Below are 72,089 nucleotides of genomic sequence, written 5' to 3' on the forward strand. Positions count from 1 at the left end.
TAATATCTTACTGTACAACCACAGCTGTACGGAGGTGTTGATGTCGTGAGAAGGATCTTCAAACAATTATGAAAATTATCACTGTTTTTGAAGGATACAACTTGAATAATATGGTAAGATTTGCACATTTCCTTTTTAAAAAACACTTTGTGACACACCGAGTCAGATAATTGTATTTACACTGCAATAAATACATAAGTCCTGTTTGCACTAAAAATAGCCCATAAACATCCTAAATGATATGTTCACATTATCAGCAAAACTGCATGAATTTGATTAGTTTGATTGTTTGGGGTCTAAAAAGGGAAGTGTTTGATTGTTTGGGAAGCATCAGAGGAAGGCAGCACAGCAGGTGAAAGACCAAGAGTCTTGTTTGCTGATTGAGATTTTGTATTAATTAAGGGTATATTCTTAATTGTAATTTGTTTGAAGTGTGTAAATCTCAAATACTATCAATTAATATTTGTAGTCAACCCTCTTTTTGACATTTTTAGGTACTTGGACTGAACTGCCCAAACAGTTCAACTCAGTTTGGAATCAATTTTCATATACTTTGTACAAAACTTCAACAGTCTCAGTGAGTTTGTAACCCAACAAAATTGAATAAAAAAGTAAAGAATATTCTCAAAACAAAATATTACACACTCAATAACTCAGAAGTTATTCCAACAGTCAATTTGAATCAATGTACAGAATGTAGTTCTGAATTTTCACTTTTTCAATTCGATAAATCACTCTTTCCCCTCAAAACCAAGCAGCAACCTCCCCCAGTCTCTCGTGAAGCCAATACGGAAGTGACTTAAACTGCAATTCATTGACTGGCCGCTAGGGACAGGCTGCAAAAGAGAGCAGAATCTCATTGAGTCCCATGTTAAATTGGCCAAGTTTACAGCAGAAAAAAACATGTTTACAAGTTGGTTCAAATTGTGTTTTGGTCTATACTGCTAATTTTGCCCTTCATGACAACTCTGAGGGGGGTGAATTTTTTTTCTAACTCATTCTTTTAAATTATATTAAGCCTTAAAGTTCTGCATAATTAAGGGCGTGGTCACTTGAGTGACAGGTAGATTCCGCTGCTGTCTGTGAGCCGTCACTTTACCTCAGCTAATTCCAGCCGCTGAATTTGGCATCTCAGCCGTATTTGTGCTCGATTATTTTATACAATTATAAAATATGGCTTGCTGCATAATATTCGAGACTGATGTGTGTCTGTGTAGATGTGCATGCATGCGGAAGAAACAGAACACACGTTGTTGGATCGTGGTGTAACCCACTCGAGTGAAAACACCAAATCCCGAGCGTGTTGGAATAAAGGTTCTTTACTGTGCTTAACACTGAAATTACAAAACATGAACAGCACATGAGATTCCGATGCTCACGCACGCACATGGCAACATATTACAACAAATGCGCATGCGCCTATCACCCATTAGATAAACTTTAACATTTCCTACGCTGCATTCATGTCTAAATGACACCACAAACTTAACAATATAGACATTATCCTGATTATCCTGGGGGGGGGTCTCATATTATGCACTATATTCTTTACCATCTTACACTCTCCCCTACAAATCTGAATGTCGACCCGACATTTTGCACCACCTGACGAGTCCCAATGTCCTTAACGGATACATTATTAGAGTTCTAGATTGGAGTCAGTCATTTATCTGGACACATTCACTGTCTTAATCCAGGGTAACAAATGGCTTATATATCCATTTGACGGCATCAGTCGGCAGCAGGTTCCACGCACATATCTGCTACCTTTTCTCCGCACCTATGCGGGAACTGTGTCTGGACTGAAAAGGTTGGAAACCCTTTATCTCTAACTCTAACTTTATTCAGACCCACTCTTTGTACTATCACCCTCTGAATACTACATTTAAACAACTACTGTAACCATTCATTACCCACACCCATTTCTAACAGGATCTATTCTAACTATACATACCTATTCTTTAACTGTAAATACCATACCCACATTTAACTGAGCTGACTTCTGTACATAATTGTAGGCTGACATAACCCATTATAAGTCAGTGCTTTGGCAGGCTTTCTTTCTCGCAAAGGATACTTTCTTGGAGCAGCAGGCCAGGTGACGAAGCCTTCCTCCTCTCCCTCTGGCAATCTTTCATCATCCTCACAGTGGCATTGGCTGAAAGTTTTGTTTGTGAGATTTACTACAATGACAATACCAGGAGGATATACAACTCTGACAGCACTGCTCGGATATTATAACTAAAACTGCTGCACTATTTTGAAAAAATATACTTTGGACACGGGCTCATTTGTTTGTTAGATACGATCGTATACAGTTTTACAACATAAATGATGCTCAGATTGCATCCTTTCTTGAAGAACGATGACAGAGAGCAGATCATTCAGAAGAAATGTGATGCAAACAATGGATAATATATCAATATTTCATTTCATTTAAAAAAAAAGTATTGTTTAAAAAGTACTGCAATGGACATTCGTATTTTACCCAAGTGCCACTGATTGGATTCATCTTGCGATCTCTATTTCATTATAAAGGTATGAAGTCCCATTTGATTTCCCATGTTGTTATTTGCACACCCAACACGTGTTGGAGCATCTATATCTTTAAAAAAAAAAACACCGTAGATTGACAGTAAACCTTTAGAACTTTCTGATGATGAAACTCATCTTCATTAATATTTTAGATCGTATCTAAGATAGATAGATAGCTCCTTTGCCTGCTAACATGGTCACGTCAAGCTAGGCGGGCGTAGTTTCAGCAACCAGTCACATCAGCTCAAACCACCTCCCCGCCTCTTTGCCCATTTTCAGTTATCCGGGAGTGACGTGCGGTGACGCGCAGCTAAGATGGCAGCGGCCTCATTTACGCTTCAAAAATGCTGTTCAGAACTCTATGGGTGACGTCACGGACACTACGTCCATATTTTTTTACAGTCTATGCTCAAAACTCAATAGTCCTTTCAGTTAAATGAATCAAATACTCAAAATTCACTTAATTGATTCTGATAATCTCAGTCCATGAATCAACTGATTCGGTTCAAAAGTTGATTCTTTAGAATCGTTCAGTTCAAAGTTAATCTTTATTAACTTTATTCTCAGCGTTGCGGCTGACTGACGCCTAAACTACAGATGTTTACTTCTAGGTAACAGTTCATAATGTTTTCATAGTAGCCTATGCACGATTTGTGCAGTCGTCTGTAACTGAATGACAGCTACTTCGTGTAACAGCAGAACTCCTTCAGCTATCGTCTACAATGAGTTCAGCTTCTCGTGCTCTTCCTTTGCGATGTTTTAAAACTCGGTATTTCATTAGTTGTTATCATTAAGTACATCACAACTGAAATAAACCTGTATAAATGTTTTTGAGGACCTATATCTATTCTGGTATTGTTTTCTTGTTCATTTTGATATGATGTAGGCCTATTGCTCTTCAAAAGGATTAATAAAATTATTTTTGTTTAGGCTCACCAAGGTTGCATTTATTTGATCAAATTTTAAATGGCTGTTTATTCCTGTTACTCCAGTCTTCAGTGTCACATGATCCTTCAGAAATCATTCTAATATGACGATTTGCTGCTCAAGAAACATTCTGAGCTGCTATTAAAGTAAATAAAAAAGTCATTTAAATTCAAAGAGTGGTAAAAATGTCAAAATCTTTAAGGCTACATATTTTTTTTTTTTTTAATCTGAGAATAGCTTTCTTATGTGTCATATTTCCATATATTAAGGGACTGCTACAGTAGCTAAAGTTTGTTGTTGGCAAGTCTATGCCCATCTTTTTGTACAAAAAAAAAATGTCATTAAATGTCTCGCATAATATCATATGTTCACTCCATCACACATTATACAAAGCATCAAAAGCAAATCAAGACCATATTCCCATCTTTATTTATTTTAAATTTCATGAGGCCAAATGTGCCCCTAATTATAACCCCATGAAGAACATGCATGTTTATGAACATTAATGATCAGTGAATTCAGGTTGACTGGGACACTTTTTGCCATTGAGATGACTGGGAAAAAGTTTCCTGATCAACCTGAATATATGCCAAATAATGAATGTTTGTGTATCAAAATAAATTGTCCAATTATATCAGTGATCATAACTGTATATCCAGGTAGACAAGTGACACATGGTCAAAAGAACAGGTGGCAGAGAATAACAAAAGGTTGTAAAAATCTTTATTAGGCCACTGATTTTGGACATTATTTCTTTCATTTCCAGAGGGATGACCCAGTTTTAAATCTTCATACGGTGAGGTAACAAAAGAACATAGCAACATCGTTGAAATGGCAGCTGCATATTTTTAAACAATGTTATTTATTTATTTTCCCATTTATTTGTTATATGAAATCAGTATAATCTACTTCAACTCATTCAGGTGTTCTGGGATGCTTTGTTTTATTGTGCAATTGAAAAATTAAACCTTGTGGTGTCAGTGTATCTTAAATGGAAACCATGAAAAGACAATATAGTTTCAGAAATATTTTCAGAATTCGTCATCAACCGGAAACCAGAGAATGTTAGTCTGAACAGGTAAGCTAACACATGTATAATCACACCAGTAGTCAGTAGGTTATGTCTACAGACACATTTATATAGGCCTATCAGCTGTTACATCGCAGGGTACAAAGGAAGAGCATGAGGAGCTGAACTTATTGTAAAGTAATCAGAAGTAAACAACTGTAGTTTAGGCGTAAGTCAGCCGCGACGCTGAGAATATAAGGTGCGTCCCAATTTGCGTACTTATGCACTGTTCTATGACGTTTAAGTATAAATAGTGTGAGTAGTGCGTTCACACAGAAAATTCAAAAAAGAAAAATGTATGCTCCGCCTTCGGAAACCGAAAATCTCAGAAACTGAAAATCTCGTAACACCGGCGCAGCCTGTGGGCGGGACTTCTGAAAGTGCTGCTTTCATTGGCTCTTTGGAGTGTCTGTCACTGCAGCACGATCAATGATTGGACAAAACACTTTTCCTTCTAAAACACTCATTTTTCTTAGGGGTGTTTGATTCCAGGTTTTTTGGAGTCGACTCCAACTCCCACTCTAGTACTGTAGTATCAAAATATGTACTTCATTTACTGTACATCAAAACAGGGTCATAAATAAGCCAAGATGGCAGTCCTTACACACTTAATTTATTTTTCACCGAAGCAAAGCCTTAAAATCCCCTCATTAAAACAATACGTGTTTAGCGAGACTGTCTAAATGAGTCCAATTTAGAGATGACTTGAATAGCCTATCAATGTTGCTAATTGCCGATACCTAATTTTACAGAGAGGAAAGTCACGAAAAACATCTGTGGTCGAATATTATGTCAGAATTAAATAAACGAGAAAGCAGGGATTCTTTAATGAATTCATCTCATTATAATTGTCCGGGGATGGCGCTAAACAAACATGATCATTTGTCTTAAAAGTGCTTGGACACAAGAGTTAAGATACTAAAATTAATACAATACATAAAAATGCATACAATAATGTACACTTATTAATGTGTTTATTGTTGATGTGAGTGTTTTATTATTTTTATGTATGGTTAGTTTAATGAACACGGTTAACTATGGAAAATCAAATCTATATTTATTGCAATAATATACCATGATACTAAAGCTGACTTACAAACTAAAGTCTCTATGACTGTTATCGATTTCTAAAGTAAGCTACTTAAAGGCATAAATGTATAAGTTTCTGCGACAGCTCTCTGACGCAATTCGTCAGTGTCCGAATTCCTTGCTTCATTTCGTTCACTCCTTGCTTAGTGCACTTAACCATAGACATTATGCACTTCACTGCCATGCATTATGTAGGCTATGGATTTAAGAACCAGTAAACAAGTGAGCGATTCCAGACACAGCAACAGAGTCGACGCCGAGAGTCGATTCCTGTGCTGGAGTCGACCCCGACTCTGGGGCTATTCAGAGTCGAGGAATCGACTCTTTTAGAGTCGACTCCCCATCACTAGTTTTTCTCTCTTCTTTGCTTTTCTTAATTTTTTCATCTTCTAACATATTTTTAACTCCTTTACTAGTAGACTGGATTACACGGGTTACACTTAACACATGTTAAACTGGGCCCAATAAACACAATCAAGCCTAGAAAAAAGCCAGTGAATCACCCCTTTAAGCCACTATATCATTCACCGACAGGCCCAGGTTGAAATAAATGGTAATGTTTCTAGTTCAATTACATTTGGCCAGGGATGCCCCTTAAGTCACACATTTTTTCCACTATTCATAGAGCCACTTGCCCAAGCAATTAGAGAATATGTAGAAATACCAGGTATCCAATTTAGAGAAAATGAACTCAAAATATGTATATTTGCGGATGATATTCTTATGACAATCTCCGACCCAGACTCCAGACTTATTTCATGGCTTGAACATTTTAGGTGGTACTCAGGATACAGATAAAATTTAGGCAAAACTCAGACCCTCTTTTTTAATTATTCACCCCACTGGAACATACGTAATAAATATAACTGTGGAAATATAAATTGGAAAATTAATAATATTAAATATTTAGGAGTTCTGTCATGATAACTCTTGGAATATTGGTATGATAACTGAGATTGGCATAGTAATGGATCTGAGGATGTTAATATATTTGGTATTGGTGGAATAGATCTGCTATGCTGCTGCTGCAGAGCAAGTACCGTGACTTGCTAATGCCAGTACATTCACAGACACTGCTGTGAGTGAAGTGAAGTGAAGTGAAGTGACATGTGGCCAAGTATGGTGACCCATACTCGGAATTTGTGCTCTGCATTTAACCCATCCAAGTGCACACAAACAGCAGTGAACACACACCCGGAGCAGTGGGCAGCCATTGCTGCGGTGCCTGGGGAGCAGTTGGGGGTACGGTGCCTTGCTCAAGGGTCTCACCTCAGTCGTGGTATTGAGGATGGGGAGAGCGCTGGACATTCACTCCCCTCACCGACAATCTCTGCCGGACCTGAGACTCGAACCCATGACCTTTGGGTTACAAGTCCGACTCTCTATCCATTAGGCCACGACTGCCCTACGTGCAGCATGTGAGACATGCTGATGCTGCTGCACATGTAACATACATGAATTAAACCCTGTGGCAGATCTACACAGGTGGAGCTGGGGAGGAGGAGGGTTCACGCGCTGCAGACTGCTAACAGCAAACAATGCCAAATATTTGAATGTTTGAGCCGCAAGCTCATTGGCAGCTAATGCAACAGCAACCAGTCAGCTGTGTTGTGTAGATAATGATGAGATCACTACCAAATGAGTTAAAGACCCATCAGCCTGCATCGTCAGAGTTTCAAGACAGAATTTGGTCATTCCCTGAGAAGGGAACGAGACGCTGTGTCACCTTGCCATACTTCCTTCATCGCTGTGATCGACTTGCTTTGGCTAATTGAAGCTAACGGCTATCACTCTGGATGTGTTTTTAAGCTTTCTTGGTCATGATGTTACTGGCCCGTGACGTTCCGTCTCGTCATTGGATTAGTTGACACACGTGCTTCAGACGCAGTCATGCAGAGGCGTTCCCAAAGTGTCATTGATGCAGTGTCTCCTTTTTCTTCTCAGGGAACTATGGTTACAGTCATAACCAGAGATGTTTTATACAGTTGTTAAGTCTGACGTCACAAGGCAGCGCTTCCGGGTCCAAACGATTTATGTCATACCACAAGAAAACAACAAATGGTTCTAATATACACACACGATGTGGTGTAATACTACAAAAAATTATAATAGTAACCTTTATCTCCATACCAAAATTCCAGATGGCCAGACAGTGATTTATCTTTTATAAATCGTTAAAATATTAAAGTCTGTGATGCTGTGAGCACGGAGACTGTTGTGTAGACTGTAAGTATTTAAAATGTTTAACTTTAAAATGGTTGATGTTTAATATGAATAAATGGCGCTCATAAACGACCGTCGATGGCATTCTCAGTGAGACGAGTCGAGGAACGGCGTTCCTTACGTCACGACTTAACAAGCGGATAGTAAACTGTCAAAATGGTTACTGACTCAGTTACTCCACTCTGTGGCTCTTCTGAGTCTTTGAATCCCAAGAAATAATATTAGAGAAACACTTTAGTCCTCTCAGTCGAAGCACAAATGATGATCAGAGCAGAATTAACCCTTTTTATTTTTTTAACACATGGAAAATCTTCCTGTTCAGTTTAAGTTTTCAATTTGTGAATATGTGTGCATTCACACACACAAAAAAAGTTTTTCTTAGTATTTTTGTCTTGATTTCAGTATAGATAAATGAACTAAATTAATGAATTAACAATGAACTTAATGCTGGACAGTGACATTATTTTCTTCTAGAGCTGCTGTACAACTGAAAATAACCTTGTTGCATAATCTGTCATTTAAGGCTGTTTTGAAACATATATATATATATATATATATATATATATATATATATATATATATATATATATATATATATATACACACACACACACACGGTGTCTTGACTTGATTTGCCTAAATTAAAACTTTCATGGAGAATGAAGGAACTGTAAATCTGGATACAGTTTTCAGTCCTGCAGTACCAGTGCTGCCATTAGGATGCAGTATTGCTGTGTTTTTTAACTGTGTTTTCTTCTTCTGTTTGAGGCTGACATCTAGTGGAGGTTTTATTATCTGTGACCTTTAGACGTGCAGAGAAACCTGTTTTGCACACGTCACTAAAAAAGAAGCAGGAAACTGGAATCACATGAGTTCAGGGAAAGAGAAACTGAAGTGTATTTGAGCTGGTGTGTGTTTGTGTCTCTCTCTTCATGCTGTAAAATGGCAGAAGCCAGAATTTCAGTGGATCAGAATGAGTTCATGTGTTCAGTGTGTCTGGATCTCCTGAAGGATCCAGTGGCCATTCCCTGTGGACACAGTTACTGTAAGATCTGTATTACAGGCTGCTGGGATCAGGAGGATCAGAAGAGAGTCTACAGCTGTCCTCAGTGCAGACAGACCTTCAGTCCAAGACCTGCTTTAGCTAAAAACACCATTCTGGCTGAAATGGTGGAGAAACTGAAGAAGATTAAACTTCCTGCTGACTGTTACGCTGGAGCTGGAGATGTGCAGTGTGACGTCTGTACTGGAAGAAAACACAAAGCTGTCAAGTCCTGTCTGGTGTGTCTGAACTCTTACTGTCAGAATCATATGTACACTTCAGGCAGCTCCATATACCACAATGCAACACGATTGTGACGTCACTGCATATCACATTTAAGTTACCCCACCACAAACAACTCTATATTATTATTATTATTTAAATATTTAAAACGCTCAAACACACCTATATAAATATAGAATGCTGCATTAAACAATTTCCTGTGGGAAAAATAAATAAATCAACTGCATAGCGGATTCCAAGAGATCAAGGACGTTCCAATTCAGCCCATTGCAAAGGTCCTGCCAGTAGTGGCCATTTGTACATTGTAAGCAATGACGTACATCTGGGTCAAGGAGACTGAGGGAAGTTAGCGAGGGAAGGGCATAAAAAAATGAACTGGAATGCTGCAGAAGCCATAAATAATATGGTGGCATGTTTAGTCACGTGACATGCATGAGTCAGTGAAGTATGATGTTATTTATGTGTCCATATTTGATTTCAAAACAGGTCTAGAAACAGGAGAATATCTTTGAAAAATGAATATCTTCATTTGTGTTCTGCAATAGAAAATCATGCAAGTTTGTAAAGACATGAGGATGAGTAAACAATGAAAGAATTTCTGGATGAACTATCCCTATAAAACTAGACATTGATGAAATAATGCTGACACTCATGACTGAACCTATAACCTTATCATGAAAGATCTTTAACCCTCAATCTCAGCACTTCACTGATACTGGATTCATATCTGTTTACTTGATGATTTATTAATCAATCAATCAACATTTATTTATACAGCCCTTTACAACACTCGAGGTGAACCAAAGTGCTTTCCAATAAAAACAATACAATGTAAACAAAAATTAAAAACCAACAAGAAAATACATAAAATACACAAAAATGCCACAAAAACTGCTAGATATTAAAAGCTAGTCTAAATAAATAAGTTTTGAGCTTAGCTTTAAAAAGGCCCAGGTCAGTGATAGCGCTCATATCTGCGGGAAGCTTATTCCAGAGTCTGGGCCCAGCAACAGAAAAAGGGCGGTCACCCCAGTGTTTGTATCGTAACCTTGGGACTTCCAGCAAAAGCTGATTTGTTGACCTAAGAGCCCTGGTTGGCTGATGCAGAGCCAGATTTATGTGATGTTTCTCCTGTCATTGGTTTGTCCTTTAGCACCAGCTGAAGGAGACGCAGAGGTTGTTCCAGCAGAGGATCCAGCAGAGAGAGAAAGATCTTCAGCAGCTGAGAGAGGCTGTGGAGTCTCATAAGGTGAGTCTGGAGAAGAAGAGAAGTTTGAGAAGTCTCAGTCAGACTCACTGAAGCCACTGTGTGATTGTGATGTGTGTCCTAACAGCGCTCTGCACAGACAGCAGTGGAGGACAGTGAGAGGATCTTCACTGAGCTCATCCGCTCCATTGAGAGAAGCCGCTCTGAGGTCACACAGCGGATCAGAGATCAGGAAAAGACTGCAGTGAGTCGAGCTGAAGGACGACTGGAGCGACTGGAGCAGGAGATCAATGATCTGAGGAGGAGAGACGCTGAGCTGGAGCAGCTTTCACACACACAGGATCACATCCATTTCCTGCAGGTAACAGAGATCTAGAAGAACAGGATCATAGTGGACTTGAGCAAGAGACTCACAGAGAAACATTTCATGAGAGCAGAATGAGCCGCTGACTGAAGTGTTGATCTGTGTGTTCGGTTATTATATAATCATCAGTCAGACTCTCATCTGATCTTCTTCTTTTGAGAGAGACACACTTACAAATGCATTACAGAAAACAAAAAACATTTACAAAAAAATTTTTCCTGAAAGATATATTGAGATTACAGACATCAACAGATGAAAACTTTACTAATATTTAAACAATTTTACAACAATGTGAAATCCATTAACTTGATGGTATCCTACCTTTTATAATAATTTTCAGTAACACATTAATGAATTTGACAGTGAAGTCCTCAAACAGGAAGTGAGGCTGTATATTAGCAATGCTTCAGTGTATTTAAACCACAAAACCTGACCTTGGGATCGTGTCCTAAGAGTCCTTGTGAATTTCAGAGCCGCTCAAAAGTTATAAATAATGATCAATCTACTCATTGATTTTGAGCTGCTTTTCCTGATCAAATCTACTCAACCCTGTCATGTGACTCCATTGATGCTCTTGATCTGTTACATTTATGTTATTGTCAGATGTTTGATCATCAAGTGTTTTCCTAGAAAGTTCACATATAGTGTAAGTGTCAAACGTTTGATCTTACAGCTCTAACATGATATAATGAACATGAGAAGAATGAAGCTGATGCTGTGAAAGTGCTGGATTGAGGAGAGTTACTAAAGATCGACAAGAGCTGCTCAAATCTGACAGTAGTGCAGGTTATTGGCTGAAGTGTGGAGGTGATGAGCTTTGATTTCTGTTTTCTGTAGAGTTTCCAGTCTCTCTCAGCTCCTCCTGAATCTACAGACGTAAATGACGATCCCTTCAGTTCTCTCTCCTCTTTTGATGTTGTGAGAGAATCTGTCCGTCAGCTGAGAGACAAACTGGAGGATTTCTGCAAAGAGGAGCTGAAGAAGATCTCTGACAGAGGTAAAGTCCTGGAGATTCATCTGCTCTCAGAAATGATCCTCCATCATCTCATATCATGTAGAAGATCATATTAGAAATGTCTTAGGAACGGATGCAGGGATAATTTTCTCTTGACATGATAATCACACTCTTCATGTCTGTTGATTTCCACAGTCACTTTCACCAACATTGTTCCCAGAACCAGGAACGACTTCCTACAATGTAAGTCACTAAGAAAACAAGCAGAGAAACTCACTGAGTGTGTTCATGTTCTTCCTGTAGAAGGAGAAAGAAAACATGACAGAAATTGATCATGTAAATGATGATTTTCACAGGATATCTGGTAAACTGCTGATATATTGAACATTAACTGCATTTATTTGATTAAAAAAAAAACTGTAATATTGTGAAATATCCCCATGATTTTAAATAACTATTTTCTATTTCAATATATTTTAAAATGTAAAATAAAAATGAGGAATGTCTGGAGGTGTTTTTATCCAGAATTTTCAAAGAACGGAAAGATTGAAATAGAAATATAAAACGAAAAATAGAAATGCAAGTTATTTTGAACTGGGGATATTGGGACATATTCTTCAAAAACAGGATATCTTATAATACTAAAGGATATATATGATTATTTTTTACTGAAAGCCAATTAAAAACATTCATCCAAGATTTAGAGGTAAAAATCACAGTAGTAAAAAAGTTTCAAGAAAAACAACAAACTGAAAACTCTTCTGTATAAATCCAAATGCAAATGAGCTCATGCTCTCTATTTTGTGGATGTTTGCTAACATTAGATTCTGAATGAGTTTGATAGCGTGCTGCACGGCTAACGTGGCTAAAGCTACACACTGTTTGAGAGACTCAACATGAATGAAGATGCGTTTATTAATTAAACAGACTGCAATTGTTTTCGGGTTAAAAATAAAAATAACGACATGGCTCTGGTTTCCGTGAATACAGTAAGAAACACTCCAGGACCAGTTACTGGTACACCAACATGCAGATTAAGGGGCGGTAATATTATAAGATCCTCTTCCTACATTACAAGGGGAGTGAAATCTAAGGGCTAATTTTTTCATATACTTGCAGAGTGTAACTTTTCAGAAGAGTATTGATCCATTTGCAGTTTATACAACAACAAGGGCAGTACAGCAATCATAAACCAGTGAAACAGGCAGAGGGTCATGGCAGGCAGCAGACAGGGATAAACAGTAACAGGCAGGTTAGTAGGCAGGTAGCAAGAATCACAGTCCAGAATAACAGTCCAATCAACAACAGGCAAACAATCAGGAATAAATGCTCAGAAATGATAACCATGGCTGATCAAGACTTCGCAAGGAACTGTGTGTGTGTGCGTGTTATATAGTGTGCGATAATGAGGAGATTGGCGGCAGGTGCAGGCATGATCAGTCCCAGGTATGTGGGTGGATGGGAAATGTAGTCCGAATGAAACTAGTACTCGGGTGAGGGCTCCCTCTGGCGGCCCAAGAGATCTGGTGCAGGGAATCCAATCGTAACAAATATTAGCGTAGACGCCATTCTTCTTATGATGTAGCGAGTACATCAGGTGTTACCTATTACATCAAACCAATTTACATGGTTTAAATTATATAAGATTATGTGTTATGTGTAAGCCAAGTTAAAGAGATGTGTTTTTAGTCTAGATTTAGATTTAAACTGACACAGTGTGTCTGTTTCCCGAACAATGCTAGGAAGACTGTTCCAAAGTTTAGGTGCTAAAAAGGAAAAGGATCTACTGTCTGTGGTTGATTTTGATTTTCTAGGCATTATCAACTGGCCAGAGTTTTGAGATGGCAATAGATGTGAAGGACTATAATGTGTTAAGAGCTCGCTCAAGTAACGGTTACTGAGTTATCCATTTTCACTTTTTCTAGTTTGGTAGATGCACCGGGATCTGATTATAGCAATTAAACATAGGAAGATTGATATTCATGATATGACCCCTTTAAAACATGCTAGCACTGTGATGGTATGTACTAGCAAACACACACCAACACCCTAGCAACCGCATAGCAACCACAAAGCAACAGCTTAGCAACCACCCAGAATGCCCTAGCAACTGCATATTAACACCTTAGGAACCACTCGGAGTATCCTAGCAATTGCATAACAACAAACTAGCAGTCTCCTGAGTACCCTACCAACCATCCAGAAAATTCTAGCATCTACGTATCTATCTATCTATCTATCTATCTATCTATCTGTCTATCTATTTAAAACAAACTATTTCAAACTGAAAACTTTCAAAATTCAAGCTTTTAAAACTGTTTCAAACGTTCTGGCTAGGTGTTTTTAAGCCAACTTAAAGTTTGTCTACAAACAATTTTCTAGTTTTTTCATCTAGTTACACTCATTGAAGAATCAACTTAATACATAGATGCTTGCTGAATTAAAGTATCAGATTCTTTTAACTGACCTCAAACATTTGAATGGTGTAAATATAATAACAACAACAACAACAGACTTTTAAATTATAATAAACACAGAATAATAACCAACATTAATACTTAGGGAATGCATTTAGAAAATGTTGGATGATGATAATGATGATTTGCACAGGATATCAGAAAGATTGATAATTCCTGATTCTGATGTGTTTTATCTTCATCAGATTCCCATCAGTTCACTCTGGATTCGAACACAGTGAATAAATACCTGCTTCTGTCTGAGAGGAACAGAGTGATTACTGACACTTTTCCAGAGTTTCAGCTGTATCCTGATCATCCAGACAGATTTGAAGGATATCTTCAGGTGTTGTGTAGAGAGAGTGTGTGTGGACGCTGTTACTGGGAGATTGAGTGGAGTGGTGAACATGTGCGTATATCAGTGTCATATAAGAGCATCAGCAGGAAGGGATCGGGTTATGAGTGTGGGTTTGGATATAATAATCAGTCCTGGAGTTTGCTCTGCTCTTCCTCAAGTTACTCAATCAGACGCAATAACATAGAGTCTAAACTCCCAGTAAAGCCCACCAGCAGGAGAATAGGAGTGTATGTGGATCACAGTGCAGGAACTCTGTCCTTCTACAGCGTCTCTGGAGACACAATGAGCCTCATCCACACAGTCCAGACCACATTCACTCAACCGCTCTATCCTGGGTTTGCTGTTGGTTCTGGATCAGTGAAACTGTGTTGATGAATCAGAACAGACTGTAGAGAGATTCTACCCATAATGCTTTGAGCTCATGATGAATCAGTAACAGTGAGATGTTATAGAGTCTCTTATTTTCTCTTCATTAATTTTCTCTTCATTAATTTTCTCTTCATTATAATACTACAGCTGAACTTCTGTCAGTGAAATAACATGTCAGAATAAATGTAACACTTTAGATTACAGCCTGTAAAGTACTGCGTGAGTAAAATGAATTTACAGCCTAATTTCAGTAATTATAGTGGATCTATAGAGTATGTGTGTGTAGGTATAAGGGAACAATATGTAAAGTTTGGGGAATAAAGGGGTAACGACCGGGAACATTAACAAATTATTTATACTGTATATATATATATATATTATACTGAGTATTTTAAGGGGTACATATTCATTATATGCTAGGCAACAATCTTACGTTTGGGAGCAGTTTAGCTAGAACATACACTGTGTAGCTTTTTGTAATAATAGTGTATTAATACATAAAGGCTTCCTTGTATAGCAAATGTGCAGCTGTTTCCATTTGGGCTACTTTTCAAGGCAAGCAAAACTAAAACCATTGCAAGTTTTAAATACTGGGAAATATACTCTTGTTTCATGTAGTTTCAGGGTAAGAACAATAAAAATATTCTGATAACAATCTGATATCACTGACTGAAACCTTTATTTGAAAATCAACTTCAAAACAGATTTACGAAACTAATTAATTTTTTTTTTTTTATTATTGGTTTATTTGATAGGGACCATGCATATTCATGACCATTGTTGTATAAAATTGTAACGCCAGGCCAGCAGAGGGAGCCGTCACCAGAATACTGACTGTTACGTCCCATGTCTGTTTTTGGGAATGGTATTTTGTGTGGCTGCGTCCGAAATCGCATACTTCCCTACTATATAGTATGCGAAAAACAGTATGCAAGGCGAGTAGTATGTCCGAATTCATACCGTGCATCCCAATGTGCATACTATCCACCCTATCCGCCCTATATAGTATTGAATATTACTAATGTCACATACTATTTAGGATGGATAGTATGCACATTGAGACGCAGGCATAGTATTCGAAAAACAGTAGGCGAGAAGTACCCGGATGACCTACTGCTTCCGCCCGAATTCTGTAGTAGGCATTCGATGGACGCTGCGCTATCCCGTGATGCCACAGGAGAGGATTCTTCATATTCAAAAATGGCGGAAAGCGGCGATATGCAGCTCATTCAAGTCTTTAAGTACCTCAGGGAAAAACGGTGTTTACTGTGATTAAATTGCACTTGTTTAACATAATGTAAGTAAACGGCTGACTTATTGAAAGTTTAAACAATGTAATGAGAAGATTAAGAGTTGGCTGTAAAAAGATGTTTACTCATCATTACTGACAGCACATCAAGCTAACGAACAGGTCGAGATAACAATTGAATTACATTCAATGTATTAATACATTCACTTGTTATGAGATTAGAAAACTTAACGGACAGCAACATTCAGGCGGCAGTAGTTTATAGGGCTCACAGTTTGTAGTTTTTTTTTAGAATATGTATATTCATCAGAGGTGGGTATAACGAAGTACATTTACTTCGTTACATGTACTTGAGTAGTTTTTTGGAAAATTTGTACTTTTTAGAGTAGATTAAAATGTGGGTACTTTTACTTTAACTTGAGTACATTTGTAATGAAAAATCTGTACTTTTACTTCGCTACAATGGGCAACGTTCCTCTCGTTACTTTATTTTAATTCAATACTGTAAATGTTAAGAAATGCGTATTTATTCCATGCGCACTGTCTCTTTTTTCATGAACGATGCCCCATTCACAAATGAATCACTCTTTTGAGTCGATTCTGTTCAAAGACTTGATCAAACAAGTTAGTAAAGCTGTCTAAATTGATTCGCGAATCAGTTTGAATGATTTGTTCAGTTCCTGCACGCGCTGAATCGTTTGAAGCGGTTTCTCACTCGGAGCGTTGGATGAAGTGGCAGTGGACCTACAGTCAATTAAAAGCAAATCTGCAAATGCATCCAATTGTTTGCCAGCGATGAAGACCTTTATTAGTTGAGCTGCGTATGCTGTCTGTGAACAATTCCACAGGTAGGCCTATCGATTTCATTTGATTTTACTTCATGATACAGCCAATAGCCGACATTTTACAACCAAACAGATTATTACGTCACTATAACAAAAGTATGTAGTATTTCTTTACCGTTTTTATGGGCATATATCTTAATTTATACATATACTATTGCGCAATGGTGGCGCCAGCGACCTGTTCGTCTTGAAAATGAACGCTTTGCGTTGACACAGTTAAGCAGTTTACACGCGCCTGCTGAAATATACTTGATTACATTTTGGAGAACAGACCGAAGAAGATCCTTCAATGTGTATTTGATCATTGTTTGTGTCAAGTTCAGATATGAGCGCGAGCACATGTAAAGAGCTCTCTTCTTTAAAATGTAACGTTAGCTGTATACGTTATTAATATAGTAACGATACATTCGGGTTACAGATGTTAGAAATAATGCTTGTCTCTTCTATGTTTGTTTGTTGCAAAGATATCTAATTATGATAATAAATTAAATATTTAAATAATAAACATTAAATAATAACATGCTATTGTGTGTGTGTATGTATATATATATATATATATATATATATATATATATATATATATATATATATATATATATATATATATATATATATATATATATATATAGCCTATATAATAAAAGTAACTAGTAACGAGCTACTTGAGTAAGATTTTTATTGGATACTTTTTTACTCTTACTCAAGTAACTATTAGGATTATTACTTTCACTTTTACTTTGAGTAAATATTTCTATAAGTACTTGTACTTGTACTTGAGTACAGTTTTTGGATACTCTACCCACCTCTGATTATCATTGTATTTATTTGTATATAATATGTGTTGTGTATTTCTCTCGCCCTCTCTGTCTACACATTATTTATTTATATATAATGTATTCAAGTTTGTTTATTGATTCATGTCTTTTATTTCTCGTGTATTTTTATATGCATTCATTTTTAACAATAAATTATTTAATTTCGTTGCTTCAAATCAGCCTCTGTCGTGATATTAACAGATGTATTTGTATTCTGAGGTAAAATTTCATAGCTAAATACGTTAAAAAACACTGATGGAAGCGGCAAGCATTAATAAAAAACATTGCTGATGAAAGCGGAGTAGAGCAGGCCCTTTAAATGTTCGCGCTGTTGTGACGACGCATGACACGTGACAACATTAACATGGCGGATGTAGTACGTCCGAATTCCATTCATACTACCTATATTCATACTATATAGAACGTACTGTTTTAACGGTCGGGAAGTACGTTCAAATTCAAATGTAGTACCTACTCATGTAGTATGCGATTTCGGACGCAGCCTGAGTGTTTTGTTTTCTTTTTCTCTTTGTTTTTACTTTCGTTTCAGCAGGGTGATGCAGGTACCTGAATGGAAAAATATTTTGTCAATCATCGTGACGTGTGACGACAACGCGCGGCTTCACCAATGAGGGCGTCCTAGTGGATGATTAAAGAGCGCACCTGTGCAAGAAGCGGGAGCTCTCTGGCACGCGGCATTGCTTTGTTGTTTGGCCTCTGACTTGCGTGTTTGTTGCCCTGTACCATCTTTCGTTTAAGTTTGTTGGTAAAGTCTGTGTTCTTTGATAAACAGTGTTAACCGCAACTCGGTCTTTTTCTCTCTGGTGTTTTCTCGCCGTTCTCTGTTATCTGATTGATAAAAATATTACTAAACGGGGGAAGAGATAAAGAACAGGTAAGATATCACGTGATATACATGTGCAGCACTGAGTTATCAATTTTTGTTTAGAACACTAGTTTAGCGACACGTGCCACTTTGTGTATTTTTGTTTTTAGTAAGTGTAGAGTATTTAGGGCGTCTTTGACGCTGAAGATTTTTCTTTCTGTTTAATGTAGGGTTTTTTTTGTGAATATTGATGGTTGAGTTAGGTTAGAAGTTTTGTTTTCTGCTTAGTAAGATTGGTTATATTTTGTTTCTTTCCTTGATTTGGCACGGTCTTGTTCTTTCATCTTTTCCCCATTTTTTTTTTTTTTTTTTTTTTTTGTGAATTATTTTTGGATGTATATAATTTGTAAATTTATGTAAATATATTTTGGATCAATTGGTATTGGTTTCACGATAATAAACAAACACGTTGCTGATTTAATGCTGTGTAATTGTTTTCCAGTGCACGTTCAGTGTTTTAATGTTGCACCCTTGTTTAACCTAGATAATTTAAAAAAGAGTTTGTAACACTGACCATGTTCCACTCCCTCTGCTTCCTCTTCAGTCACTTCCTGTTTGTTGGCCTTTTAACCAGAGACCATGCTATACCTCATTGCGAAGTATTGCCAGTTTACCTGCCTTACCAAGCATTATTTTTCCTGTTTATTCTGTCTGATTACCTGTGTATGATTCTACCTGCCTCTCTGTTTGCCGATTACCTGGATTATCCCTTTCACTTTGGTTGCCCTATCAGACTGATGTTTTGGTTTAGACCCATTGCCTGCCTTCTCACTATTGCTTCTTGGACTACCCCTTTGTACGTCGACAGATTGGACTGCTCTTTTACCCTCTGCCTGTTCTTCTGAATCTGTTTATTGCTATTGTCTACAATAAACAACCACACATCGATTCTAACTCAGCCTCAGCGTTTCCGTTACAAAAATACACCACGTAAATATGCCAGAATTAGTAAAAACAACTACTTTTCATCTGCAGTCCCTAGGCAGGTAACACAAAACTAACATAAAACCGCCAACAATCATACAACATTCATTCACTATAAATGTAAAGATACACATAATAGTGACATATACATTGACAAAACAAAAAACAAAATGAAAAATACATAATGGAAAAAACATTGTTCATCCACCTCTATACTGCATTCAATTTAACAATGAATGTGTATGGGTAATAAATGTGTGACAGTTAAAAATGAATACATGTCTGGTTTTCTAAAAGCCACTGTTTTAAGTGAGTTTTAACACAGCACTAAAGGGGGGGCACACTAAAATGTCAAGAGTGCAAAATAGACACACCCATCCCCCCACACACACATACAGTGGGTACAGAAAGTATTCAGACCCCCTTAAATTTTTCACTCTTTGTTATATTGCAGCCATTTGCTAAAATCATTTAAGTTCATTTTTTTCCTCATTAATGTACACACAGCACCCCATATTGACAGAAAAACACAGAATTGTTGACATTTTTGCAGATTTATTAAAAAAGAAAAACTGAAATATCACATGGTCCTAAGTATTCAGACCCTTTGCTGTGACACTCATATATTTAACTCAGGTGCTGTCCATTTCTTCTGATCATCCTTGAGATGGTTCTACACCTTCATTTGAGTCCAGCTGTGTTTGATTATACTGATTGGACTTGATTAGGAAAGCCACACACCTGTCTATATAAGACCTTACAGCTCACAGTGCATGTCAGAGCAAATGAGAATCATGAAGTCAAAGGAACTGCCTGAAGAGCTCAGAGACAGAATTGTGGCAAGGCACAGATCTGGCCAAGGTTACAAAAAAATTCTGCTGCACTTAAGGTTCCTAAGAGCACAGTGGCCTCCATAATCCTTAAATGGAAGACGTTTGGGATGACCAGAACCCTTCCTAGAGCTGCCCGTCCAGCCAAACTGAGCTATCGGGGGAGAAGAGCCTTGGTGAGAGAGATAAAGAAGAACCCAAAGATCACTGTGGCTGAACTCCAGAGATGCAGTCGGGAGATGGGAGAAAGTTGTAGAAAGTCAACCATCACTGCAGCCCTCCACCAGTCGGGGCTTTATGGCAGAGTGGCCCGACGGAAGCCTCTCCTCAGTGCAAGACACATGAAAGCCCGCATGGAGTTTGCCAAGATGGTGAGAAATAAGATTCTCTGGTCTGATGAGACCAAGATAGAACTTTTTGGCATTAATTCTAAGCGGTATGTGTGGAGAACACCAGGCACTGCTCATCACCTGTCCAATACAGTCCCAACAGTGAAGCATGGTGGTGGCAGCATCATGCTGTGGGGGTGTTTTTCAGCTGCAGGGACAGGACGACTGGTTGCAATCAAGGGAAAGATGAATGCGGCCAAGTACAGGGATATCCTGGATGAAGACCTTCTCCAGAGTGCTCAGGACCTCAGAAGGGCCGAAGGTTTACCTTCCAACAAGACAATGACCCTAAGCACACAGCTAAAATAACAGAGGAGTGGCTTCACAACAACTCCGTGACTGTTCATGAATGGCCCAGCCAGAGCCCTGACTTAAACCCAATTGAGCATCTCTGGAGAGACCTAAAAATGGCTGTCCACCAACGTTTACCATCCAACCTGACAGAACTGGAGAGGATCTGCAACGAGGAATGACAGAGGATCCCCAAATCCAGGTGTGAAAAACTTGTTGCATCTTTCCCAAAAAGACTCATGGCTGTATTAGATCAAAAGGGTGCTTCTACTAAATACTGAGCAAAGGGTCTGAATACTTAGGACCATGTGATATTTCAGTTTTTCTTTTTTAAACACATGGAAAATATTCGTTAAATTTAAGTTTTCTCGTGAATCTGTGTGCATTCACACTGCAAAAAAAAAAAAAAAGGAAAAAGAAAAAGTTTTCTTAGTATTTCTGTGTTGTTTCCAGTATAGATAAATTAACTAAATTAATAACTAATGCATTTTACAATGTAAATGAATTAGCAATTAACTTACTAACACTGGACAGTGACATTATTTTCTTCTAGAGCTGCTGTACAGCTAAAAATAACCTTGTTGCATAATTTTTCTGTTATCCATCTAAGACTGCTTTGAAGCAATCTGTATTGTAAAAAGGTGACGTGACTTGATTTGTCTAAATTAAAAATTTCATGGAGAAAGAAGGAACTGTAAATCTGGACAGTTTTCAGTCCTGCAGTACCAGTGCTGCCATTAGGGTGCAGTATTGCTGTGTTTTTTAATTGTGTTGTCTGCTTCTGTTTGAGGCTGTTCTGAGTGTCTGTTTGAGGCTGACATCTAGTGGATGTTTTATTATCTGTGACCTTTAGACTTGCAGAGAAACCTGTTTTGCACACGTCACTAAAAAAGAAGCAGGAAACTGGAATCACATGAGTTCAGGGAGAGAGAAACTGAAGTGTAGTTGAGCTGTTGTGTGTTTGTGTCTCCGTGTTCATGCAGTAAAATGGCAGAAGCCAGAATTTCAGTGGATCAGAATGAGTTCATGTGTTCAGTGTGTCTGGATCTCCTGAAGGATCCAGTGGCCATTCCCTGTGGACACAGTTACTGTAAGATCTGTATTACAGGCTGCTGGGATCAGGAGGATCAGAAGAGAGTCTACAGCTGTCCTCAGTGCAGACAGACCTTCAGTCCAAGACCTGCTTTAGCTAAAAACACCATTCTGGCTGAAATGGTGGAGAAGCTGAAGAAGATTAAACTTCCTGCTGACTGTTACGCTGGAGCTGGAGATGTGCAGTGTGACGTCTGTACTGGAGGAAAACACAAAGCCGTGAAGTCCTGTCTGGTGTGTCTGAACTCTTACTGTCAGAATCACCTTGAACAACATGAGACTTTGTTTAAAGGAAAGAGACACAATCTGACTGAAGCCACTGGACGACTGCAGGAGATCATCTGCCAGAAACACGACAAGATCCTTGAGGTTTTCTGCCGCACTGATCAGAAGTGTATATGTGTGCTGTGTACGATGGATGAACATAAAAACCACGACACTGTATCAGCTGCAGCACAGAGGACAGAGAAACAGGTATGAACTTAAAGAGGTCCTGTTATGATCATTTACAAGCATAACAGGACCCCTTTAAACCAGTAAACCAAAAAAATGAACATTCATCATTTACTCATGTTATTCCAAACTGCTAGTACTTTCTTTTTTTCTGAGGAACACAAAAGAAAGTATTTTAAGGAATGTCTCTGTCCGTATATACATCTGTCAGTGTATTGAAAGTCAATAGGGTCCAAAGTTTCAATCTTTAAAAAGGACATTAAGGTAGCATAAGAGAAATCCAAGGGGGATAATCGAAGGCTGTGTTCCACTCTAGTTTTAGACGCACTTGCAAACTTCCCTAAGCACTTCCACCAGGGGGAATCCCTGCCACCATTTTGAAATGCGTTCCACTTTCGTGAAGTGAACGAGGGAAGTTTATATGGACAGACCCTCGCTCCCTCAATTTTGACAGAGTTTGCGAGTCTACTTCATATGTACACTTCAGGCAGCTCCATATACCACAATGCAACACAATTGTGACGTCACTGCATATCACATTTAAGTTACCCCACCACAAACAACTCTAAATTATTATTATTATTATTTAAATATTTAAAACACTCAAACAAACCTATATAAATATAGAATGCTGCATTAAACAATTTGTTAGGAAAAAATAAATAAATAAATCAACTCCATAGCGAATTCCAAGAGATCAAGGGCTTAGGACGTTCCAATTCAGCCCATTGCAAAGGTTCTTCTGCCAGTGCAATGTAAGCAATGACGTACATCCCAGTCAACGAGACTGAGGGAAGTTAGCGAGGGAAGGAAATAAAAAAATGTCTTCAGAAGCCATATGGTGGCATGTTTAGTCACATAACATGCATGAGTCAGTGAGGTTTGATGTTATTGATGTGTCACCATATTTGATTTCGAAACAGTGTGACACTGTCACATAAAATACATGTTTTACCGCTCTATTTATTACAATGATTTTATGTATGATAGAGTTTTAATTGGTTTACATGTTTTTATAGTCCATTTTATTCCTCTTAACTATTTAATGTGTGTATGTCTTTAAATTAGTCTGGGTCTGCCTGTCATGTGACTGATCACATGACAGGAATAAGGAAGTAAGCCAGCATAACGGAGGCAACATGACAAACAATCACCCCCTCATTACGAACGTGATCAAATACTAGCTGGACTGTGGAGTTACTTTTCCAGCAAATCACTCTTCATTGGATTATCACTTCCGTGGATTTTGTATATACACTGGTGGACACTTTCACATTGGGACTTATATCATGCTAGGATTCTTATGGACTGTTTTATGGTATGGTGCAAATGGACTCCCTGCTTTTAAACAGCCTAAGTTGTTCTAGTTTTATTGTGTTGTTTTAAGTTCCTTGTGATTATTGTAAATACACCTTATTTATTCATTTCTGGTGTCAGTCTCATCTTTTTAAACACTCATAACCTCTCACACAGTATAATCTGACCCCATTTTTATTCATGTAAAATCGACCTATTGGGCCGATCGTTACAACAGAGTATCTTTGATAAACGAATATTTCATTTGTGTTCTGCTAGAGAAAATCATGAGGATGTGAATCAATGAAAGAATTTACATTTCTGGGTGAACTATCCCTATAAAACTAGACTTGATGCTGACACTCATGATTGACCTTTAACCCTCAATCTCAGCACTTCACTGATACTGGATTCATATCTGTTTACTTGATGATTTATCAATCAATCAATCAACATTTATTTATACAGCCCTTTACAACACTCAAGGTGAACCAAAGTGCTTTCCAATAAAAACAAAATAATGTAAACAAAAATGAAAGGTAACACTTTATAATACTGATCCTTCATTAATGAATAACTACACAGGAACAAATGAATAATGCATTATTAACACTCTAGTAACTACTATTAACTAACAATAAACTCTGATGAATGAATTAGTAAGTAACAGTGCTCAGTTGAAGGTGGTAGTTCACTATTAACTAATCATTAACTACTGTTTTTTTCATTCCTCCCAGAGAACTACTAAGAACTACTATATACAGGTTCATAATTAACATGAATGATGCATAATGTATAATTAATTCTAAAGTAAAGGCCTTGGTAAACCACTAGTAATGACTGAAGTATTACTAAATACTTAAGAAGGAATTACTAATTATTTGGATCAGTATTCTAAAGTGAGAAACATGATAACTCTCCAGTAACTACTGAAGTCTTTGTAAACTTTTGAGGTTTTTGTATGTTTTTGTACAGTAATTCCTTCTTATGTATTTGGTAACACTTAAGTAATTACTAGTGGGTTACCATGATCTTCACTTAAGAATACTGATCCAAATAAGAAGTAGTTACTTTAGAGTTATATAGTAACTCTTGAATTATTACTATAAAATACTTTACAAAAACCTCAAAAGTTTACAATGACTTCAGTAGTTACTAGAGAGTTATCATGCTTTTCACTTTAGAATACTGATCCAAATAATTAGTAATTCCTTCTTAAGTATTTGGTAATACTTCAGTCATTACTAGTGGGTTACCATGACATTCACATTAGAAATAATTATACATTATGCATCATTCACATTAATTACAAACATGTATATAGTAGTTCTCTGGGAGGAATGAAAAACAGTAGTTACTGATTAGTGAACTACCTTCAACTGAGCATTATTACTATAGATAAACACTATAGAGTTTCTTGTTAGTTAATAGTAGTTACTAGTGTTAATAATGCATTATTCATTTGTTCCTGTGTAGTTATTGATTAATGATGGATCAGTATTATAAAGTCAAGTCAAGTCAAGTCAAATTTATTTATATAGCGCTTTTTACAATTGGTAATTGTTTCAAAGCAGCTTTACATATTAGAAGCACAGAAAAAAGAGAAGTGGTTAAAAATAAGCTGTACAAGCAAGCGTGGTAATATGTAACATATACAAGATGGTGCTACATTAAGCCAATGTCGGCTGACTCCCAGGGGTGGAAAAAACCCCCTAGGAGAAAAACCCAGCGTGCTAACACTGGGAAAAAAGTCCTAGGAGGGAAAAAACCCCTACATATATATAATATATGTAAATGGATATGGAGATCAAAATCTGAATTATACATTTTTATTATAGAGATTAAAAATAGATTATATATAAATATATGTAAGCGGATACGGAGATTTAAAAATCTGAATTATAGATGCAGCCAGAACTGGATCTGTAGGCCCATTGTCTCCTGGGCTACATTGTAGTCAGGTCCAGACACAGGTTCTCCATCTGATCTGGATACGGCCTGGATCCAGCACCCGGAAAACCTCAGGATAAGCAGAGAGACTGATGTTAGCGTAGATGCCATTCTTATTCTGATGTACAGGTATATCTAGTGTTATAGGAAATGTTCTCGGTTCCGGCCGACCTAATTATTGCAGCGTAACAATCCTTTAACGGATTTGAAAAAAATGTTAATGTATTGATAATGTGTTATGTGTATGCAAGAGCAAAGAGATGTGTTTTTAGTCTAGATTTAAACTGACAGAGTGTGTCTGCTTCCCGAACAATGCTAGGAAGATTGTTCCAGAGTTTAGGTGCTAAATAGGAAAAGGATCTGCCGCCTTCAGTTGATTTTGATATTCTGGGTATTATCAACTGGCCTGAATTTTGAGATCGCAATAGACGTGAAGGACTATAATGTACCAAGAGCTCGCTTAGATATTGGGGAGCTAAACCATTTAGAGCTTTATAAGTAAGTAGCAAGATTTTAAAATTTATACGATGTTTAATAGGGAGCCAATGTAATGTTGACAGAACTGGGCTAATACGGTCATACTTTCTGGTTCTAGTAAGAACTCTAGCTGCCGCATTTTGGACCAACTGTAGTCTGTTTAAAAGCCAAGCAGAACAACCACCCAGTAGAGCGTTACAGTAATCTAGTCTTGAGGTCATGAATGCATGAACCAACTGTTCCACATTTGTCATTGAGAGCATATGTCGTAATTTAGATATATTTTTTAGATGGAAGGCGGCGGTTTTACAGATACTAGAAACATGACTTTCAAATGAAAGATTGGTATCAAAGAGCACACCCAGGTTCCTAACTGAGGACGAAGGTTTAATGGAGCACCCGTCAAGTGTTAGAGAGTATTCAAGGTTTTTTCGTGAGGAAGTTTTTGGTCCAAAGATTAGGATATCGTTTTTTTCTGAATTTAATAATAAGAAATTTCTTGTCATCCAGTTTTTAATGTCAGCTATGCATTCTGTTAGTTTTGTGAATTTGTAGGTTTCGTCAGGGCGCGAGGAAATATAGAGCTGAGTATCGTCAGCGTAGCAGTGAAAACTAACACCATGCTTCCTAATTATCTCTCCTAAGGGCAGCATGTACAGAGTGAAAAGCAACGGTCCTAGTACTGAGCCTTGTGGTACTCCATATTGAACTTGTGATCGATACGACATCTCTTCATTAACTACTACAGACTGATAACGGTCAGATAAGTAAGATTTGAACCATGCCAAAGCAATTCCACTAATGCCAATATGGTTTTCAAGTCTTTTTAAAAGAATGTTGTGATCGATAGTGTCAAAAGCAGCACTGAGATCTAATAACACTAATAGAGAAATACAGCCACGATCGGATGATAAGAGTAGATCGTTAGTAACTCTAACGAGAGCAGTCTCAGTACTATGGTATGGTCTAAATCCTGACTGGAAATCCTCACAGATTCCATTTCTTTCTAAAAAGGAGCACAGTTGTGTTGAAACTGCCTTTTCTAGTATCTTTGACAGAAAAGGTAGATTCGAGATTGGCCTGTAATTTACTAAATCTCTCGGATCTAGTTGAGGTTTTTTAATAAGAGGTTTAATAATAGCCTGCTTAAAAGTTTTTGGCACGTACCCTAGTGTTAAAGATGAATTAATTATATCAAGAAGTGGACCTACGACCTCTGGAAGCATTTCTTTCAGTAGTTTAGTCGGCATTGGGTCTAACATACATGTTGTTGATTTTGATGATTTGATAAGTTTAGATAATTCTTCCTCTCCTATAGCGGCGAATGATTCTAGTTTTGCCTCAGGGACACTACAGTGCACTGTCTGAAGCGAAACTGTAGACGGTTGCATGTTTATAATTTTCTCTCTAATATTGTCAATCTTGCAAGTAAAGAAGTTCATAAAGTCATTACTGTTGTGCTCTTTGGAAACGTCAGCAGTTGAATCTCTGTTTCTAGTTAATTTAGCCACTGTGTCAAATAAATACCTAGGATTATGTTTGTTTTCTATTAAGAGATTTGTAAAATAAGTAGATCTAGCATTTCTTATAGCCGTTCTGTACTCAATCATTTTTTCTTTCCACGAAAGGCGAAAAACTTCTAGTTTTGTTTTCTTCCAACTACGTTCAGCTTTTCTCACAGCTCGTTTTAGAGCCCGAGTGTGCTCATCATACCACGGCGTTGGATTAGTTTCCTTAATCTTCTTTAGACGTAAAGGAGCGACTGCATCTAATGTGCTGGAAAAGAGAGAGCCAATAGTTTCTGTTGCAGCATCGAGTTCTTCTAAGTTGTCAGGTATACTAAGGCGATGAAACTGCTCGGGGAGATTATTTATAAAGCAATCTTTAGTGGTAGAAGTGATGGTTCTACCATATTTATGGCTGGGTGGTGGTTTTGTAGCCTTGGCTAACTGTATTATACACGAGACTAAATAATGATCTGATATATCATCGCTCTGCTGTAGAATTTCAACAGCATCAATATCAATTCCATGCGACAGTATTAGATCTAAGGTATGATTACGACAATGAGTGGGTCCTGACACGTGTTGTCTAACACCAATAGAGTTTAAAATGTCTGCAAATGCCAATCCAAATGCGTCTTTATTATTATCTACATGGATATTAAAATCACCAACAACAAGGACTTTTTCCACAGCCAGTACTAACTCTGATAGAAAATCAGCAAATTCTTTGATAAAGTCAGTATGGTGCCCTGGTGGCCTGTATACAGTAGCCAGCACAAATGTCAACTTACATAAAGTTACATAAAGCACCATCACTTCAAAGGAATTATATTTGAAATTCTTTTGAATGATACTGAATATATTACTATAAATTACAGCAACACCTCCCCCTTTGCCTTTCTGTCGAGGATTGTGTCGATAGTCATAACCTTGAGGACTAGACTCATTTAAAATAATGTAATCGTCTGGTTTTAGCCAGGTTTCTGTCAAACACAGCAAGTCTAGTTTATTGTCTGTGATAATTTCATTTACAATAAGTGCTTTTGAAGAAATAGATCTAATATTCAGTAACCCAAGCTTTATCATTTGTTTATCTGATTTCTAAAGTGTTACCAAATTAAAAACCAACAACAAAAAAATACATAAAATACACAAAAATGCCACAACAACTTCTAGATATTAAAAGCCAGTCTAAATAAATAAGTTTTGAGGTTAGCTTTAAAAAGGCCCAGGTCAGTGGGAAGCTTATTCCAGAGTCTGGGCCCAGCAAACATTTTCCTGAAAGATATATTGAGCTTACAGACATCAACAGATCAAAACTTTACTAATATTTAAACAATTTTACAACAATGTGAAATCCATTAACTTGATAGTATCCTACCTTTTATAATAATTTTTCATAACACATTAATGAATTTGACAGTCAAATTCAGGAAGCGAGGCTGTATATTAGTGATGCTTCAGTGTATTTAAACCACAAATTCAGTTTCTGTTTTCTGTAGAGTTTCCAGTCTCTCTCAGCTCCTCCTGAATCTACAGACGTAAATGACGATCCCTTCAGTTCTCTCTCCTCTTTTGATGGAGTGAGAGAATCTGTCCATCAGCTGAGAGACAAACTGGAGGATTTCTGCAAAGAGGAGCTGAAGAAGATCTCTGACAGAGGTAAAGTCCTGGAGATTCATCTGCTCTCAGAAATGATCCTCCATCATCTCATATCATGTAGAAGATCATATTAGAAATGTCTTAGGAACGGATGCAGGGATCATTTTCTCTTGACATGATAATCACACTCTTCATGTCTGTTGATTTCCACAGTCACTTTCACCAACATTGTTCCCAGAACCAGGAACGACTTCCTACAATGTAAGTCACTGAGAAAACAAGCAGAAAAACTCACTGAGTGTGTTCATGTTCTTCTGTAGAAGGAGAAAGAAAACATGACAGAAATTGATCATGTAAATGATGATTTGCACAGGATATCTGGTAAACTGCTGATATATCGAACATTAACTGCATTTATTTGATTAAAAATACAGTAATATTGTAAAATATCTCTATGATTTTAAAGAACGTTTTTCTATTTGAATATATTTTAAAATGTAAAATAAAAATGACGAATGTGTGGAGGTGTTTTTTACCTGGGATTTTTGATGAACGGAAAGATTAAAATATAAATATAACATGAAAAATATAAATATAAAATAAAAATAGAAATGCGAGTTATTTTGAACTAGGGATTCCACGTATTCATCAAAAACAGGATATCTCCTAATACTAAGGGATAAATATAATTATTTTTCACTGAAAGCCAATTAAAAACGTCCAAGATTTAGAGGTAAAATCACAGTAGTAAAAAAGCTTTTTAAGTTTCAGGAAAAAACAAACTGAAAACTCTTCTGTAAAAATTCCACTGTGTATTTATTCTAAACATGAATTTGTATCAAGTCTCTTTAATCTTTGGGGAAACAGATATAAATGTAAAGAAAGCTCAAGATCGCCAAAGTCTACAGCACTGAAAATCACCAACAATAGATGCTTAAAAACTTTGTAAATCAAATTATTAAGTTGGCTTGTAAAAGTTAAACTCACTGATCTACTACTTAAGCTTTTTATTCTTCTTCTTTTGAGACAAAAATTTCTTAATGCTACTCCTCCTGGAGCTTTCAAGCTACATCCACCAAACTAAGTCTAGACATTCAGACTGTTCTGACTCCAGTTGCTATATCTTTTCAAACTGATCCGACTTGATAGATAGATAGATAGATAGATAGATAGATAGATAGATAGATAGATAGATAGATAGATAGATAGATAGATAGATAGATAGATAGATAGAACTAGGAAAGCCTAGTAACTAGCCTTGGATATGCTAGCAATCTGCTAATTTACATAGCTATGCTAGCAGTGTGTGTACCTTTAAATGCAAATGAGCTCATGCTGCCCACCCCCAAGTTCACGATTCCAATACACTGAGGCATAAACAATACAGAAGAAGCTCACACAGCAAATATAACTCTAAAAAAGAATCATTACAAACTGTTTGTGATGCAGCATATCAGATCATGTATTTGTGGATGTTTGATAGCATGCTGCACGGCTAACGTGGCTAAAGCTATACACTGTAGGAGAGACTCAATAAGAATGAAGATGCGTTTATGAATTACACAGACTGCAAGCATTTTAGGTTTAAAAGTGAAAATGATGACATGGCTCTGATCTCTGTGAATACAGTAAGAAACACTCCAGGACCAGTGTTAGTGGGACACCGTTGTCGCTCGCGAAAACAAAATGGCGGCGCCGTGTGTGTGTAAACATGCAGATTAAGGGGTGGTAATATTATAAAATCCTCTTCCCAGATAGCACACGTACGTCTGCAAGATGTCTGTTAAAGATCACTTCATCTGGAAAGCATCTGCTGTTTAAACATCTGATAGACGTCTTTAAGATGTAAGTTTTACATACATTCTAAATCATAAACATCTTAAAGACATCTTCTAAACGTCTATTTGACATCTGATAGGAAACGTCCTATAGACGTATTGCAGATGAGCAAACACTCTAAAAAATACATCTTCCAGACATAAAAACACACATCAAATAGACGACTCAGAGATGTACGTGTGCTATCAGGGAAGGGGAGTGAAATACTTGCAGAGAAAGGCTTCTTCATCCTTTTCATCTTCATTTATATAGCGCTTTTCACATTACAGATTGTTTCAAAGCAGCTTCACTGTGATAATAGGAAAATGAATGGACAGAGATTGTTTTGGCTTCACAGAAGCTCTAGGAAAAAGTTATCGAGCTAAAATAAGTTTTTGATTGAATCACTTCCGTTGTAAAATCTTTAATTGTTAACTTTAGGAGCTGCTTAAATGACACCTCTTTAACTAAAAACAGAAGACTTTTAATGTGTTCTTGCCGTTCATTTACACGTTTAGTCTATAGGTATGAGCGTTTGAATATGAATGTGTGCAGACGATTAGTGTTTTTTTACAATGTGACATTGCCTAATCACTTGTCTGGCCCACATACTGTAATACAGAATTATCAGTCTCTTCCATGGGGAAAGGGACGGAGGCCTCCACAGGGTATAGTTTAGTTGACACTTCAGGGCTATAAAAACTACGATGCTTAAAAACTTTTACTGATTTACAACTTAAGCTTTTTATTCTTCTTCTTCTGAGACTAAAATTTCTAAATGCTACTCCTCCTAGAGCGCAGGTGTCTAAGCGCAGGTCCTTCATCTTCATCTGGATAGGACCTGGATCTGGTAGACTATGGCAAACCTCGGGATAAACAGAGCGAGACTAATATTAGCGTAAACACCATTCTTATGATGTAGCGAGTACATCAGGTGTTATGGGAAGTGTTCCCGGTTCCGGCTGACCTAATTTATGCAGCCTAATAATTTACATGATTTGAATTATAGAAGTACATAATGTGTTATGTGTTTGCCAGGTTAAAGAGATGCGTTTTTAGATTAGATTTAAACTGACAAGAGTGTGTCTGCTTCACATTTTCTGGTTTGGAAGATTCGCCAGGACACGATTATAGCACTTAAACATAGGAAGTCTGATTTTCATGATATGACTCCTTTAAAACATGCTAGCACTGTGATAGCAAACACACCAACACCCTAGCAACCACCCTGAGAACCTTAGCAACCGCATAGCAACCACATAGCAACACTTAGCATCCACCCAGAATGCCCTAGCAACCACATAGCAACACCTTAAGAACCACTCGGAGTATCCTAGCAACCACATAACAACCTAGCATTCACCCGAGTACCCTAGCAACCACACAGCAGCACCTTAGCAACCATCCAGAATATCTATCTGGCTTTTAAAACTACAAATCTTAAAGGGTTAGTTCAACCCAAAAATGAAAATTATGTCATTTATTACTCACCTTCATTTCGTTCCACACCCGTAAGACCTTCATTAATCTTCAGAACACAAATTAAGATATTTAGTTGAAATCCGATAGCTCAGTGAGGCCTCCACAGGGAGCAATGACATTTCCTCTCTCAAGATCCATTAATGTACTAAAACATATTTAAATCAGTTCATGTGAGTACAGTGGTTCAATATTAATATTATAAAGTGACAAGAATATTTTTTGTGCACCAAAAAACAAAATAATGACTTATTTAGTGATGGCCGATTTCAAAACACTGCTTCAGGAAGCATCGGAGCACAATAAATCAGTGTGTTTTTAAGCCAACTTAAAGTTTGTCTACTAACTTTTTTTTATCTAGTTACACTCATTGTAGAATCAACATAATATGTAGATACTTGCTGAATTAAAGTATCAGTTTCTTTTAAAAAACAATCATGCTGACCCCAGACTTTTGTTTTATCTCCATCAGATTCCCATCAGCTCACTCTGGATCTGAACACAGTGAATAAACACCTCCGTCTGTCTGAGAGGAACAGAGTGATTACTGGCACTTTCCCAGAGATTCAGTCGTATCCTGATCATCCAGACAGATTTGATGTGTTTTATCAGGTGTTGTGTAGAGAGAGTGTGTGTGGACGCTGTTACTGGGAGATTGAGTGGAGTGAACGTGTGTCTATATCAGTGTCATATAAGAGCATCAGCAGGAAGGGATCGGGTGATGAGTGTTGGTTTGGATTTAATGATCAGTCCTGGAGTTTGATCTGCACTTCCTCCAGATACTCATTCAAACACAATAAGATACGGACTGATCTCCCTGTAGAGTCCATCATCAGGAGAATAGGAGTGTATGTGGATCACAGTGCAGGAACTCTGTCCTTCTACAGCGTCTCTGGAGACACAATGATCCTCATCCACACAGTCCAGACCACATTCACTCAACCGCTCTATCCTGGGTTTAGGGTTTATATTGAATCATCACTGAAACTGTGTTGATGAATCAGAACAGACTGTAGAGAGATTCTACCCATAATGCTTTGAGCTCATGATGAATCAGTAACAGTGAGATGTTATAGAGTCTCTTATTTTCTCTTCATTACATTAATACTACAGCTGAACTTCTGTCAGTGAAATAACATGAAGAATAAATGTAACACTTTAGATTACAGCCTGTAAAGTACTGCATAAGTAAAATGAATTTACAGCCTAATTTCAGTAATTATAGTGGATCTATAGAGTATGTGTGTGTAGGTATAAGGGAACAATATGTAAAGTTTGGGGAATAAAATTAACATTATTTATACTGTATTTTAGAATAAGTATTTTAAGGGGTACATATTCATTACAACAATCTTGCGTTTTGAGCAGTTTAGCAAGAACATACACTGTGTAGGTTTATGTAATAGTGTACAAATACATAAAGGCTTTTTTAAAATTATGGGGTACATATCAGTGCATAATTCTTTTTTTATAGCAAAAGTGCAGCTGTTTTAGTTTGGGCTTCTGTTCAGGGCAAGTAAAACTAAAACCATTGCAAGTTTTAAATACTGGGGAAATATACTCTTGTTCCGTGTAGTTTTAGGGTAAGAACAATAAAAAATACACACAATCTGATATCACCGACTCTGAAACCTTTGAAAAACAACTTGATTCAAAACACTTTTTCACAACAACACATTCATTTAAAACATTTTTTTGAAAATAAACTTTTCATTTAAAATACTATTTAAAAAAAATAATACATTGATAAATAAAAAGTGAAAATAAATAAACCCAGATCATCTGATCATACTGTAAACTCTTGATCAGTGAAATATATTATGAAAGAAAGCAAACTGTAAGCTGAACTCTGAAATCAGTCCAGATTAAAGGGATAGTTCACCCGAAAATAAAAATTCTGTCATTTACTCCCCCTCAAACTGTTCCAACGCTGTATAAATGTCTTTGTTCTGCTGAACACAAAGGAAGATATTTGGAAGTATGTTGACTACCATAGTAGGAAGAAAAATACTGTCAATACATGTCAGTGGGTCAGTGGGTGGCGAGATCTGCTAACAGTGTCTTTGTTCAATGGTTCATAAAGGCCTGTTATGTTATTTTCTTTTTGTCATACAACTTAAAACAGAAATATGAATTATAGTCTACACAAAAAAATTTTTTTGTGATAGCGTAGTTTTCCCTAGGCTGCATAAATGAGTAGGCTTTGCATATGTGATTTAACAGCAGTGAAAATAGGCCAGTGGATTATTCTATGACACATGGAGCAAGAGATCCAAGTTCGAGACGCTCCTCGGAGTAGCCTTTTCAAGCCAACATATTTTGTTTTAAATATACAATTATTGATCCGAAAACAATCTTTATTATTAATTTTGTCATTTTTATTGTTTATTTTTTAATTGATAATGATAACAACATTGTAAATATACCGATGTTGGGTGACAGTCTTTGTTTTACTGTTCTTGATGCTTAAGAAACAGCAGATTGGTCAAGCGGTTCTGCGAATCACTCATGAAAATGACAACGATGACCAACAGATAAATGATAAAACAACGAAAGAACAAATTTCAAAACTTTTTATTTATTTAAACAAATCAGTGTTGGGTGAATATTATTATTGTAGCTTTAAAGGTGCCATCGAATGTTTTTTTTACAAGATGTAATATAAGTCTAAGGTGTCCCCTGAATGTGTCTGTGAAGTTTCAGCTCAAAATACCCCATAGATTTTTTTTAATTCATTTTTTTAACTGCCTATTTTGGGGCATCATTAATATGAGCCGATTTATGCTGTGCGGCCCCTTTAAATGCTGACGATCTCCGCCCACCTTAAACAGTGTCTAAACACAGTTCACACAACTAATAAAACCCTCAAAATGGATCTTTACAAAGTGTTCGTCATGCATGCGTCGGATTATGTGAGTATTGTATACTGTTATATTGTTTACATTTGATTCTGAGTGAGTTTGAGGCTATGCTCCGTGGCTAAAGCTAACATTACACACTGTTGGAGAGATTTATAAAGAATGAAGTTGTGTTTATGAATTATACAGACTGCAAGTGTTTAAAAATGAAAATAGCGACGGCTCTTGTCTCCGTGAATACAGTAAGAAACGATGGTAACTTTAACCACATTTAACAGTACATTAGCAACATGCTAACAAAACATTTAGAAAGACAATTTACAAATATCACTAAAAATCATGTTATCTTGGATCATGTCAGTTATTATTGCTCCATCTGCCATTTTTCGCTATTGTCCTTTATTTATGGATAACAGGGCATATACACATGACATGACTAGTATGGGGACACATTATTAACAATACAATAGACAGCATATTATGAGCAATATTTGTGTCATTTCCCAATATTTGTGAGTGTTTTGCCTCAGCACTCTGTCCCTGACCTGCATGACAGCGGCCTTTCCTTCAAGTTTCCTCTTTTATTTTTTTTTGCACCTGCGACATATTGTCTTGAACAATTTGGTACAACCTGTCCTGCCGTTTAATGCAGTCAGAAATGCACTCCTCTGCAACCGTGTCCTCGTTAACTGAAATTGTGCTAACCTCATATTTGTCTGGTACCTCACATTGCAGATAAGGTGGAATTTTTGTTGCAATCTGCTTTCTGGTACGTAGACCAAACATTGTGGCCTCCAAACAATCAGCCCATGTGCTTGCCTGTTTTCCACCAACTTGCTTGAAGATCTGTAATAGAAGGGAACAAAACGAATAAGGCTCTATTGGTATTTATATATAAAATGTACTCAGTTTCAACATATGGACTGTATATTCTCCACCAGTCGTCAGACCTCAAGCACACATTTAATCTTGGCTAATTATTTATCATATAATGCTTAATGTTCCAGATGTTTGACTTCTGTTTACAATGAAATATTACAGTGACAGCAGTGTAAATGCTTACAGTTTACTCTACAGTACTAACCAGTATTATCTGTATTTAGTATTACCAGTATAATTGGTAACACTTTAGAATACTGATCCTTCATTAATGAATAACTACACAGGAACAAATGAATAATGCATTATTAACACTCTAGTAACTACTATTAACTAACAAGTAACTCTGATGAATGAATTAGTAAGTAATAGTGCTCAGTTGTAGGTGGTAGTTCACTATTAACTAATCAGTAACTACTGTTTTTTCATACCTCTAAGAGAACTACTAAGAACTACTATATACAGGTTCATAATTAACATGAATGATGCATAATGTATAATTAATTCTAGAGTAAAGGCCTTGGTAAACCACTAGTAATGACTGAAGTATTACTAAATACTTAATAAAGAATTACTAATTATTTGGATCAGTATTCTAAAGTGAAAAACATGATAACTCTCTAGTAACTACTGTAGTCATTGTAAACTTTTGATGTTTTTGTACAGTAATTCCTTATGATATATTTGGTAACACTTAAGTAATTACTAGTGGGTTACCATGATCTTCACTTTAGAATACTGACCCAAATAATTAGTAGTTCCTTTAGAAGGATGTAGTAACACTTAAGTAATTACTAGTGGGTTACTATGATCTTCACTTTAGAATACTGATCCAAAAAAGAAGTAGTTACTTTAGAGTTATATAGTAACTCTTGAGTTATTACTATCCAATACTTTACAAAAACATCAAAAGTTTACAATGACTTCAGTAGTTACTAGAGAGTTATCATGTTTTTCACTTTAGAATACTGATCCAAATAATTAGTAATTCCTTCTTAAGTATTTGGTAATACTTCACTCATTACTAGTGTGTTACCAAGGCCTTTACTCTAGAATTAATTATACATTATTCATTATTCACATTAATTACGAACCTGTATACAGTAGTTCTTAGTAGTTCTCTGGGAGGTATGAAAAAACAGTAGTTACTGATTAGTTAATAGTGAACTACCACCTTTAACTGAGCACTATTACTTACTAATTCATTCATCAGAGTTACTTGTTAGTTAATAGTAGTTATTAGAGTGTTAATAATGCATTACTCATTTGTTCCTGTGTAGTTATTCATTAATGAAGGATCAGTATTCTAAAGTGTTACCGTATAATTTTATTACACGAGGTGTGCATTATGCCATAAAATAACAGAAAAAGTGCATTTCCAGGTGGAACAGTGATGGCCATGTGGATTTATTTACTTTGCCAATACTGTGACCAAATTACTTCAAAATAAAATGTTTGAAATGGCATTTAATGTTGCTGTCATTCAAATGTTTTGTTTTTATAATATCTGGAACTAGGTACTACTCCTGTTCAGTGGCCGTTTCGGAAGTTCCAAAACCATTAAAAACAGGTGACTGATTTCATTTTTTAAACCTATAAATTAAAATGTATTAAAATAAATCAAACGGAAATGTAAGCACTACTGTTCCTTTACCTTGTTCATTACAATCCATTTATACAGGAATATACAACATAACAGCCTAAAATGTAGCCTGGATGCCAGTCGAACTTAGCCCCGCCCACAACATTTTTAGGTCGGGAAGTTCGGTCTGGACTCGATCCGTAGAGGAGTAATTATGCCCGAACAGAAACTGTTCAGACCAATCACATTTGTCAGGGCGATGATTGACAGGTAATCAGCCACGTCATCAAAGTGCGCTTGGGTTGAATTAGTTTACAACAATGATGGCTGTTGTTGAAGAACTGAGATGTGTAGATTCCGCCATCGCGTCCGTTATAGAAGATATCGACAGCGCATTAATTTTAAAAGAGGAACAGAGGACAACATCAACAATGCGTCGCTCAACATACGTCACTTACTCTGTAGCTCTGATTGGTTGTAGGTCTATCCAATTGAGGTCTTTCCTGGATCGGTTGAAATACGCCCCCATAATCAATGCCCAATGGAGCAGTATCAGACTCATATTCTGACTAGAATTGAGTATGACCACGTCAGGCTACCTAAAATGTATTCTCCTTTGATTTATGTTACTTCTAAAAATGTTGCCAATCAATTATATATGTATATATACACATACATAATTTTATATATTATATATATATATATATATATATATATATATATATATATATGTGTGTGTGTATGATCATTCTGCATTTGTTGCTGCCTTTCTTCCTCCAATATTTGTTGATAACTCTTTTTGAGATCAACATTAACATCCACTCACATTTATTAAGAACAAAACTAACTGCATAGTATGCATAAAATATTAAGTATAAGAACATACTATAACATCTAAACACTGAATGCTATGTAGTCTATGTATGTGGCTAGTATGTCCCACACTCACTCTCAGTGGCAGACTGCTGAAGAAATCTTCACCAATGGCTGTGGCCACAGCAGCAGGGACGACATATTCCTCAAAGGTCTCTGATAACAGCACCATTCCATCGCCATTTTCATCATTAGAAATTCCTTCAGTGATGATCTCCTCAATGGTTGATGGCTGTTCAACAACCTTAGTTTTTTAAAGAAGGAAAATTGAGTAAAAATTGAATAAGAAATTACATTTAATAAAAAAATATATATTTTTCATATCAAAAATGTATCCTAGGAATGATTAAAATTCAAAACAGCTTGCCTATGCAATGATATTTTTTTTAATGATATTACATTGCTTTTTTTAAAGATATAATCTGGGCTTGACATTTACTTTTCTGCCCACCAGCCACTGTGGCTAGTGGTTTTCTGAAGTTACTAGGCACTCAACATTTTCACTGGCCACAATTTAAACTTTGATACCATGGGTAAAAACTGCCATAAAGATATTTGTAATATTTTCTCATATTTCCAGTATCTCCATAATTTGGCAGCCGGTAGGCTATTTTAGGGCTGCTCTAACTTTAAGACCTGACGCATGGCCCATTATACTGTGCGGGCACTTTTGGGTGCGAGTAAAAATCTGTAGGAATAAGTAAAATTAAGCACAGTACGCACAATCGCACACCGAAATTGAAGCCCTGTAGCACCAACAGTGTTCATCCGGAGAAAATGGAACGGTGGGTAAACTGTCGGAAAAATTAGAGTGCAAGAAAGCGCAGCTGGTATTGTGTATCTGTTCTGCGGAAAATGAGTTTTAGAAGCATTTCAGATATTGATAAATTTATATTTTTGACAAAACTATTGTACTTAGTTCATTATTTCAGATGCCTTTTTAAAAGACTACAAATTAAAAATATATATAATTCAACCTTTTGAAGGCTTTGTAGTGTGGTCTTCTTGAATGTTTACTTGAAGACTTCTCTATGCATTTGCTGGGATCAAATCTCTCCAGAGAAGGTCTCTCAGTGCTGATTCTGATAAGATCCTCTGTGGTGGATATGTGCAGACTGCTTCTGGTGGAGTTTTTGATGCAGATCAGTCCAGAATCCTCTCTCGCACTGTGCAGTGGATAAGTAGAATCAGCATCATCTCGACAAGGTGCAGTATGTTCTGGAAATGAAACAAACAACTGATCGGATTAAATATATACCCGAGTTGGCAAAATATTATTACATAAAGAACTGCAGAAATGGGCAAATTATAAATTGCCTTCTAACTCAACAATGTATGGCTTTTGGTGGACAAAGTTTGCCACAAGCTGCTGTAAGACTCGTCTTGAAATGTTTGCCTTACAAGTGTCTTCAGACTTTTTCCACTCCCCTTGAACTTTGTCTGTCTGGCATCCCCCTCTAACCCAAAGCACACAGTTATAAATAATGATATCCATAAACATCTAAACAATCTACAGTGTAATGGGGTAACATCTTACCTTTACAGCACTTCTTGAAAATGTTGTAGAAGAACATGCACTTGCTCACTGCCATAACCTAGTTGAATGTCTTCATCTTTTGGCCATGTGTCACGGTTAAAAATTTTGAAACTGTCAATTGCAGTATATGCCGGACACTGGCTATCTTTGTTTATTAGACTGCCAAAGGGAACATGTACGCAGCCTTTGTACCATCTAAGATGCCTTCAAAAAAAACTATTGTTCCTTTGTGTTATAGTTTCTTAACAAATCACAGTTAACAGTACAAAAAGTTATGTAATTTACTTTAAGCCACTTTAACTGAATAATAGATTATAATAGTCTAGTATAAGCTTAGCTACCTGTAAAATGCATGTTTTTAGCGTTATCTACACCTTCCATGACTTAATGAAGCCCAGCTAAGGCTTCGCCCTGCCATAGAGAGACGTCAGTTATCCTCTGTCCACATTTAAAGACATATCAAGAATCGGGACATTTCCATCTTTAACAGTAGTCTTTCGGACCATCTGAAACTAGAAAAGTACAGTCAAATAAAACATTGTTGCGAATGCAATACATGTGAAAACCATTACATACAACTGCAAAGGCTAGATTAAGACTTCCCTGCCAGTTTCAAACATCAAGCTTACTTTAATCAGGCTTTTATAACAAAAGTACTGCAATATATTGTATGTTCTAACAACTGTAAATATTTTCCACCTCTTAACTAACCATTAACTACGACTTTTGTGCAAAAAGTGCAAGTGGAGCACCAACATACTTTTTTAGGTAGCGATACAAGACATGTTAAATTTTATTCTGCATATGATATGACACGGTCTCTTTATCTCTTACAGTGAGAAGGACTGCTTTATCTCTCACAGTTGATTCTGGAGAGATAGAGAATTTCTTCATGGGAGGAGAACCTTTTGTCAGCTGCTTAAAATAGAAGCTATGTTGGATCATGATAACTGTTTAATATCAGCCGATATCGATAATTAGCATGGTAAATTTCGCATCTTTTTTTCTTTGAAGTTTAAGGCAGATTTTTGCCCCTAAGTGAAAGTTGTAGAAACCAGGGGCCTCATTTATAAAGCGTGCGTACGCACAAAACGGGGCTGAAAACGTGCGTACGCCAGTTCCTGCGCAAAAGGTAGGATTTATAAAGAAAAACTTGACGGGAAAATGTGCGCACCTACACGCAAAGTTTGACCCATGCGTACGAACATTTTGGAGACGAAGGGAATTGGCGACACCGATGGTGAGCTGAGGGACTGACGGCAGATGAAGGAAAACCACTTTAAATCCTAATTATGAGTCATAATCATAAATACAGTGCATGTTCACAATAACAGTTTAAATAAATAAAAGAATGATTTAAACTTGCATGGAAACTCACGTTTTCATTTTGATTTACATTAATATTAGGCTACACTTTCACTAATGGCGATAAGCACTGAAATTACATTATGCAATCATTACGGAGAAGTTAAACAAAAATAATATGAATTTAGATAGCAGATGTGCTACTTTCGATCAGTTTTCCTGTGACACGCTGTTTTAATGACAGCGAGGAGTGATGGGTGCACAATAATTCCTCTTTAAACTAAACTGCAGATGTTATGACAAAATATTCTAGTGAGAACGATGATCAGTGATGCACACTTAACTTGGATATTATGGAAGACACTGCTGGATTCGGTGGTTCGGTCCGTTGTCCATTTGAATAGGTCAATAATATCTTACTGTACAACCACAGCTGCAGGAGGTGTTGATGGTGTGAGGATCTTCAAACAGTTACTGTATTTGAAGGATATAATTTGGGAAAACGGTAAGATTTGCCTTTCCTTTTTTAAAATACTTTGCTCGATCACTGCCGGCATGGGCCTTTGAACTGTTATAAATCAACTCTATATTAAAACCTTTATCTGGCCACCAAGCCCCGAAGGGGCTAATGGACTCTGACCCGCTGGAAAATGGTCATTGTAGAGATGCTATGGACTTTGGAGTCTGTTCCGCAGTGGCCGTCCAAACCACCTGACCTGCAGTATTTGTTTTTTTCGTGGCCGCCCAAGCTACCTGACCTGCCGTGGCCGCCCAAGCTACCTGACCTGCTGAGGGTCGTGGGAACAGCGCCACCTACAGCATGAGATATGAAAAATGGCTATTTTGGCCAATAACTTTTGAACCACCTGACCTGCCGTGGCTGCCCAAGCCACCTGACCTGCCGTGGCTGCCCAAGCCACCTGACTTGCCGTGGCTCTCCGTGGCACCTGACCCACCATGGCTGCCCGTGGCACCTGACCCGCCATGGTGGCTGAGTTCCTGGAACCTGCATTGGGGACCCTGTTCATGTCTGCATACCAGTCCCCAATGCACCCACCCCCCTCCTAGCTGTTCCGTTTACGTCGCGAGGACGCGCCTTCCGGTAGGGGGACATTATGTCATGATCACAGTCTGCTCCTGTCAGTTCCCGGACTACACTTCCCACAATCCTCCCTGCCAGTCACATGTTCACTCCACACCAATCACCTGTCGCCACATACAGCCATGCACACACTCCTCACTAATCACCACACCCAGCTGCAGCTTGTTACCTGGACTATAAAAGGACTCTCACTCACACCATCCAATCGCGAAGTCTTGATTACCATTGTGTCATTTCTGAGCGTTTCTATCCTGTCTGCCTGCTTGTTATCGTTCCTGTGTGTTTCTTGTTTTTGACCCGTTGCTGCCTGTCCTGATCTTTGCCTGTCCCTTGACTACGACTCTGCCTGTTCCTCACTGTTCCTGTTTGTTCCTGTTTTGACCCTGCCTGTACGACCACTCTCACTTGTAAATAAATGCTGCACTTGGATCTCCCGCCTGAGTCTCCATTTGTTACAGATATGTTCTAAAACATAAAGAGGATATTGGATGATTTTTATCACTGTAGTGTATTGCACAAATGGCATTTATAGTCCGTATCTAATATTTTCCAATGTCTTGTACCTTTGACGGTGTTAACCATAGTGTCACGTGGATGGGAACGTGCATGGAAATGATATGCAGATGAGGTTATGCATAGTAAAACTAGTAATTCCGCCATACATTATAGTTATCCTTTTTAACCCGCTTAAAATAGCGGCACGTTTAATTTTGTGCTTTAATTTACTCTTTGGAAAATTAATCTGATGTATTTCAAAAAATATAATGTTGAAATCGTGGGAATTTCAGTAGTAAAAACAAGTAATGGACAACGGCCTTTTAAGTTGCCTTTTACAAGTATAACAAAAAAACAACATTAATTATAAGTATGCTTATTGCAATGCTAAATAATAGTTGACAAATGTTTATAATACATACGTTGATACATTCATTAAAAAAATCTAAAATATTAAAATGATAAATACATAAATATTAAAAATATATTGCAGTAAACGCACTAAAAGCTTAAAGTGTAATTAAGCATATGTTTATTATCAATGTACTTCTAGTATACTTTTTAGAAATATATTAAAATGCTATTCAAAATATTTTTAATGCACTTCAAATAAGAATGTTGGTAATACAATTGTATTATAAATATACTATTTGTATTTCAAGTATATATTTTAATACATTTAATACTACGCCTTTTTCACCCGGGGAGCTTGCGCTGCCATTTGGACATTGATCGAGGGGATAAGTGGTCTGTGTCGCGTGCGGTTCAAATGAGTTTTCTGCTCTTGGCACGTAAACATTATCGAGCATTTATCGTGAAATTATATAACGATAATTATCGTTATCGTTTAATTGCCCAGCCCTACTTTAATTATAATAGAAAATGTTCATGGATTAATCCATAGAAATAAATTGGTAGTGAAGAAGCCGTTCCACCACTTAATTGACTTTTTTTTTTAAATAACCACAAAAAACATCAAATTAAATTTATTAACTTTTTTTGATCAGTTAATTATTTCAATTTCTACTACTATTTGACAGCTCTGCATTGTTTAAAGTTTATTACTCTCATTTGGTTATCATGTGTGTCTTTAGGTCGGGGTGTGTTCAGCTGCCGGCCCTTTGAAAAAGGAGATTTCCTCTTTGAGTACAGAGGGGAAGTCATTACTAAAAAGGAACAAGAAAACCGAGAGAGAATTTACCATAACGCACTCAAAGTTTTTATGTTTGATTTTCAGTTCAATGGACAACAGTTATGGTATGTAACCGAAATGTGTATTTAAACAGAGATGCAAACTCTGCTACCTCATTATCAGTTGAAGTAGTTAAAAAAAAAGTATTAATTTTTATTGTTTGATGAATATTTTGAATTGTTGGAGGGATGTACTTCCGACATGCTAACATTCAATATGCTCAATCCGTTCCCTTACAGTACAATGTGTCATTGTTATTGTATACTTGATATTTTAGTGTGGATGCTGCCAGAGAGGACGGATCACTAGGGAGACTGGTAAATGACGACGAAGTGAACCCAAACAGCAAAATTAAAGTTACAAGAGTGGATGGAAGACCCCATCTGTGTTTATTCGCACTCAAAGATATTGGTTCAGGGGAAGAAATCACTTATAACTATGGTAATTCGGATTGGCCATGGAGAAGCAAGGTAGTTATATAAAGTTTATATAAAGTTATCTTAAGTAGAAATAGTAGTATAGAGTGGTTAAAGGGGTCATATAATGTTATGTTTTTTCCAGTCAGATTTGAGCCAGTCGACCTAGTGACATCACTTTATCGGACGCCACTCTCACGATTGATAATTGACAAGATGAGACTTATTTAGACTTGACTATTTCAACTTGTTCAGTCCTATTCAAAATGTTAGAAACTGACAAGTAAACAGATTTCTGTTGACCTTATTTATCAATATAAGCTAATATGAGGTATATCTTGAAGTGTCTAAACTCACAGGTCCTGTGTAATCCTCACCATGTAAGGTTCAGACATTAGCAGGTCTGTTAGTTTTGTGCATTAGATATGAACTCATGAGAATGATATTAAGTAGTAGTATTGAGACGCACGGTCCTGTGTAATCCTCACCATGTAAGGTTCAGACATTAGCAGGTCCGTTTGTTTTGTGCATTAGATACAAACTCTCGATGACTGTTCGTCTCTTGATTTTAGACTTCCAAAGAGATGCCGTGTCAGGCTGCTGATGTGGACAAATGCAGTTCCTTTGCAGTCATTGCAAAGGTAATTTTGAACTTCAGTGACTTTACTGTAGATGTATGAACTCATGAGAATGATATTAAGTCTTGTGTAATCCTCAAATTGACAAGTCAAGGAGGACTGAGTAAATTCATTTGAGTCTTCTGAAGGTCTTTATTCTTTGTGTTTTTTTGTGTGTGTTTTTTGCTTGATCTATCACAATATTTCTTCTATCAGTTTTTTGAAATGTGATTGTTGTGACCCCCTAAAAAACTGCCCCACACAGTTGTGGTGTGAAATCTTTTCCTATCTGTATAACAATATTCTTGGTGGACTGGCACCAAATGTTCCTGGTTCTATACAATGCCTTTCTATAAGTCCCCAGTGAGTGTACCTTTGTTTTGTTTTGTAACATTTATCATACTGTGTACTGTTGAAAGGTGACAGAGAATGAAAAAAACGTTTTTGCCTTGTCTTAGTTGAATAACAGTAGTCTACCCGCATACACGAACATACAAAAAGTGCTAGACATTCTGAACATCTCCGTTTCATAGAAATTCATCATATATATGTATTATATATGATATTCATCATATTATGTAACGTGTCTCACTGCCCCTCCGCTTCAAAATAATTTTCATACATCTACGGCCTCTCGCCTCCAACAGGAAGTAAATTGCAGCAGTGTTCGTGAAGTTCAACAAGAAACAGCGAGTCACGTTCCGAGGTTTGCTCTTCCAGGCTGTGAGTGTGTAAGCGGTGTGCAAACTTTCCATTACATTCCCACCGAAAGAAGTTTACATTCTTTTGAGTGGCAGCAAAGGCAGCCAATCAACGTTAAGTGCTTCCGTTTCATAATGAGGTTGCCAGTTAAGCCTGAAGGGACGCCAAATAGGTGCAAAACCACAAGTTTAATATAGCTGTCTGAGAGAGGTTTTTAGGAAGCTAAGGCATTTCAGACCCAACCAAAATGTTGTTGTCTACATGTCACATCACAGAACAAGGATAAATACCCTGTTCAGTCAATCTATGTCACCTTTGAAGAACAACATATATAATATATAAACATATATAAACATATATATATACTTTCCATATATATACACTTTCTTTCCATTTACTGTACAATTTTTTCATATACTTATAATTCCACTCTGGGTCCACTCTGGTTACGTGTGAGAGTGTCAGTGTGTCCAAGGACTACTACATCTTGTTTTGTCAAGGTAGCTACATGCTCTGCACAATGGAAAAATCCCAAGACACAGAAAGTGAAGCCCAAGAAATAAAAAATATTTAACTATATATATATATATATATATATATATATATATATATATATTAGGGCTGGGCAAGTTAACGCGTTTTTATCGCGTTTTTATCGCGTTAACGCATTAATTAATTAACGCCGACAATTAGTTTATCGCGCGTTAACGTACTTTTTATTTTGAAAGTCCGTTGCTCACTGCGTTTGAATCATACACATAGATAGACTACAACCGAATACAACACAAACCATGGGTCACAGGAGGGGTGGGATGTTTATCAGTAGGCTACTGGCTGCTTGGGATGAGCGTCATCACGCGTCTCAACCAATGAAAGCATTTGTTGTGTGCCTAAGAGAGCTACAGCGCGAAAAAGAAAATATCTGGTGCGGACAGAAAAATGGAAAAGGTACCCACTGCTTATCACTCAATAAAAGAATCACATTGCTAAGTGTTTTTGAACGTTTTGATTTCGTTTGGTTTAATAATTAACATTACCTTTGCGAGTCTGACTCTCACTGCGCTCGTGAATTAGCAGAACTTGATGGGGACATTCAAATGCTTAACAAGAAAAACGCTTCATGTGACAAACAATTCTGTACATGTTTATTAAAGCATACTGTGTGGAGATACGCAAATGAGCCCAAAATATGAATGCAACACGTTTATATCTTAAACGGTTTCCTCTCATGTCATCTCAAGAAAACGCTTCATGCACTTAGACTGATATTAAAGAGACCAAATTCTATTTACAAATAAAGCACATGCAGAAAAACGGATGACACCAAAATATAAACTTTCAGTATCACTTAAAATGTAAGCATTTTATACATTTTCTTCATAACGGTTTTATAAAGGTAGGAAATTGCTTAGTGTGGTTGTCATTTGTTAAAATAAATATAAAAATACAGTGTGTTCGTGTCCGTCTGTCTGCTGAATTTGACACATAATCTCTGATTCTCCTCATCTGTGATCATGGAAAAGGGGAATTACAATGACAAGTAGGCCTACTCAATATGCTCGTTTAAGCATCATTTAAACGTTTCCAACAAATAAATGAATCGACTTTTCTCAGTGTGTTAATTACATAGATTTATTTGGATATTCATACGATGGCTGAAGCAGCAGTGAGCGTCCAGCGTGCGACACGGTAAACAGATCAACACTGTAAACGAAATTCTACAAAACTTCAGTGAAAAAAATAAATAAATAAATAAAATGATCATGCGATGCGATAAAATAGCTTCTATTCCCTGCAAACGGATACCATTAAAAATGTTAACGTTCCACTTAATGGCAGAAACAAAACAAAAGGTAAGCAAGAATCCGTATTAATTTCAGTACGAGTAATAGAGGGCGATCCTGTCAAAATGGCGGCGGCGCCGCCCCGGCATGCAACGAGGTGTGACGTCGGTTCGTATTCTCTATTGCACTTTTGTTCATACAGCAGTACTTTGTAAGAATAAAATTACGCAATACACTACTTTTGATTTCATTATTGAATTTTGCGCATGCTGCGATTAAACGCGATTAATCACAGAAAAATCATGCGATTAATCGCGATTAAAATATTTAATCGTTGCCCAGCACTAATATGTATATATATATATATATATATATATATATATATATATGGGGTGTACCGTTTTGGTACAGGGCTTTCGGTACGGTACATGTGTGCACCGAATGCAATATTTTGTATGCGGAACATATGTACATTTTCGTGTTTCCACACGAACATATTAAGTGGCGGAAGTCTCCGCGTTCAGCGCAAATCGCGCCTGCAACTGATTCTAAAGTTTTTGTCAATCACTGTACAGATTGCCACTGATCTCTAAACTTACCCGTCGTCACTGTAACCTAAACCAATGAAATCGACTGCAGGGCGGGATTTCCACTGAAAATAAATCACACACCGCGCGCTGTACAACAACATACACGGCATGCTTTAGCCCAGCCTCTCGCTAGCTGTACCTGCTACCTTAGTCTCTAGCAGGAGGGTATTTTCCATAGACAGTAAAAGAAATGGACACAGCGACCCCATTGGAACTCAATTGAGACAAGTGAAGCCCATTTTTAGCGATTTTTAGCACTTCCGTTTCTGACGTGCAGACTCAAACTAAGCTTGATGACGTCCGCAACCTGTCTGACAGATGTAAATCTTCTAGTAGCTGTGCGTGCAAACCGCCATCGTTAATCTTGCAGAGACGGCGAGCTTGAGCGGGGAGTTCTTTGGCGTGAGTGAGCAGGAGTAAGTATTCTGATTAATTATTTTGTATAGTATTTTAAAATGTAACGCCAGTACGCCATATTAAGTTAATGCATACTATTGCCTGCGAGCTTCTCCTCCTGTCTGTACGGTAATTTCTCTACTGTGCGACAGAGTCGAGTGGTTATGACGCAATCGTTAGCCTATTTTTACAAAAACTGTTTCTACGGGGCCATAATGTAACATAGAAGGTAATGGAGCCCTTTATACATTGTCGTGTATCTTTAGAAATAAATAATGGACAAATGGAGTCTTTAAACGACTCAGATGTAAAGTTATTCGCTGTCAAAGTGACGCCAAAATGAATGGGAGTCAATGGGATGCTAACGCAAGTGAAGTTCTGCTACAAGATGGCGGCACGCGGCCGACTTCAACTTCCGGTCGACTTCCTTGGGCACTGGTATTTTCTACAGCTGGAGACATTGTACCTGCCAGCAGATCTGCCCTTTCCATAGACAATGTGGACAAGTTAATTTTTTTGACAAAAAACATAAGTTGAACGAATCTGAGCAGCAGTAAAAAAATAAAAGCAGTTTTATTTTTTTGTATTTTATATATTATATTTTATTAAAAAGTGTTTAAAGTGTAAGCCAATTGTTTTAAAAAGTTTATAGTAATAAACAACCTGCAGTTGTTTGCGTTTCTTTCCCCTACTGTACCGAAAAATGAACCGAACCGTGAATTTAAAACCGAGGCACATACCAAACCGTGATTTTTGCGTACCGTTACACCCCTATATTATAGTTTATTATATTATATTATATTATATTATATTATAAAAGTATAATTACTATGCAAAAAGTTATAAAGATTTAAAAGTTAATTTCTAAACAATTTCATTCATTACAGGGATAATAAAAAACATTTATTTTCAAAGAGGAACAGAATACAAACAATTCATTGGTTTTGATATTCTACACCACACAAGTGTCAGTTAGGATCAAATTCTTATCTTTTGGTTTTTTGATCAACAGGACTGTGTTCATGATCTTGTCCCTGAAGAAATGTCAAGTTTAGAAAAATGTGTCACATGTGGAGGACCCTTTTCACCTCTGAAATGGTCAGGGGTGAGGTGTAAAGGTATTTTTTTGAGAATGGAAGGGGGGATCCATCCATATCTTTTGAACATGATGCCGCAGGAACACTTTTTAAAAACTGCTCCATGTGTAACTCTGCTATATGTTCACAATGAGCCATTTGCAGCTGCACTCACTTTTTATGAACTTATGAACATTATGATCTTCCTTTATTAATTAATTCTTAATTTTCTCTGTCTAGTTTGCTATGAGTCCTGGCACAAAAAGTGCTATGTTAAGCACAAGGTGAACATCACTGAAACTCTTCCAGTAGTAAGTGTTTTAGTAGAATTATTCTCAGTGAAATGCTTTCCAAGTACACAAAATATAAATGTATTTTTTAATCATTATCAGGTTTGTGAAGAACAAAGTTCAAGTGAGGTTGCATCATCAGAAGAGGAATATGTGCCTGATTCCACAGCGGATTCGAACAGCTCATGGGACAGCATAGCGGAGCCTTTAAAAATCAGTCGCAGTCAACATTTAGAATTACAGAATTTTGAGGGGTGCGCCAGCAATTCTATTTCCAAAAAAAGACACCACCAAGAAACTTTTGTAGAGGCAGAGAGAGAGTCTGCTTCTGAAGCTGCAGAATCAAGTCAGCTTGAAGTATCGGGCGTTACTGCCAAAGTAGGAAATGCTGAAGGCATAATTGTTGATGATAGCGCTGATGCTGGGGCTGAACAGATCTCAAACACATCCTCCTCTCTCAAAAATAAAACTTACTGCTACATTTGTGGAAAAATACAGACAAAGTTTACACGTCACCTAAAACGTCATGAGAAAACTTATGCAGATGTTGCTCAAGTTTTAAGTCTTCCCAAGAAGTCCAAACAGCGCCAGAAAATGCTTATAAAGCTACGCAACAAGGGAAACCACATTCATAACTCGGAGGTCTTAGCAAGTGGAGTTGGATCCTTAAAACTAAGACGCACAGCAAAGACAAAATACAATGCAAAAGACTATATTCACTGCATGTACTGCCAGGCATTATATCTCCGAAGAGATCTGTGGCGACATGTGAAGAAATGTTCTTCAAAACCAGTAGAAGCCAATTCAGAGATTGGAAGAAAAAAGGTATTGTCTTTGGCCTCTATGAATGAGTCCGCTCTTTCTCAGCAAATATCCCCAGGTGTTTGGAAGATTTTAGATGTCATGAAAGACGATGAGATAACTGCTACTGTGCGAAGTGACTATTCTATTCTTCAGCTGGCCCAGTCATTTTTTAATAAACATGCACAGGATCCCACCGACTATGACTATATTCGCCAGACACTCAGAGGAAGTGGAAGACTTCTGCTTACGCTTCGCAAGGAATTCTCAATACAAACTCTTGAAGATGCTGTGAGACCAGCAAATTTTGATGTGGTGATCAAAGCTGTTAAGAAAGTGTCTGGGTACGATGACGAAAAGCACTGCTACCGTACTCCAAGCCTTGCGTTAAAGTTGGGTCACTCACTCCAGAAAGTCAGTGACATTTTACATTGTAGAGCACTGATGGCAGAAGACAGTAACCTGATAAAGTCAACCCAGAGTTTTAAAACCCTCTATGCTACAAAGTGGTCAGAACTCATCTCCCACACTGCTTTAACTACGCCTTCCACTCTTCCTTTTACGAAAGATGTTCAGTGTCTTCATAGACATCTGGAGAAGTCTACAGAACAAGCATTGAAGGACTTGGAAGACCACAGTTCACCAAAATCATATAGTGAACTTTGTAAAGCCACCATGGCAAATGTAATACTTTTTAATAGGAGAAGAGGGGGAGAAGTTTCAAAGATGACGCTGAATGGTTTTCTGGAGAGAGACACAAGTGCCCTGCACAAGGATGTCGCTTTTGGACTGACACAATTTGAACTTCACCTTTGTCAACACTTCAGTCGTGTTGAATTAAGGGGTAAAAGAGGCCGGAAAGTTGCAGTGTTACTTTCACCAGACATGGTGACGGCAATAACACGCCTAATAGGGCTGAAAACCCTGAGCTCCTCAGGTCAACGCTATTACGGAAACATGTCGCAACTTTGTCACAGATCTTGAATCTCAAGAATCATGAGTTAGACCAAGTTGTTGACTTCCTTGGGCATGATATTCGCGTTCATCGTGAATTTTACCGACTTCCAGAGGCTACTACCCAGCTGGCCAAAATCTCCAAATTACTACTTGCCATGGAGAAAGGGTCTCTCAGAAACCTTCAAGGCAAAACACTTGAGGAGATTGAAATTGAAGGTAGGCGTGGGCTGGTTAGCAGTTTCAAGGCATACAGAGGTTTTAAACAGTCAAGGTTTCAAAACCACTAAAATTTTCTGTGATACCGTTTCCAAAGTATGAGCTGCATCAAAGTCATGTTATTGATTTGATATTTACATTTAATATGAAGAATATTATAAATTAAAGGCTTTATTTTTCCTGGCATACATTTTGTATGTTTCTTAAAAATTAAATATATTGTGTCCATTTAAAAGGTTATCATACTTCCTGAATCTCATACTGGCCCATGCGGTAATGCCATTTAAAGTTAAGTAAAAAATTAGAACTGTAGCAAATGTGTTTTAGCAAAATGGAACACGCTTTGTATGTAGGCAATCTATAGCACTTGAATCTCATTATTCATCAAGGTAAAATAATTTATTTTCTTAGATCACCTACAGTTGACCGAATCAAGTGCAGAGGTGAGGTCGATGAAGGAAATCTCACATATCCACAGACTGGTAAGTACAGTGTGATTTTCTTGAATTTGTTTTATGAAATCACATGACACATGTTAAACTTTATTACAGATTCTACAGAGATGAAAAGAACAACACAACCTGTTGAAGCTTCAGGTTCTTATTTATTGTTACCAGATGGTTAAACTTTTAACAGTGAAACAATTTGCTATGATGTATCCCTAACCAATTGTTATTTCACTGTCAAGTCAGTAACTGTGTAATCTCTTACTGTTTTCTTGTATTTCAGACATAATTTGAGGGGATGTTAATTTGTGTCTGAATTACAAGAAAACATCTCTGGTTGCGTATGATGTCACGTTGGTAGGAGTTACCAACGAATTGGGATCACGCTAGGGATTTTTACCCGCACTGGCAGGCGGGGCACGGAATGCAAATCCCGCACACCAATGTTCATTGACTCGTTTTGCTTTCACTCAAAGGCAGTTGGTCTCCCTACTGTGATCCCAATTGGTTGGTTACTCCTACCGACGTGACGATGGCAATTAACCGCTCACGCAAAAAGACTGCACACACAGTTGGTTTGCATTTTACAGGTGGGCTGAAATGAGGTCACATGCAGGGATGGTGAAGGGTATAGTATGTTTAGTTTGCCAATTCGATTTTTGAACGTTTTCTGGTTTGGTCTGCATTCTGCAAAAGTTTGGATGAAAGCAGACTGACTGCACACGCCAAGTAAAATTCAGTCCCATGGATTTAAGTTTCAGTGGAAGAGGCAAAAACATAAGAAATCTCATTATTATTGGGAGAAAGAGACACAGGAGAGTAAACATTCTCTTCATCTAATTTGAACATTGCAAGTTAACCAAACTCACTCTGTAATACTTCTACTCATTTTTTTTTATTTGTTTGTATGTATTTAATGGAGTAAATTACATTTGATTACAGGTTCTGCAGGACTGCTGAATGCTAGGCAAACTTGTTGAGAAACCTCCAGGCATGTCTGCGCATTATCACAAGGTTAGCCCTTATCCTGAATCTACTAACATGTACACCTTTTTTGATTGTTTTTAGGTTATGAAATAATACACAGTGTATTCAGACCTCCTCCACTTGTTTCAATTTAGTTGTCACAGCAAAAATTGAGATAAACGCAAGGCACGTGAGCTAAATTTCAAGTGATGTGGAGTACAGCAGTAGAAGCTTTAAATGATGACCAGGACACTCTTTTCAATCTAACAAATTTACTCATTAAAATGTTGCAGTGTAACAATGAACGTAAGCATGGCTGCCACTTTTCAATGTATACGACGGCAACTACAGAGTCTCAGCTTGCTCTTCCACTTTAAAATAAAATTCACAATGAATTTTAAGAAAATAATGTTTTTACCCCTTCAACTGTTTATTTCTCAATTACTGTATATAATGTAAATATGTTTTAACTTAAACCATATTTGAACTTTCCTTTTCAGCTGATTTTAAAGTACACACAAATCCAACTTGTATTTAAATGTTTTAATTAAACATTTTTCCACATTCCCCCGACGAACAACTGTTTATCACTAATTAGCCCATATTTAATAAATCTCTAAAGGATACTGCCATTTCAAAAGTTTGGGATTGGTAAGATTTTTAATGTTTTTAGAAGTCTCTCCTACTCACCCAGGCTGCATTTATTTGATTAAAAATACAATAAAAACATTATTATTGTGAAATATTATTACAATTTTAATTAACTCTTTTTAATTTTAATGTATTTTATAATGTAATTCCTGTGATCAAAGCTGAATTTTCAGCATCATTACTCCAGTCTTCAGTGTCACATGATCTTTCAGAATGATTTGATGCTCAAGAAACATTTGATTATTATCAGCATTTGATAATTTTTTTCCCCCCAGGATTCCTTGATGAATATAAAGTTCAAAGGAACTGCATTTATTTTTAAATAGAATATTTTTCAACATAATAAATGTCTTTACTGTCACTTATGATCAACTTAATTCGTCCTTGATGAATAAAAAAATATTGATTTCTATATTTTTCCTTCAAAAAAATAAATAAAAATTCTTACTGAACCCAATTTTTTACCAGCATCATCACAGGATTAGGATCAAAAACAACGGCAACAGGTCTCCTTAAAACACTGCCTGTGAAGGTACAAACAGTGTAGGAACACACAAGTCCATCTCTTTGATCAAGATGGCATCTCCCACTTTCAGCATGTGAGCTGACTTCAAGTCCATCAGCAGTTCCAGAAACTAGTTAACAGCTTCTGCAGATATCTCCATCTCATGTCCTCTCTGCTCACTCTTTGGTGGTAAAGACGCAAGTCTTTTTCCCATCTGAAAGTGCGAGTTTGAGTGGCTGGAGCACTGATGCATCACATCAGCATGGCCTCCACCTCCTGTAAGCATGGGAGGCTGACACTGGATTTGACATACAACGGCCCTTTATATCTATCCATGTCACTTCTAAGGGAGGGGACCATAGTGTGGTGGGCTGATCTATTTCCGAATTTGGTAACACTTTACATGCTGAAACTGACATGACACCTTAATGATCATGACATGACACATGTCATGAACATGAAGGTTTTCTGCATGTTTGACAACTGTCAATAGCCGGAATTGCACTATAGAGCCACTCACAGAGTCAATAGCCTCCGATCTCCAGCTGCGTAGCCAAAATAAAGATGCGTTTGGATTGTCGAGGCCAATAGCGCGGCTGCGCTTCAGTAATCCCGCCCTTAATACTCCTACCTGTATCTAATGTCACACAGTACCGCCTGTTTTACCGTGAGGACGGAGGAAGTCAGTTCAATCTGACTAGAGACGGGGATAGATCGGCATCATTACGACGAGGCAATATCAGATCAATAATTAAGCAATAGTAAACTTTACGGAGTGATTACAAATAAAGCATTCATCTACCTAATGTGCTATTAAACTATACACACAGAGTATGTTAAAATACAGGTATGCACGTGTGTCTGTAAACATGTAACATTGGGTTTGTAATTATAGTTCTATGGCAATGTAAACATACTTGCACATTATAAGAGGTGAGAGATCTTTATCCATAAAATTGTAAGTAGTTCAGCATCACATGAAACCGAAAGTAACTGTCAAATAATGTCAATCAATAAATACTTTAGTCTATAAAGAACTGCCTGATTGCTAAATAGGACTGAAAATCATTGCATCTCATATCAAAATGTTTTAGAAATCATTCGAAAATTGGCTCATTAAGAAACAACTTTGAATCTGCGCAAGTCTTTAAAAAGCTATGTAACAGTGGTTAATTTAATAATGATTATATTTATCAATTTGTTGTATCTTAGCATTTCTGTATGTGTCATTATGTGATCCTTATTAAGCAATAATTTTCAATATAGTAAACTGACAAACAGCCTTATTCATTATAGCGGGATACTTTATTTACATGTAAAGTTTATATCCGTGCACAAATGGGTGTATTTTAAGACCCCAAACTCCCGTCTGATTTCAAAATCCACGGCTTTATTTCTGTAATAGACACAAAACAATAAAGGAGCACATTTGTGATGTTTTGTATAACTGGTCTGTAAATACACATACAGTATACACATAAGGTTTGCTACATTCATATGACAGTTACATTAATCTCCAAAACACCAGAAAGCATGGCTACAACTAAAACAGTTTTACTATAATAAAACCATGGTTACTTCTCTTAAGAGCTGGCTAAAATATTTAACAGAGATGATAATATAACACAAAAAAACCCCCCTAAAACACCCATGTAAGGCACTTATGCAGTCGTTATTTGTATTGTATTTCAAGTGTTTTTTGTATGTAACCGTTATGTAGCAAATAAGTTAACTCACCGACTGTAGTTAGCATCGTGAGTCGAGCGATTGCTCCTCCAATACAAGGACGATTGTCCAATAACAGACATCTGCTATATCATTTCTCAGCACTGTTGCGATTTAAAGACTTTGTTCTGTGCCCGTAACTTTGTAAACTTCTCTCTAACCGATGTCCAGTGTGTGCCGGATCCTTAACATGGTCTTTGTTTCTACACTCAAAAAAATGATTCTAGCTGCTTGTTCAGTTTATTTAAATAAAATAAGCTGAACCAACACAAATCTTTAGTTTTTTACTTAATTGGCATTTGCACTCAATTGTATTATGTTAAATGAAATTAAATTTGCAAAATGTTAGGTTAACCTAAACCATTTGTGTTGGGATGACATGAATCATTTATGTTGCATTGATTGAAACTGGGCAGTGGATTTCTAGTTCCCAGCATGCTTTGCGTAGGGAAAGATCAGGACAGTAAATGTTGAACTTAAGTGCTGTTTAATGTGTTTTTAGTAAAGGGAAATACCTTTTAAAGTTTGATGTTCAGTTATATTTGACATTTAAAAGAGTTTGTTATATCGATTTTTTTGAGGTTACCATTATGCTGAAGTGTAGACCTTGTGGTTAGGCTATGGGTGGCTGCATGAAATAAATCTATGTTGTTCTCAACAAGCCTTAACTGTGCTAAAGCCAGTGATGAGAAGTTCTTTACCTGATCATTACTTGCATGCTATAAACGTTACTTAGCATATGAAAAAGTGATATTTTAGTTTAGTTTTTATAGAAATATAAATAAATTAGTTTGAGGGCCAGCACTTAATTTACACAGTCTACATATGGTCATCAGCTTTATCCCTCTCAATGGTCATGAAACATGTATGTCTGTGTACAACAGCTATTCACAACCTAAGCACAAGCGCACATCTTCACCATGATGGTAACAAAATTTTTTTTATATATATACGCTACAAACTCTTTTAAATGTTCAAAATAACTAAACATTAAACACTAACAGGTCTTTCCATTTCCTTAAAAGTGCAGAAAACTTGAGCAACACTGCACAAGGGCACCAGTCTGAATTGCAATAGCACTGGTTGGATCAACAAGAATGAATTATGTTCAGGAAACATTCACAGAATATGTCAAATGAAACTGGTGTGATCTCATTCAATTAGCATGAATTTTACTCATCAGTACAATTAACCTATCTTAAGTTCAAATAAATCAGTTAAACTGTGTGGAAATAGGTGTCATAATTGAATTAAGTTAGACCAACAAGTTATTTTTTTGAGTGTACAGATGCTGATAATTTTCTTCAGTCCGAAGTAAGATGGAAGGCATCTTCTGTTGATCAGTAAAGTACTGGTGATCCCAAAAGTTTTGAAGCCCGACGATGCAAACATGGCTATTGAGTGTCATGCGCTCAATTATGACTTTTTTTATTGCAATATGACATAATAATAAAAATAAAAATAATAATAATTCCTTACATTTATATAGCGCTTTTCTGGGCACTCAAAGCGCTTTACATATTGAAGGGGGAATCTCCTCAACCACCACCAATGCGCAGCATCCACCTGGATGATGCGACGGCAGCCATATTGCGCCAGAACGCCCACCACACACCAGCTTATTGGTGGAGAGGAGACAAAGTGATGAAGCCAATCAGTGTATGGGGATAATTAGGAGGCCATGATGGACAGAGGCCAATGGGCAAATTTGGCCAGGATGTCAGGGTTACACCCCTACTCTTTTCGAAGGACATCCTGGGATTTTTAATGACCACAGAGAGTCAGGACCTCGGTTTAACGTCTCATCCGAAGGACATAGATGTCTTTATGGTTTAAGATGTCTTTATGACACCTAGACAAAAACCAATACATCATAACCTGTCAGTGTCTTTTCATTCAACTTGACATTACCATGACAACATAAATTGTAATAAACATGATATAGCAGATTAATTATCATTGGCTTCATGACAGCCAGTGTCAAAACCAGCCACCTCATGTAATGCTTACCCATAAAGCTAAGTGGTTTCTTAATATGATTAATCTGTCATGTTCACTTCATGTAAAGTGTTGCCTAGAATTTATTATTTGGTGGAATGTCTCTTTGTTAGTTACCTGGTTTGCTCCACTGCAGTGCTCTCTCTGTTCTCAACATCGTTTTCCAGAAACTGGATGAGCTGGTCGACTTTCCACTCACCACTGGAGTCTTGTCAGCTCCATGTCTTTTGGTATAAGCTGTAGTAGCACTGGACATAGCATGCATCCATATGTCTCACCGTGAACTACAAGTCCAGGCTGCAAATTTGGATTTCACCTTACAAAGAATATTCATAATTTTAAAGGGTCTATTAGTTGTTTAGTTCGGTTGAATCGTACCAGAGTTCGTTTCCCCCTTTGGTGCGGTTCGTTTGGGCAGGTGGCACCAAAGGCGGACCAAACAAGCGTACCGAGACCTGCTTGAAGAGGTGGTCTCGGTACGCTTTCAAACGAACTCTGGAGCGGTTCTTTTGTGGTGAGAACGTGATCCGATCTCGAATAGACCCAACTGCAAAAAGTAATTTTTCATTTCACATATAGGAAGAATATCAATTGAAAGTGATCTTCCCTATGCCCTATATTGCCTTCGAAGATCATAGCTTTTAATTGTGCAGGGAGTTGCACAATTGTCTCATTGTGTGGCCGCTAAAAATAAATTTGGAGAATAGAGCAATCAAAAACATCCTTTTATTTACATCTGGAGTGAAAGTTTAAGCGGTGTCCTCTTCCTGACGTGCCCTTCAAGGGCGCAAAAACATAGTTTGAAATTCGTCCATACTCTTTCTCGCCAGGCTTGGGTGTGCTAGGTTTTTAATAGCCTGACATTATCCTACTCAATTCTAGTCAGAATTTGAGTCCGATACCGTTCCATTGGGTTGTGATTATGGGGCGTGTCTCAACTGAACCAGGAAAAAAAAAAATGCCTCTGATTGGTTGGAGGTCTATCCAATTGAGTGCAGAGCCATGGAGTTCAGATTCAAAAGGTTGAACACGCGCGCTCTTTGGTGACGTGGTTGATTACGTTACTTTTGTTCAGCTGTCCATCATCGTATAAAGCCCGCCCTGACAAATTGATTGGTCTGAACTGTGTCTCTTCGGGCATAGTTGCGCCTCAAATGAGCTAACACCAGACCAAACTTCCTGTCCTCAAATGTTGTGGGCGGGGCTAAGTTTGGCTGGCATCCAGGCTAGGTTTTTAATATTAGGGGCATTTTTTTTTTATTAAGGGCTGATTTAAATATTTTTAAAAAATATGATTGGATTTTATACTAACCTTAATACAGTGTTCCACTATAACATCTGTGTGCATTTACTTTTGTGCATAACTGCATTTTCCATTAATGCAACATCCACAATAGTGCTTAATTTGTAAAACAAAAGGTTCTGGAACGCAAAAGGCCTATTAGAGCAGAGGGGTGACGTGATGAGGCAAGTGCAGGTCCCGGAATGCGTAAAAAAACGGTGCTGAAAACCGCATGCTATGTGCTCAAATACGCCCTGTACTACACTAATCTTTGGCCGTGTTTACATTTATGTGTCTGCCTTTTAAAACGCATTACTTTTGCCACGTTTGCGCCTTTCATTTAGATTACTCCGTTAGATTACTCCATTAGATTAAATAGTTTGTCTTCAATGTGTGTTAAGAACTGCAGATAAACAAGGGATGCATTTTTTTTTAGAGTGGATAGGAAGGCGTCTTGTATTGGTCCTGCACCACAGTATGACTAGATGTGGATGTCATCTATCAGTTAATGTACTTTTTGACCTTCACTCTGCTCCGTGCCTTGGTCATGGAAAATTCTTAATGAACTTGAAAAGGCGCTAAAACGCAGAAGAAAAGATGGGGCAGAGCCGAAGCCTGCCACTTGGCTGGATGGGGGGCTTGAAAGACTGGGCAGAGTCAAACCTCAAGCCTGGCTGGTTGGGGGGCTTGAGACCATCGCAGGGCGGGCTAAGCCCTTGACGCCAGGCCTGAGCAATGCACGCAAGCACTTAACGCTGATTGGCTGGCTTTGCTGCCACTCAAAAGAATGTAAACTTCTTTCGGTGGGAATGTAATGGAAAATTGGCACACCGCTTACACACTCACAGCCTGGAAGAGCAAACCTCGGAACGCGACTCGCTGTTTCGTGTTGAACTTCACGAACACTGCTGGAAATTCCAATTTGAATTTGATTCGATCCTCGATTATCTCCCCATTAATTGACTAATAGCAATTTATACATGCTAATTTACATATCTGAATAAAATAAAAATAATAACAATAATGATTATGATAATAATAATAATAATAAAATGGCAGTTTTTGATTGGATGCTTTAGTCACCAACAAAATTCCCACAGTTCCATTTGTGTTATGCCATAGTTTGGACGCGTTTATTATTATTCTGTTTTGTGGAAAAATGAATAAAAATAAATCATATTTTGCGAGGACGTATTTTATTTTTGTTGTCCCAGCCCTAGTTGTTTAAATCAATAATTAATCAATATTGAATTTACTTTTTTTGAATTTACAATTTTCACCAACTGTGACTGTAAAGCTGCTTTGACACAATTTGCATTGTAAAAGGCGCTATATAAATAAATGTGACTTGACTTGACTAAGACAAGGTAAAAATGGTTTTTCATTCTGTCACCAAAAACTGTAATAACATGCCCATTTGGGCTGGTTTGGCAACACATGGGCTCGAACATGAACATTGAGGAACGTTAAGTGATGAGTCAAGATTCTGCTTATGGCAGTTGGATAGTAGTCAAAGTGTGGAGATGATGTGAAGAACACTATGCTGATGCTGCACCTGTAGAGAAACATCTTTTGGTGGAGTCAGTGTGAAGGTTTATCTAGTTTAAAAGTTGAGTTTGTTTTCATTGATTTCTTTGTCTTTTTCTAGTTCCTCTGGAAAGTGCTAGGAGAGCAAAAAAGCATCAATGGTCTCCCATGGAGGTTGCAGCGGTCATGAGACATTTTGACGAACACATCAAAAAAGGAAAACTGGCTACTATGATTGAATGCCAGCAATGCAAGGAGGCAGAAGATCCTGCTCTGGCTGGTCGCTCTATTCTAAACATAAGAGACTTCGTAAGAAATCGTGGTGTGACTTTGAAAAGAAAAAATAATCCTAGCTATAATATGGAAATGTGATGAATTGTCCACCAGTGATGTCACCTCCACACAGTCCATTTAGTTCTAATTTGGTTTAGTTTGCCTGTTAAGTTATGTTTCCGGTGTTCCTTTTTTGTCCTTTTCCAGCCACTAATCAGTTCCTTTACTAAAAAAACAGTTATTAGTCGTGAAGTTCATCATTATACCGTGCATTTAAGCTCCTCTTTAGTTCTCATTTTCTGTCCGGTTTTTGTTATACCTGCAGTTTTGTTGCTGTCTGCCTGTGGATTTACCGGAGTTGTTTTATTTAAATATCCACATTGATTTTGAAACCGGAGCGTTTTCATCTTCATTAAAACATTTCACAAAGGGAACTGAAGACTGTCTTTCCTCTCTCCTGATTATAAAGGATGTAGATGAGTACAAACTAATTCCTTTATACACTTGTGATTACAGCCATGTGAGGTGTGTTGGCCCAAGGGTCCAGTATCTCTACAGCGCTATAATTCAGATTGCTCCTCTGTCTCATTGCTTTCAATCACTTTGCCATGCCATGTGATGTGACATTTTCTTTTCAGTATTTACAGTTCCCACGGAGTCTTAAAAAGTCTAAAATTCAGAAAGTGAAGTTTTTTTTTTTTTTTAAGTCCTAGGTCTTAAATTAAATTTATCCAGGTCTTAAATTTCTTACCTCCGTTCATTCCTGAAAAGTGCTGTTCACAGAAAATAAAGTGGTAATTTAAAACGTGGAGGCAGAAACTGTATGATAGGTGGCCTCTAAAATGGAAAGTTCCGCACTTCGTACGTCACTGGATCGCACTTCAATCCAGTTTTAATTATTTTTTTAAAGAGTATACACATGTAGGCAATCATATTTCACGCAAATCATGCCATAAACTATATTTCAGGTGTTGTGATCTGACTGTACATTGTGGTTTTGCTGAAAAACAAACCTTAAATTTAGTTTAGTAGAAGCAAAAATCCTTTCTGGGTAAATTTAACCAACTAGCCCGTGGCTTACCTGAGCATTTTGCAAACATAGAGGACGCAGAAGCGAAAAATCAACACTGCTTTATTGAAAATCAACTTAAACAGTAGGGCCATCGAGTCATCATGAGCCACCAGCAAGTCATCTTTAGTGTTACATAGTTTTCACTTAGGAGGCTTTTGTTTACCTCAATGCTGTTTACCCTGTTTACTGCCTTGACTTTAATCTGCTCTCTACTGCAATGCACTCTTCTCATTCAGCTCTCCACAAAACGGCTGCGACTGGCGGTCCGAAAGCAAGAAAGTACTGTAATAGACTATACATAGTCCAAAAGGGCAATTTTCTTTTTACGAACAATTCAAACTTTTTTGTTAGTACATTATTTGTTTGTTGTACATTATAAACATGCATAAACATTATGGGGTAGTTTCCTGGACAGGGATCATCTTAGCCAAGTTTAATTAGGAAATATAACTAGTTAACAAACATGCCTTACTAAAAACATTACTTGCATTCTGAGGCAAAACAAAGGGCACTGATGTATTTATAGGTATGTCAATGCAAGTTGTTTTCAGTTCTGACAACTCTTACTTTTTTTTTTTTTTCTAGAACTAGATTAATTTTAATTTTTATTCACAAATAGTATGGATTCTGTTGCTCTAATACTTGTCTGTTTAAGGTTCCATTTATCCATGTTTGACCCTTTAATACACAGAGTTTACATGTTTGTGTGTGTGTATGGCCATGGTCCTGACAACTAAAGTTGGCCCTGTTAATTACTATTTGTGTCATGGGCGGAGCTAATTACTTTATTATGGTTTGTCCTCTTAATACAGCATGGTGTCAGGTTCTTGTATTTTGAGTTCTGATGTGTTTATTCACATTTTGAAGTGAGATTTGTGTTGTATAGCTCAAATAGGATTTTTTAAGATTTATTACATCTTTCTAGCACAAGTGGAAAGGGGTGACTGTTTAGTGTTGCAAAAAACTGGTTTGAAAAAATAGTCTTCCTAATTAACAAAAACCAGTATGTGTGTGTGTGTGTGTGTGTGTGTGTGTGTGTGCGCGTGTACATATATATATACACATACATACATACACACACACACACACACACTTACTAAATAGTGCTAAATAAAAAACAAATATTGGTGTTAAGTAGCTTTTTTTTATTAAAAGGTAAGTATGATGAACCAAAACATTTAAAGAGAAGTAATTTCTTAAAACTTAAGTGTTATATAGCCCACTGAATCATTCTCAGACTTAATGCTGACAACAATGGAAGCACTTGGGAGAGAACTGTCAGGACGTAATATTCTAATTTTCTGAGATACTGAATTTGGGATTTTCCTTAGTTGTCAGTTATAATCATCAAAATTAAAAGAAATAAACATTTAAAATATATCAGTCTGTGTGTAATGAATGAATATAATATACAAGTTTCACTTTTTGAATGGAATTAGTGAAATAAATCAAATTTCTGATGATATTCTAATTATATGACCAGCACCTGTATGTATGTATGTATGTATGTATGTGTATTTCTCTTTCTCTCTTCGGTAATTTGGCAGTTTATCTAAAGCCAAAGACACTTATCCTATGATCAATAATTTATCATATTTACTTTCTCTCTCTGTCACAGTCTTGAGTTTTAAGGATTCATCTAAGCAGAATTCACAGAGCTCCTTTTGAATTTTCTGAGTTTAAAATTTATTCAACACTACTTTGCTTGGAAAACAGTGATCATCGGATTAATCCTTTCTCATGTCAGTTTATAAACTGCTACTTTTATCAATCACTGATCAATCTTTTACCATCCTTCTCTGTCTCTCTCTCTGTCACACACACACACACAGACAAGATGTACAAGGAGTTCACCTGCATCCTTTTTGATTGGGTAAGTTTATTCAACACCACTTTTTTGAAGTACAGTATTTAATGTCAGTTTTAATGTATTTAGTGTCAGCTCTCACTGATTCTTAAACATTACATGGCGTTATAGTTTTAAAGAGTAAGAGTTGGTATACATATTCAGGGCAGGGAAGCAAAAGGATGGGTGGTATTTGTGATCTTATGTGGTGGTGGGCCGGTCTGGGCCAAAATGCCAGGGACGATTTTTGGTCCCAGTCCATCCCTGGCTGAAAATAAGATTTGTTGTGTCTCTCCAGGAATATAAAAAGGAACCAAGCTGTAAAGTCATCATAAATCATCCACTAGATATCAGTCTCAGACAGTCACTCAAAGAACACAAGTTATATTAAGAATCAGGACAACACCTTTGCTAACTGCAGTAATACTGCCTCCTAATTACTACAGTTGTACCGCAGGACTGAAAAGTGTGTCCAGTTCCTTCATTACCTTAATTTCTAAAACCTGTCTGCAGTTTTGTAAGAAATGCTATTTCTCTGGTTTATACTATATATAAGAAAAGCACTTTGTCTGTGGCAAACCTGGGTCTGTGATGTCATCAAGCTGAAGCCTTGTCCACACAAACACAGGTATTTTCAAAACCGTATGCAGTTTGGCCATTTGTCCACTCGAAAACAGTTTCCAGTAACTGAAACTAAACTTTTTTGAGGAAAGAGTTGTCAAACTTGAGCAATTTATAAAGACCAAATGTGACCTGATCCAGCAAAATGAGTCACAGTGACCCAAATTTCAAAATTGAGATTTTGGTATCAATGGAAAGATGAGACAATAAGCTTTAAAATGATATCCTAGTCAAAGTCATACCTTGAATGGTTTTAAAGATATACCCATTTGAATTATGGTCGTCTGCCCTATTTTTCCAATTGAAAACCTGAGAAAATTGCTTTTAAAGTTTTTTGCCCGTTTTTTTGTTGATATCTTTCAAAATCCATTGCATTTAAAGGGATAAACTATTTATTTTACAGCTTAATTTGACCAAAGACATTTTTATATATATATATATATAAATGCTATTAAACCAGGCTGAAGCTCAAATTATTTTAAAGTATTTATTTGAATTAACCCTTTAAGACCTGAAGGCTTTTTTAGAGTTCTTTTTTTTTTTTTTTTTTTTTTTTCTGAGCGACACACACAAAAGTAAAGACTCATAACTCCAAAACTCTAGCAAGGAGAGTCAAAAGGTAGGTATCATTTGTTAGAAAACATTTTAAATTTTAAGAAAATATAAATTACATTACATTTGGACATTTTCTTGCTGAGAAACAGCTGATAAAAGACAAAAATATATATACTTTTTAAAAAAAATAATTTTTCTTTTTTTATTTGACATGGAATAACTCAGGAACAAAATAAGATCGCTAAAAAATTCTTTTTTTGGTGATGCTCTCCTATATGTGAGCTGCATCTGGTTCAAATTTCGTGGTGATATTATAAAGAATAGTTTGAAAAATTGTTGTTCATTTTTTCCGCAGCCAGGTGGCGCCAACGGGCGGTAAACTCCGGTTTAGAGGTGATTTCGGATTCATTTTAATCTTGAGAATCTGCTTTAAATATTGATGTGGCATTTTTTATGATCTGTGCATTTTTCATGAAGTTATGAGCACGTGAAATACATACTTGTATTCAGTTAGCTGCTGTGCTATTTTTGTTGTAAACGCATATTACTCAGACTCATTAGAGGGTGAAAATAACGCAACAGAAGCATGTTGGAGGCTTGATATGAAAGCTTAAAGTCTTTGGTTTTGTATGCAAAAAGAATTTTTGTGCTACCTATATGGATTCAATTTTTATTGGCTTTTAAAGAGAGACACGCAAATGGGAGTTTTATTTTATAAGGCGCGCTAGTCTGACCGGAGGATGGCTGGACCGATCGCGTGCCTGTCAGTCGAAACGGGGCTTCCCATTGTTAAAAATCAGCGTTTAGGTCAGTGTGTTTACATTTCTAAGCTTTTTGATTGGTTCTATACAACGTGTAACACCATATTTGTAGAGCAGAGATAATGACGTTTCAGGGGATACCGGGAAATGCTCATAAGTGACGAGAGGAGTTGAGAAGTTAGGGGCGTCCAGCGAATTTAGTAAAACCATGTCAAATTTAATAGCCATTTAAATACCTTTACTCAATTATCTGGACTACGAAACTTTGGGAGATTATTTTTGAAAGTCTGTTCTTTGAAATTAGCTTAAAAAAAACAAAACGATTTTTTCATTGTTTTTCCACATTATTGGCCCATATCTTAAAATAGAACGTTGCGACTTCCGACTCATTTCGCCAGATCGGGTCACAAATGGTGAAAAGACAAGGCAACTTGAGCTGCAAAAATATAACGTCAGAGTCTTTTGATCTTCTGTGACATAAATGTTATTGCACCCGTTACAGGTGGTACTCACCCACGTGCAGGATTCTCTATCTCAAGTCCCACACACAAAAACACATGTACACCCTCTAAATAAATACAACAATTCTGTTCCAAATGATTTAAACAGCAAATCCTCACTGGCCAGTTATGAAATCATACTCCCAAACTCTTTTTGGAGTGAGAGAGATGCTTTTCGGCTGCTTGGTATCAGTCACGGAGGGTGATACATGCTTTTGTTTTCCATGTTGAGTGTTCAGTGTTGCTTTCTCCGAAAATGACACTTTCGTTTCGACAAGTTTTTTAAAGTCGAAAGCAGCATTTTCATTTTTGACAACATTTTCCTGTTGTAATTCACTTTGTGTGCAATGGTGTGCCAGAGGAACATCTCAATCTCTAGCAGCTTGATGCAGATTACAACACAACTGAAATTACAACACCTGTCTGAAACAGGATACAGTGCTATGAATAGGGCACGAGGACATATTTAGGCTTTATCCCAACAAAGGTCGGGCAGGTATATACCATGCATCCACTGCTATACCAACTTCATTTACTGTAATTATTGCCGTTTGATGCTTTGACTTTTAGGAACATATGAGCTTGCATTATAAAGCATATATATTACCAGATATTTATTTTTCTAAAAACATTTGTGTTCATCTGAAGAAGTATAGTTGTATACATCTCAAATGGCATGAGGAAAAAAGATGAGTAAACGGTGAGCACATTTCCGGGTGTACTGTATTTTGTTTTAATACAGAATAGCAAATGACATGGGATTCTCTCTTAAGATTCATCAGTGGAATGAAGAGGAACAAGAGGAGGAAGAAGCCAAGCAAGAGAAATGAATAAGAAGTGTTGTAAATTTAAATCTGTTTTGAAATAAGTTGTTTTTCAAATAAAGGTTTCCGAGTGATAACATATTGCGTTTTTTTTTTTAATTACTTACCCTGTAACTACATGAAACAAGAGCATATTTCCCCATGTATTAAAAAAGATTGCAATAGTTCTTTCTACTTGCCTTGAAACAACTTAATCTGTGCACTTTCTCGCTAAATTGCTCCTAAGCATAAGATTGTTGTCTATCAAAGTATAAGTACCCCTTAGTTCTACTTACAGTATAAATAATTTATTTTCCTGGTTGTTACCCTATTGTTCCCCTATACTTACACATACTTACTTTATATGTACACTATTATTATCGAAAGTTACGCTGTAAATTTGTTGTAATTACGCAGTATTTTCCGGGCTGTAATCTAAAGCGTTACCGAGGCGTTTCAACAAAACCAACTGTGATATCATGAGGGGTATACAAGCACTGAACCCCAAGAGTAAGAGCTTTGTCAGAGGAAATAGTTTTAGGTTTGGGAAGCCTGTATAATTGTGATCTTGTGGATCTCAAACATGAGCTGCATCAGGCAAGGAAGGTTATTCAGAGAAAAACACATGTGGGAATGACCTGTCCAGTGTTGTGGAGTTTACCACTTTTCTCAAACCTTACAAAGAAGAAAGTTTGTTACCAGGCTGCTTTGGGCCACCATTGACTTCCATAGTATGCTAATCAATGATGGCTCCAAGTGGCTGGGTTACAAAGTTTTCAACAGAACAAAGAAATTTATACCGGAGCCTATAATGGTCCCCACTGTGCAAGTGTAAAGGTAGGTTGAAAGTCACATAGTCTGTCCTACATAGTCTGTGAAATTCAATTACAATTTTTTAAGAGCCAGATCTGACAACAAGATGCTTCTAGTCTAGATTTTATCCTGAAGTAATGTATATATGCCAAACACCAATAGAAACAAATGATTCCAAAATCTGTCAGGGAGTAAGCCTTTAAATACAGGCAGAGCACAGAAGAGGAGAAATGCTCACCATTCTGAAGCTTTCCAGAACTTCCTTTCATTCACTGACCTTGGTGTCCTAGTTATCGCAACAGTTTTTATTCTTACAAGTCACATGTCAATATCTCTATTAATCTGATTGTCAATGTACCAGGGGGCTTCACTGTTTGCTGTATCAAACCACAATGTGGACAGTTGCCGTGTGACTCCAAGACACACATTGTGTTGATATTCACGAATGAAACCATTTAATGAAGCTTACCGTTTGACTCCAAACACTGGTGCATTATCTGAAGCTGACACTGCATGACTGAAATGATCCTTCTCATTTTGAAGTGGGGGTTCAGGTTGATCGTATAGTTAGGATTTACCACCTTTGTGATGACAAACGTCACAACCATAAAAACAATTAAATTGCTTTGTTACATATCAGAGCTACAAAACTCCACACACGCCAGTTTCCCTGTATATCTTGCATTCTGTTTCAGGTTAACACTTTCTTCTGAACTGAAAACAGTATCTTCTTTTGAAACCTGTCCCAGTGGGCAATTGATGTTCATAAGATGTGAAATTGACAAACACTGATTAAAAAAAACATCAGAACCTTGTCGATGACATCCACACAATGATGTCCTTTTGACCACTATCTCTGTTGGGAACTTGATTTTGAGAAGACACCAAACACTGATGTCAAAAAAACAGGTCAAATATCCAAGTCAAACTGATGCTAGTAGTGATGGGAGAGCGTCTCCTTCAAAAGCATTGACAATCCTAAAACAAACTATGACAAACAACATGAACTTGAGTATTTATTAAGCAAAGGAATAAACATTAGAATCGTTTTGAAATGTTGTTTAAAAGAAACAGAAAAACTTTACATTGTCATAATTTCCTGTTTATTTTTTCTTAATGATTGATGCACCACACTCCAGTTCAGTAGGTGGCAGTAATGCAAATCACTAATAAACATCACTAAGAAGAAGAAGAAATTAACTGCAACCTTAGCTGCGTTCCACTCCAGTTTTAGACACGCACTCGCAAACTTCCCTAAACACTTCCCCTTGGGAGAATCCCTGCAGCCATTCTGAAGTGTGTTCCACTTCGTGAAGTGGACGAGGGAAGTTTATATGGACAGACCCTCGCCCCCTCGATTTTAACCGAGGGACTTCAGGCAGCTCCATAACCCACAATGCAACACGATTATGACGTCACCGCATATCGCGTTTAATTTACCCCACCACAAACAATTCTATGATATATTAAACGGATAGTTCACCCAAAAATGAAAATTTGATGTTTATCTGCTTACCCCCAGGGCATCCAAGATGTAGGTGACTTTGTTTCTTCAGTTGAACACAAAAGATGATTTTTAACTCCAACCGTTGATGTCTGTCAGTCAAGTAATGGGAGTGAATGGTCACACAATTTATGAGAGTCAATAAACACGCACAGACGAAATCCAAATTAAACCCTGCGGCTCGTGACGACACATTGATGTCCTAAGACATGAAACGATCAGTTTGTGCGAGAAACCGAACAGTATTTATATAATTTTTTACCTCTAAAACACAGCTATGTCCAACTGGGTTCAGCAATCGCTTGGTGAGGTCTGATCGCGCTCTGACAACGGCAGTGATGTCTAGCACTCATTGAAGTATATGCGCGAGACATCACTGCCGCTGTCAGAGCGCGATCAGACCTCACTAAACGAACCCTGAATGCAGTTGGACATAGTGGAGTTCTAGAGGTAAAAAATTATATAAATACTGTTCGGTTTCTCGCACAAACCGATTGTTTCGTGTCTTAGGACATCAATGTGCCGTCACGAGCCGCAGGGTTTAATTTGGATTTGTCTGTGCGTGTTTATTGACTCTTATAAATTGTGTGACCATTCACTCCCATTATTTGACTGACAGACGGCAACGGTTGGAGTTAAAAATCATCTTTTGTGTTCAACTGAAGAAGCAAAGTCACCTACATCTTGGATGTCCTGGGGGTAAGTAGATAAACATCAAATTTTCATTTTTGGGTGAACTATCCCTTAAATTATTTTTTTAAACATTTAAAACGCACATATATACATATAGAATGCTGTATTAAACAAATTTATTAGGGGAAAAATTAAATAATAAATCAGCTCCATTGCGGAGTCCAAGTGATCAAGGGCTTAGGACGTTCCAGTTCATCCCATACAAAGGTTCCGCCAGAAGTGGACATTTGTGCAACGTAAGCAATGACGTACATCCGAGTCAATGAGACCGAGGGAAGTTAGCAAGAAAAGGGCATTTAAAAAAATTACCTGGAACGCAGCCCTTGTGTTCAGCTTACGTTCTATCATATTCTCAGGTGGGTAAATGTGTTGGTATCTCATGAAACTTGTTTTACAAGAACACGTGTTTCAATGAAATATGACTGTTCTTTGATTACATTGTGCATGACACAACCGCTTGTTTGTGTGACGTGTGCTTGTCATTTGTGTGTGAGGTTAATTGATGGCACACCAGTATTTCACTTAGTTGTACTCTATTTTGCAGTTAAAACTTGTTTAACAGCTCGTTTAGAGAAATTTAATTATTATGTAGATTTCTATGTTGTGATGAGTGACGGTTGTCGAAAATCTTGTAATTTATGCTGTGGTTTATAATGTCTTAAAACGAATGATACAAGTTGCTCCATCTTCATTCAGGTGCTGTAGCAGTCAAATCCAGCATCATCTGAGGCTGACATCAAGAAATGCATAAACAATATCTGAAGTCTGCTCCCAACAGATATAGGGGTATGGTATGCAAAAAGGGCCATACAGCTATTGATCTTTGTTCTCAATGAGAATAGGAGCATTAATTTATTAATAATTTTGTTTGTTTTTCAAAACATTGATCCAGTCATTACTTGTTTTACCTTTTCAACAGGCAGTTTATTGTTGTGCATTTGGTTTGAAAGTAAAGTTGCACCAGTCTTGTGACAGAAGTTTTTTTTTCCATCTATAAATTACAAACTCTGTCTATCCGCCCAAGACCTGCCTTGACTTTTCTTTTATACCTCCTCAATGCTTCTCTACAGACCATTCTTCGCTTTTTTTTTTTTGTCATTTTGCTCATTGTTGCTGAGCTTCCAGCAATGCCAAAAGTGACA

General features: G+C 37.1%; 2 protein-coding genes across 2 annotated transcripts; both read left to right on the forward strand.

Moving 5' to 3' along the window:
- Positions 1-21,937: 21,937 nt before the first annotated feature.
- Positions 21,938-34,039, forward strand: LOC125246099 (E3 ubiquitin/ISG15 ligase TRIM25-like). Its single transcript, XM_048156953.1, has 4 exons — positions 21,938-22,632; positions 29,342-29,501; positions 29,655-29,702; positions 33,211-34,039. The coding sequence occupies exons 1-4, from the start codon at positions 22,054-22,056 to the stop codon at positions 33,732-33,734; spliced, it is 1,311 nt and encodes a 436-aa protein (XP_048012910.1). The 5' UTR covers positions 21,938-22,053; the 3' UTR covers positions 33,735-34,039.
- Positions 34,040-41,661: 7,622 nt separating this feature from the next.
- Positions 41,662-63,096, forward strand: LOC125244444. The gene is made up of 11 exons (XM_048154526.1): positions 41,662-41,707; positions 44,464-44,626; positions 44,839-45,031; positions 45,550-45,618; positions 50,079-50,184; positions 50,383-50,453; positions 50,535-52,406; positions 52,818-52,888; positions 52,958-53,002; positions 53,795-53,866; positions 61,628-63,096. Exons 1-7 carry the CDS (start codon positions 41,662-41,664, stop codon positions 52,215-52,217), a joined length of 2,331 nt encoding a protein of 776 aa, XP_048010483.1. The 3' UTR covers positions 52,218-52,406; positions 52,818-52,888; positions 52,958-53,002; positions 53,795-53,866; positions 61,628-63,096.
- Positions 63,097-72,089: the final 8,993 nt, after the last annotated feature.

This window comes from Megalobrama amblycephala, linkage group LG14 (assembly GCF_018812025.1).
Source record: "Megalobrama amblycephala isolate DHTTF-2021 linkage group LG14, ASM1881202v1, whole genome shotgun sequence".
In the NCBI taxonomy this organism is placed as follows: Eukaryota; Metazoa; Chordata; class Actinopteri; order Cypriniformes; family Xenocyprididae; genus Megalobrama; species Megalobrama amblycephala.

What these genes read in the sequence shown, in the direction of transcription:
- LOC125246099 (XM_048156953.1), top strand. Translation starts at nt 22,054, where the DNA reads ATGGCAGAAGCCAGAATTTCAGTGGATCAGAATGAGTTCATGTGTTCA. An exon ending in CACAGAGGACAGAGAAACAG is followed by an intron (nt 22,633 to 29,341) that starts GTATGAACTTAA and finishes TGTTTTCTGTAG; the next exon opens with AGTTTCCAGTCTCTCTCAGC. An exon ending in CAGGAACGACTTCCTACAAT is followed by an intron (nt 29,703 to 33,210) that starts GTAAGTCACTGA and finishes TATCTCCATCAG; the next exon opens with ATTCCCATCAGCTCACTCTG.
- LOC125244444 (XM_048154526.1), top strand. Translation starts at nt 41,662, where the DNA reads ATGCGTACGAACATTTTGGAGACGAAGGGAATTGGCGACACCGATG. An exon ending in TTCAATGGACAACAGTTATG is followed by an intron (nt 44,627 to 44,838) that starts GTATGTAACCGA and finishes TTGATATTTTAG; the next exon opens with TGTGGATGCTGCCAGAGAGG. An exon ending in TCACTGAAACTCTTCCAGTA is followed by an intron (nt 50,454 to 50,534) that starts GTAAGTGTTTTA and finishes AATCATTATCAG; the next exon opens with GTTTGTGAAGAACAAAGTTC.